This window comes from Bactrocera tryoni, chromosome 2 (assembly GCF_016617805.1).
Source record: "Bactrocera tryoni isolate S06 chromosome 2, CSIRO_BtryS06_freeze2, whole genome shotgun sequence".
Classification (NCBI taxonomy): domain Eukaryota; kingdom Metazoa; phylum Arthropoda; class Insecta; order Diptera; family Tephritidae; genus Bactrocera; species Bactrocera tryoni.
Window position 1 is genome coordinate 47043113 of NC_052500.1, and position 72089 is coordinate 47115201.

Consider the following 72089-nt stretch of genomic DNA (forward strand, 5'->3'; position numbering starts at 1 on the left):
CACTATTAACAAATCAGACTACATTCTCCCAAAGCTGGATTTCAATAGACACTTCCAGGTGAGGATACCATCTAGACGAGAATGGGGAAGAGGTTCAATGGTAGAGGAAGATACCACCTCAATCTATACCGACGGGTCCAAAATGGACTGTGGAGTAGGCACGGGGGTATTCTCCGCTGATCTAGGCATATCTCTCTCTATACGTCTACCGAACTCGGCTAGCATTTTCCAAGCAGTAGTACTAGGCATAGAAAAAGCCTGCGAAGTTCTATTAGAAAACCACGGGAATATACATAAAGCAACTATATTTACGGACAGCCAGGCGGTCCTCCTGGCATTGTCTTCACCCATGACAAATTCCAGTATAGTTCACAACTGCAAGAGAGCACTAAGCGCAATAAAAGACAAGCTCCAGCTAAACTTGATCTGGGTTCCCGGCCACAGGAACATTTTCGGTAACGAAAACGCAGACGAGTTGACAAAGGCAGGAGCTTTCCTCAATGAATCCACGGCGGAGCTAATACCAAGCCCGTTAGGATCGATAAAAGGAGAGATCAATAGACAATTTCAGCAAATTGCAAACAACAGGTGGAAAAACATTACAAAATGCGTCATAACTAAACAATTATGGCCAACATATGACAGGAAAAGATCCAACGACTTATTATATAGGTCAAGAAAAAGTATTTACAAAATAACAGCTACCACAACAGGGCACTGGCCATTTGGGGAACATGCGTTCAAAATGGGATTGCCCTACAACGACATCTGCCGTGGCTGCGGAGTAGCAGGGAACAAGGAAACAATCTTCCACTTTCTCTGCGAATGCCCAGTTCTAGCACAGATCCGACACAAAACACTCGGAATCCACCAAGCACCAAACCTTGAATGGATTTCCACCAAAAGCATATCGGACAGAAGTAGTTTCATCGAAACCTCAAAATGGTTTGAGAGAGGTGAAACGTAATAGCAGATACAGGAGGTTCTACGAATAGTGTATCAAAATGGCACATCAAGTGCTAATTGAGCCCGATAGGGCTGCACTCCTACCTACCTACCTACCATGCATTTACAAAATAAAAGTGTAAATTGTTAAATATAGATCCGTCTTCGAAAAAAATCCCTTACTTATACGCATGTATGTATGTACATATATGGTTTAAAGTCAATAGAAAGATTAAAAATCCTTGTATTGGCGATGAAAATCAGTTTTTTTAGTATCAGGACACATTATTTACAAGAAAAAGACATTATCTTTGGTGCATGGTTATATCTAACAAATTGACTGATATTTCGACAAAAAGTCAGCTATAAGCACTCAAGCCCACATATTCGGTAACTAGGGGAAATAATGAGTTGTGATCCGACTCGACAATTTTTTGGAATTGAGGTGGAACTATTTGTGCAAGGTTTTATTCTAAAAACTTCATTGGTGTTTCATTTGTATTGTGTAAGGTGAAAGAGTCAGATGGAATTTTAAATTGTGTTATACGGAAAGTAAGTATGGGTGTAGTCTGCTAATTTTCACAATGTTGTGCATCGATTTTGATAAATATTGATCGGGTTCTGGGATATAGGATTTCAACTAAAGGTGGACTTTTTATTGTCTTATCAAATTCTTTGGATGTACAGCCTTGAGAACTTGTGCGCTCGAGACTAGTTAGGATAAGTGCGCCGTCATTAAAACGCTTGTTTTTCTCGAAAATGTGTGTTTGAAGTCGGTTGGCAAGATTTCTCGACAGATCTTACCGATTATTACACGAAATTGATAATTCGAATTTATTTTCATATTCAGCTTAAGTCCAATGAGTTATGTCGCACGATTTTTCACTTTTTTCCATTCTGTTATAATTTTAAAATTTTACATAAAAGTTGAAAAAGAAAATTGAATTGTTTCTTAATATAGAATATGCGATCTTTCTTTTGCAAAAAAAAAAAAAAGATTTTAATGCATCTATGTAAAAAGCTATGACGGAATATGTGTGAGATTCGAGTTAGTCCAATGAGTTTTGTCCGACACTGTATGTTCATATCTTGCCGTTTTTAAAAACAATAGGAAATTTAAACAAAATATTTACAGAATAATCATTGGACCAACATCATCCAATTGAACCTAATGTAATTGCATTTAATTTAATCGTTTTACTATAATATTAAATTATGTTACATATTATATTATTAAAAATATAAACATTATTTAATCAACAGTTTTATTTAAACAGTTAAGCGTGCAGATTATATAAAACAAAGATTTTACTAATAAAAAGAATATACAAACATAATATTCGTCTAAATACTAATCTATGAGAAAACGTACAGCCTTTGGCATTTTAGCTGCCGGTACTTCACCATCCGCCATGAATTCACTTCGATCAAGATAAGACCGCATTCCATGCATAATTTCCTCAATTTCCATTAGTGAGTTCCTAAATCGTTGTTGTCCCTCACTAGAAATGTCGTTAGGTACATTTTCCTGCTCATTATTAAAGCGATTGCATAACATTTTTAACCGCGAAGCTGAACGCTCCATATCACGTAGATGTATCAATGCCAATGCATTAAAATCACTTCTTAAATTATTAGAGTTCGAAGTGGAATTATTTGTGGTCAAGTTTTGCGATATATTTGGTGTGTTTTTTGTCGATGAGTCAATACAATCGTCGTACTTTAACACTTTCTTCGTTATGAATCTTCCCGGCAACGATGACTGCACGAAACATTCATCATTACTTAAGGACGACGCTTTAATGGGCGATGGTGAATGTGAAGATGTGTTAAATAAGTGCAATTTATTTATTGGCTTTTTCAATAAAGCATCCTTGACAATGCTCAGGTTTAGTGAAATTCGACTTGAGTTTAGTGAATCGCTTAATGCTGCACAGTCGTCTCCTTCCAGTGGTTCCCAATTCATATCTACACAATTGAACACATTATGAGCATTTAAATCTTCATTGTTACGCACCATATCGAGCCAGACACTGAGTCTAGCGATAGGCCATTCGGCTTTACGTTGATGAAATTTATCATGGAGCAACACGACGGTATGGAATATTCCGAATTCGTCAAGTACCTGTGAGTGTCGAAACTCTACCTGCATACCTAAACTACGGCACCGTTGCGTAGCTTCCTTTACCTGTAAATTATAATCAATTTATAGGTCGTTATCAAAAAATGAAAATCAATGAAACATTTTAGGGTGCTTAATAAATACAGCTTATATTACAATAGCAGTGTTAGATTCGGAAAGTAGAGAAATTACTGATACTTTTATGATTCGGGTTAAAACTTTGTTACTACTCTTTTTTTAAAGAAAGCCGAGCTCAAATACAAAGGGCAGGGTGCAACGAACACATCTTTAACAATAATTTGTGACATACAACTGATTCTCTACCTCGTTAGAGGCAAACGTTTTTGAAGGCTCATAGCGTTATATTTTCATAATTTGTGCATTTTGGGAAATACTGTTACATAGTTATACAGGACTTAAAAAAAAAAACAGAACAAATGGTTTTTTCGGCAAAATCAATTTATTATATTCAAAATAGTCTCCTTCTGCTTCAATACAGCTTTTTGCACGGTCCAAAATGAATGGCCTCTACGTCTGCATAACGCTTTCCTTTCATGGGCAGATGCATTTTTCCGAAAAGGAAGAAGTCGCACGGTGCCATATCAGGTGAATACGAGGAGTGGTTAATGGTTAAAATGTGATTTTTGGTCAAATATTCGGTCACAAGCGTTGATCGAATTTTGGATTCTGAGCAATTATTGGTAGTCAGTCAATTTGTGCGGAACTAACAGTGCACACACCTTTCGTTAGCCCATATGTTCGGTCAAATGCGATAAATCGATGTTTTGGAGATGTTCAATTTCATTTTCATGAATTTCAATGATGATTTCGGTTGATTTTTGATTAATTCACGCACAGTTTTGATGGAATTTCCGGTGATCACTGATTTTGATTGGCCCACATGTTGATCGTCATTTATGTCCTCACAACCACTTTGAAAACGTTGAAACCACTCGTGCACTCTGCTACGGGATAGGCAATTATCGCCATAAACTTTTTTCATCAATTGAAACGTTTCAGTTAGAGTTTTACCAATTTTAAAATAAAATTTAACGGGGCATCTCGACAGGATAAAATTTATGTTATACTAACCTATGCCGTGCCTATTGCCTGTGGCAGAGTGCTGCAACGAGTATGATAAAATCAGAACAAACAGTCGTGCCAAAAACAGAATCAAATCAATTCAGTTCAGCATAGACAACATTGTTTATCAATTCGAGTAACCTCCAGCGTCAACTGAGCTGAGGCAACACGAACAATCTGTTCTTCGGCAATCACGATCGAGTAAACGGTACGGCTGGCTTCGGTTCCAATCGTATCATGTCAGTTCATAGCGTTGCGACGATTGTTTGAATTTATGTGAAACTTTGGGTAAACTATAAGTAAACCTACGAGTAAATCTATGGGTAAATCTATGAGTACAGCAAACAACAACAATTTTTTGCTGGACTGATTTGAATCATGTGTGGCAAAAAATGTATCAGCTTTGAAAATTTGCGCATGTTATAAATTTTCGAAGCGTAAACAATGGAAATTCCATCGTGAACGTATGTACATACAGTTGTTGTATCTATTTCCATTATACATATAACATATGTACAAATATACATACATACATGCGTATACAAACATATGTATTTGAAATAGAACAGAGGTGCACTAGAGTAAATCAGTGTTTAGGGGATGATATACAAACCGAACGCTGTCGATCATTTCAACCATTGAAGCATGAGTTTGCATCACTTCGGGTATTTACTGCTGATGCGAACGTTCAAAAACAAATCAAGAATAAGCTGATCGCTAGTGAATCAAAGTTGTTCTCTACCGCTGATTTGAAGACAAACGGTTCGCTCCGTGTACATGAACCGAACTGACAGAATCAGACAGAGTAACGGATAAGTATAGACAAAATTTATTACTTGTTGCAATTGAGACTCCCTCCACAGGCCAGAGAACTCCAACAAGTAATAAATGCTTATGGAATACTAATTAGTATGACATATATTGAAAGCAATAAGCTGTCACTTCAGCAGTTTGATAGCGCAGTTTTCATTTCTATGAAAATTTCGAAGAGGCAACATATCCCAGGTATATGTGTACCGTCGGCATTTTCATTTCGGTAATATTAAATATAGTAGAGCGATTATTAAGACGGTTGTGTTATATTATAAAAATATATTATATTATTTTCAAAATAACATTTTTCCAAAAAATCAATATTTAGTTTAATATTGTTATTTTACAGAAAAATTATGCAAAATGGGTTGGGAATGAGCGAAGTTTTAAATTTAATAAACTCATACAAGCATAAATCAAAATATCATTGCTCGTATTAAATTTATTATTTAATTGGTATATAAAATGTATGCCACTATTATTATATAGTAGTCCAGAAATATGAATTATTATTTTTCCCAGAAATAAATTTGTGAAAAAAAGATCTTTCTCCTTTTTTATTTTCCACATAAAAGATTTAAACAGGTTCAAGAGCTCAAAACATGCGCTACATCAGCTCGAACCTACCTACACGACGCCTTTTTTTTTTTTGTTTTGCAAATGATAATGTTATGATAACAAATGCCCACATAAAGATATGACAATGGCAATAGCGATAGATTTGACAGCGCTACATTCAAACAGTCCTGTTTACTTTGGAACGCACCTTGTACATTCACAACATATTGCTACAGAGCATAATAGTTTTGTTCACCTAACGGTTGTTTGTATCACCTAATACTAATCTAGGTAAATATAGAGTTATATACTCATATACAGTTGTCCACAAAATAATAGGAGTGCCATTCTGAAAAATGTGTTTGGCTGCATAACTTTTTTAAATCAGATGTAAATGACGCGAAACAATAATGATACACATAACGGGATACTAGCATTAAAATACAAAACAAATTTTTGTTGTGATGATTGCTATTCTACTTCTGCTTTGATGGCTTTGGAAGACACTTGTTATTGCTTTCCACAAAATAATAGGAGTGTTAGATATTTAGTTTTCAAAATAGTGCTTATCATAAAAATTTTTTACAAAATTAGAAACGTAAGTACAGTTCCATAATCTAGCAGCAATTTAAATAAGTTATTATTTTTTTTAATCATTGGGTTTTTCTCCAGTGGGTAGAGGTAACCATTGAACAGAGGTAAAGCGTAAAACGATAAAAAAAATTTAGAAAACTAGGATAAACTTATAAAGAGGTCCCAAAAATCGTAAAATACGAACTAAATTTGTCAGTTAATACTGAAACTATTCGTAGACATTTGGAGCAGAACAAATTATTTGCCAGAAGTCCACGAAAAAGACCCCCATTAAAAAAGAAACATAAGGAAGCCCACATACAATTTGCAAAGAGCATGGCTCCTGACCCGCGTCTAAATGGCGAAACATATTGTGGTCAGACGAATCCAAAGTTGAGTTATTTGGTAGTATAGGCTCTAGGAACCTAACTTTGTCCGACGTCCCCCTAACTCAGAATATAGTCCCCGGTTTACCATAAAAACCGTTATACATAACGATGCCAAATCATTGTACGCGGTCGTTTTTCACAGTGTGCTGTTGGTCCAATTCACTTAATTGAAGGCATCATGGACCAAAGCGCCTATGTCAAAATATTATATGAGGTAATGTTGACACATGCCTCGTGAAATATGCCATTGATTTGAGTATATCAACGGGATAATGACCCTAAACATACTAGCAAGTGCGCAAAAAAGTGGTTTAGTGCCAACGGAATTGAGGTTATGTGGTGACCTGCTCAGTCTCCTGAGTTCAACCCCACTGAAAACCTGTGGACAAATATCAAGAAGAAAGTAGCTGAAGAGAAACCAATCAATTCGAGAGATTTATGACAAGTAGTGAAAGAAGCTTGGAAAGGAATACCAATAAAACTTTGCCAGGATCTCATAGACTTCATGCCTCGCAGATGGGATGCTGTGCTAAAAAAAATTGAGGTTATTCAACGAAATATTAGTTATTTTAATATTCTGTTCAACTTGGAGCCATTATATATTAAAATTATATAAAATTACATAAAATACTCCTATTTTTTTGTGGACAAATATATATATACATATATTTGTACTGTATATTTGTACTGTATATATATATTTATATATAAAGATATAAATAAACAGTTCTGTCCGTTCGTCTGTCTGTGCAAGTTGCAAGAATATAAAATGTTCGGTTACATTCGACATTATAATAGCTCTTTCTTACTTGTTTCAGTTTATTTTCATGCACTATTAAAAAAGTTTTAAGAATTATTTTTTTTTGTGTGCTCTTTTCTTTGATTAGCTATTATTATTATTAGACTGTGTGGATTATTTTGTTCGTAAGGTAAGAAAGTGATAAAAACTGAATAAAAGAGTCGTTGTTGCGTGGCTTCCTTCTGACGGTAGTGTGGTGAGTGAAGAACTCTCATTGACAAATTTGTATTTACGAATGTTCATCACCATAAACAACAAATTTAGTATTGAGCACTGAGATAATCTACTTTAGTCTGCAGACAAGTTTATCATTTTCAATTCGTACTGTACTGTACTGTTTAGACGTAAACAAATAGTTAGAATCAATTAATTAAGTATCGTGTGTTTGCTGGCCGACTTTGAAAACAAAGCGATATTCCTATGCAAATGTTAATGTTGTAAATACAATTAGTATACGTTAGTTTTAAAAATTCAGACAAATATAAAACTCACCATTAGCTGTGTTTTATGCAAACTTTTATCACTGGGATTTTGCATAATATTATTGATGTCATCAAGCAAATTTGATTTGAAAGTTGGGGTATAAGGTGTAACCACAGGAGTTTTGTCCGTATTATTTTGTGCTTCTACTTGAAATGCTTTTCGTTCCGTTTCGAGTATTTCTCTATTACATTTATATTTCAATTGCTCCAATTCTAGCTTTTGCATACGTTCATTAAAATTACGTTCATTCTCTGCACGTTCAAATTCTATGCGTGACAAAGCTGCGCGTTTTTCCTCTTCCAATTCGTTTCGAAGCTTCTCTTCCTGTTTTAATAAAATTTCTTCATGAGCCATTTGAAAATCAACCACCTGTTAAATTCAAATAAAACAAGTTAATCAATTATTTTTTTTTGTTCAAATTTAACAATGCTACTTAATTTACATTAATTTTTTCCGAGAAGATACATATGTACGTTAATGAAATTAAAATTAATATGTAGATACCCAGCTCAAATGAGAAGTTTTCCCTTAACTTGTATATTTATAAATTAAATGTTTGCGACAATAGAAAATATACTCACAAAAATATTTTTTTATTAGATCTTACTAGTTGTAGTTTAATGTGTGGTATATTCTTGTTAATTTCATATTGCGGATAACAATTTCTTTTTAATATACAGTTCAGTTCGATCTAGAGAATTTGTTCCAAGATATCTATCTCATCAAATAAGAAAGTTTTCCATACAAAATCTTGATTTTGATAGTTCAATTTGTATGGCAGCTGTATGCTATAGCGTTCCGGTATCCGACAAATGAGAAGTTTCTTGGGAAGAAAGGGATGTGTGCAAAATTTCAGAGCGATATCTTAAAAACTGAAGGACTAGTTCGCGTATCTACAGACAGACGGTCACGCTTATTATTTATATATACTATATAAGTATGAAAAAATATGTATATAATAGTGGCATCGACGCTTCTCTATTTCAAACTTCGTGCATTTAATATATACAGTTCGGGGTATAATAAGGAATATACCGCAATATGATTTCAAATTAATTCATCAATGACGAAAGATAAAATGTTGAGAGAAATGCGGTAGTTGGAAAAAGAAACCAATGACCACTCAAAGTTGGAGGAAAGTATGAATTTAAAATATTGCAAGTAAAGTGTATGTAAGTGATTATATCCAACTACATCTACATAATCGAATATATTGAGTTTTGTAAATCCGTATTCAGTGGGAAAATTAAAAATAAAATTTTGGGGTCACACAGTATAACTTCAAAACAACAGTTAAACAAGAAGACCACGACGTCAAAAATGTAGTGTTGTAATGTAAAGTACATAAGGGTATGTTTTTATCTATCCTTAAAAGAAATATGCTTTACTGTATAGATAAAATGTGTAGTAAGAGAAATTGCGGTTTGTTTCAATCTGAGAAATAGTTCATTCTCTTAGTGTTTATTTTCGACATATAGACGTATTTTTTAGAAAACTTTTAGACCACATGGATCAATAATTTATAAATTCGAACATTGCAGAAACTATATTATACCACAGTGATTTTAGATTAAGGATGAATTTACACAAAAATTGTCAGTTTTGACTGAATAAATGTAATTTATATCGTTTCCTAAGGAAATGCTGCCAATCCAATCATACTAGTATAATTTATAATACTTAAATTAAATGTTCGTAGAAAAAAGTGTGAGAAGAATTACAATATTTGTTAATTAAAAAATCGAAGATGTATATATGTCGGTATTTTTTTTTCTATTTTATGCCCATTAGGTACTTTTTTTGTTAAAACTAACAAGTAAATATTTGGCCAAACAATAATATTGCTTAAGAGTTAATTGCCTTTTAAAATAACCAAAATAATGACTAATACGCAGTACTACAAAATTCGGATAGGTGTTTGTATATATGTATGTGTTTTAATAAGATAAAGCTTCCATTTTTCTTTCGTAAGTGTTGGTCGAAGAACATATAACTTGTTTCAAATTACATATTTATTATGTAAATATATAGCACTTTAATCTTGATGAAGATTAATAAGATGGCTCAAACACACAGCAAGTATTTAAGCAATAAACTCTTATTATTACAAACTTTAGGGATCAATTTAGATTTTGTCTTGGTCGTGTTTGAATTCATGTTCGGTTAATATCGTTGTAAGAGTTTTAATTTTCTACTAGCTTTTAAGTTCTTCATAAGGCGGAAATCATAAGAAATCAGAATTTTCGAACATTCGGTAGACTTTACTGCATATATGTACACTTGTGGCCACGCAAACCTTACTACTCAAAATTGTCAAGAATTGCGCATATTTGACTACACTTTATAGCGGTATTTTTGCGGTATAGAAACTTTTTATTTAGAAATAAGTTAATGACATGTTATTAATCAAAAATATTAAATATTAAAAATAAAACACATTCAGCTATAGAAATATCAATTGAAAGTGAGCTTTACAAAATGAGCTCGAAATGTAAGAGACTGACATTTGATGAAAAAATTATATTTTTTATTTTATTTTATTTTATTTCATTTACACTATAATTGAAATTAATATTTAATTTAATTTTTATTTAATTGAAACACGATGTTTAATCGGTGTATCACTTTTGTATAAGCAGAGAAAAGCTAATTTGTGTTTTACTCATTAAACGTAATAAATTAAAAACTATAATTATAATTAGAATATAATTTAGTTTACTTATGCTTACTAAAAACATAAAAAAAACAAAATTGATGAAAATCCCGAACGAACGAAATTTAAGAAAGTATAGTGGTAAGGTTTGCGTGGCCACGAGTGTAGATTGGTGATGGTATGACAGGCACCTTAACGAAACCGAGGAAGCATTTTATTGGTAAAAAAAAAATAGATAAAATCGGATCGCTACGACAGCCAACTTCCATATACTACATAAAATCATTAACGTTCTTTTGCCAGCATCTGACAGAATTTCACCGGCTTTGATTTCTGCATGTTGCAAGAGTATAAGATGTTTGGTTACACCAAAGTCCTTAATTACTTGTTTTAAATAAATTTTAACTGTTTCATCACAAATTGGTCTTGTTTTACACGACTACTTCCCAACTAAAGTGCTGGTTGATTAGACTTGAAAGGCATTGTTAAAGGACGAATGTCTTATAAATTTTAGCTAATTATTTACTGAAACTCACCAAATTTTTACTTCTCTGACAGCAAAACGGATTTGATATCCGAAAATAATGTGTACCTCCGATCACTAAACGGTCTCCATGAAACATTTTTTTACGCTCAGTCACAAGATCACCATTCAGATACGTTTCAAAATCGTCATTTTGTGGGATTATGAACAATTCACCACGTATATTTTCAATTATACTGAAATAAATTTATATTGAATAGAATAATATTTACAATAAAAATAAGAGCATATTATAAATATACCAATGATGATAGGCAACCAAAGGGCCGTCAAGTAATATGTCCGGTTGACTACAATAGGACGAAGTGCGCGTACGACCGATCTTTACTTGTCCTTCTGGTAATATGTAAAATAGTGTATTACTAAAAATTGCATCAGCTGTCAAATTTACAAGACAGGCATGCTTTTGATCTGTCGACAATTCTAAGGCCAGACCCTTACGACGTAACAGTCGTAACTCGGACTTTCGCTGATCTTCAGCTTCTTTCAAGCGTTGCATCCAGGATTTTTGTGCTTTATCCAGTTCTCTTTCGCGTTCAGCAAGTTGCTGTCGTAACGCTTCGACCTCACTCTCATCAACTGATGTTTCAATAATTATTTTTCTAGGCGTTGGATTACTATTGGCCGACAAGCGGCGTTGGCGTTCATATTCATTTCTCAGCGACTTAAGGCGATCGACTTCTGCACGTAGCTCCCGTATTATTTTATCATGTGGTGATTCGTTCACTTTGACCCGATTCACTATTGTACGAGCTTGACAAGCATAGCGTAAGGTAGCTAGAGTCTCATCGATATTTATATTGGCTGGTGAAATTGTAGCCAGCATAACAGTTTTCGAATTGCCTCCGAGGTTTTCCTAAATTGGAAAAGAAAATGTATGTGTACTTATAGAATAATATATTATATAATAAAAGTTAAATACATAGTTTAGTCAAAACGAGAAAGATATCTGTTAATTATTTTTTAAATGCCGTTGAAAGTACCTACATAGGTAATACTTATTTTAAACTTCAACAATTAATTTCGAAGCTTTTTCAGCTATTAGTTTCTTATATAATATTTTATACTCTTGCAACAGTTTGCTACAGAGTATATTATCGTATATCGTAATGAAACTTGCTACATGTTCCTTGTCAAAAATAAGTACGAGTTCGTAGATGGGCGTAATCGCATCACTTCCACGCCCACAAGACGTCATTAAACGAAAACCTATAAAGTGCCATAACTAAGCACTAAGTTAAGATATACAATTGCGTAGTATGTCACTTTTTAAACAAAAATTGTCCAAATCCGAATATTTGGTCCTCTGTACCTATAGTTTCCTTTTTATCTTTTTTATGGGTCATTCTGTGAGACATATAATTCAAATTTCAAGAGAATCCTTTCCTAATAATAATACGTCTGTGTGTCAAAATCGGGTTGAATCGGGTCAATACTCCCTTAGCCCCCATATCCCTAATATAAAGGTTTTCGAACTTCTGGCTGACTTTATACCGCTTATATCGGCTAATTCAGATAAAATATTTAATATCAGGATTTTAGAAAATCCGGCTGACTTTACTCCAGACGATTGGGACAGTATGTGAGGTACCTAGATGAAACACTGGGAGCACTTTATTAGTGTGGGGCATATTAATTGTAGCTCCAACATATGTATATCTAGAATAAAACAAATTCCATTGTAATTTATTCACGATTCCATCGAATAATTAATTCTTTCGCAATACTTTTATTACCATATAAAGTTTCTTTCAGCACCTGAAGGCATAATAAAATATGTTATTATTTTATTCTCGCTAATTTATGATAATTGGAAAATGGAGTCATGTGTAGAAGTCCACGCAAGTGAGGAAAGTTCTCTGATCGCCATTCACTTGGGAGTGGCCAGAAACGATTCTTTTACATATGACTGAAGCAGCTCACGACTTCCGGTTTTTGACCAAGTATCCTCTGGGTAGCCTAAGAACATCCGTTCGAAGGCGAGCTAAAGTGAGAAGGCGAAACATCCCCTGCATAGGGTTGTGCGCTGGGTTTGGGACCCGCCACGTAAAAAGCCTACCCCAATGAAAAATGACAAACAGCCTCGGATGAGAAACCCCTCTTTTGATGACGACCATCGCAAACGAAATAAGGACTACGAATTGAGGGCATGCACCTGGAATGTCCGGTCCCTTAATTGGGAAGGTGCCGCTGCCCAGCTGGTTGATGTCCTCGTGAAAATAAAGGCTGACATCACCGCCGTCCAAGAAATGCGATGGACGGGACAAGGACAGAGACGAGTAGGTCCTTGTGGCATTTACTACAGTGGCCATATAAAGGAGCGTAAGTTTGGTGTGGGATTCGTGGTGGGAGAGAGACTCCGTCGTCGAGTACTATCCTTCACTCCGGTGAATGAACGTCTAGCCACAATCCGCATCAAAGCGAGGTTCTTCAACATATCGCTGATTTGCGCCCATGCCCCGACGGATGAGAAGGACGATGTGACCAAAGATGCCTTTTATGAGTGCTTGGAACGCACTTATGAGAGATGCCCCCGCCACGATGTCAAAATCGTGCTTGGCGACTTTAACGCCAGGGTGGGCAAAGAAGGTATCTTTGGCACTACGGTCGGTAAACTCAGCCTCCACGACGAAACATCCCCAAATGGGTTGAGGCTGATCGACTTAGCTGGGGCCCGAAATATGGTTATCCGTAGTACCAGATTCCAGCATAAGAAGATTCATCAAGCTACCTGGCTGTCACCGGATCGAAAAACTACCAACCAGATCGATCATGTTGTGATAGACGGAAGACAAGTCTCCAGTGTTTTAGATGTGCGTGCGCTCCGAGGTCCTAACATCGACTCGGACCACTATCTAGTTGCAGCTAAGATTCGCACCCGCCTCTGTGCAGCAAAAAACGCACGCCAACAAACACAAGGAAGGTTCGACGTCGAGAAGCTGCAATCACAACAGACAGCCGAACGATTTTCTGCTCTGCTTGCACTACTACTCCTGCTGTTTTCGGAAAGTGCAAAAGAACAGCTGGTACGACGAGGAGTGCCGTGTCGCAGCGGAGAGAAAACAGACTGCCTACCTCGCAACGTTACGATCGACCACAACACGTGCGGGATGGGATAGATACCGAGAGTTGAAGAGGGAAGCGAGACGCATTTGCAGACAGAAGAAGAAACAGGCCGAAATGCGTGAGTACGAAGAGCTTGATAAGCTGGCCGACAGGGGTAATGCTCGAAAATTCTACGAAAAAATGCGGCGGCTTAAAGAAAGTTTCAAAACCGGAGCATACTCTTGTAGAACCCCCAAAGGTGATCTAGTCACCGATGCCCAGAGCATACTTAGATTATGGAGGGAACACTTCTCCAGCCTGCTGAATGGCAGTTTCCCCAATCGATGACGATGGAGCAGACGTTCCATTGCCCGACCATGAAGAAGTTCGAATAGCAATTACCCGCCTGAAGATCAACAAAGCAGCGGGGGCCGATGGATTGACGGCCGAGCTATTCAAACACTGCGGCGAAGAATTGATAAGGAGCATGCATCAGCTTCTTTGTAAAATATGGTCGGACGAAAGCATGCCCAACGATTGGAATTTAAGTGTGCTATGCCCAATCCATAAAAAAGGAGACCCCACAATCTGCGCCAACTACCGTGGGATTAGCCTCCTCAACATCGCATATAAGGTTCTATCGAGCGTATTGTGTGAAAGATTAAAGCCCAGCGTCAACAAACTGATTGGACCTTATCAGTGTGGCTCTAGACCTGGCAAATCAACAACCGACCAGATATTCACCATGCGCCAAATCTTGGAAAAGACCCGTGAAAGGAGAATCGACACACACCACCTCTTCGTCGATTTCAAAGCTGCTTTCGACAGCATGAAAAGGAGCTGCGTTTATGCCGCGATGTCTGAATTTGGTATCCCCGCAAAACTAAAAGTTTGAGCAACACCAAAAGCTCCGTCAGAATCGGGAAGGACCACTCCGAGCCGTTCAATACCAAACGAAGTTTCAGACAAGGCGATTCCCTATCGTGCGACTTTTTCAACCTGCTTCTGGAGAAAATAGTTCGAGCTGCAGAACTAAATAGAGAAGGTACCATCTCCTATAAGACAACTCCTGGCGTATGCCGATGATATTGATATCATCGGCCTCAACACCCGCGCCGTTAGTTCTGCTTTCTCCAGGCTGGACAAGGAAGCAAAAGAAATGGGTCTGGCAGTAAACGAGGGCAAGACGAAATATTTCCTGTCATCAAACAAACAGTCGTCGCACTCGCGACTTGGCTCTCACGTCACTGTTGACAGTCATAACTTTGAAGTTTTAGATAATTTCGTCTATTTAGGAACCAGTGTTAACACCACCAACAATGTCAGCGTGGAAATCCAACGTAGTATTGCTCTTGCCAACAGGTGCTACTTCGGACTGAGTAGGCAATTGAGAAGCAAAGTCCTCTCTCGACAAACAAAAACCAAACTCTATAAGTCACTCATAATTCCCGTCCTGCTATATGGTGCAGAGGCTTGGACGATGTCAACAACGGATGAGTCGGCGTTGCGAGTTTTCGAGAAAAAAGTTCTGCGAATATCGCATTCGATGGAACGATGAGCTGTACGAGATATGCGAAGACATCGATATAGTTCAGCGAATTAAAAGACAGCGGCTGCGCTGGCTAGGTCATGTTGTCCGGATGGAAGAAAACACTCCAGCTCTGAAAGTATTCGACGCAGTACCCGCCGGGGGAAGAAGAGGAAGAGGAAAACCTCCACTCCGTTGGAAGGACCAAGTGCAGAAGGACCTGGCTTTGCTTGGAATATCCAATTGGCGCCACGTAGCGAAATAAAGAAACGACTGGCGCGCGGTTTTTAACTCGGCTATAATCGCGTAAGCGGTGTCTACGCAAATTAAGAAGAAGAAGAATCTCTGATAATCAAGATTGCAGATGAAAAAGTTCGTTCACATTAAATTTTTTCGTTAATTAAGTGCACAATTATGAGTCAGAAATGGTTTAAAAAGGTATTTACCTCTGCATTTAGCTATGTGCATACATATGTATGTATGTAGCTGTCATAAAAACTAATTTATTAACAGAAAGGTATGGAGAATGCAATGCTACTATCAAATCGGACAACTAAAGCATATAACTAAATATCTACATATATGTACATAAGTATGTCACAGAAGGAACGTAATAACTTTACATCTGTGAATATTCACAGTCTTTCACTACCAACCGCTCTTTGTTTGCAAGTGCAAATTTAAATTTAAACCTTATCTAGACTGTGCTGAAACCTGTAGTCAATATTGTGAAACGAATTTCTTTTGTCACAAGAAAATAACAACAGCATGAATGAACGGCCTCTGTTGTAACAATTTTCGAAATTGAATGTTTTACACAATGCATCAAAAAAGGTCATACCTTAAAGGTGGGTAGCATGAAGGCATATTCTCTATTAAACTCACAGCGCACTTCTGAATTCGTACGTATACATACATACATACATTATGTATATGTATGGATGCATACAATCAGAAAGTAATCGGTTGTGAAGATTATAACTTTTCCAGTACTCCGTTGTTTGGTTAATCACTCGTTCTAAAAACAACAACAAATCTATATCTTTATACGTGTACCTATATATACATACATACATACTTATATGTACACAGTTTACCTTCACAGCGCGCTACCCCGTTTTACTCACGTACACCACTTCGCTCACTCTTTTTCGACTTAAAAATCGTAGCATGCGCTAACATACGATGGGGCGACGTCGAATGAGAGAGATTGCATTTAAATCTTCGTGGTTTTCATTTGCGGGCGGTGAAGGTGCTCGTATTCGGTTGCATTGGAGAAAACAACACGAGACTAGCCAGCGCAAAATAAACGCAACGCAAATATACTTGTAAATAAACTAATAAAAACAAATCAGTCGGCAGAGTCACATACTCACAAATACACATACATACATACATGTCATGAGTAGTCACATCAACAACGGCGAATCTATAAAAATACTCGTATATGGAAAGCGAAAAGCGTTCGCAGCTACAGAACGGTGAGCCATATAGCGGACGAGACAACAAATTCAGTTCAGTCTCTTGTGAGAATCCAACAGACAATAAAGTGTATTTTTTACGATTTTTAGCATTTTCGCACACAACTACTATATACTTTTCGCATTCAACGAATGGTGTATTAAGAACACAATTTTTCAGTTAATTTAAACAAAAAAAAGGAACAAGTTTAAGACAAGTAAAAACAGTGTGAATGCATGCTGGTTACAAAAAGATATATTTACGCCTATAAACATATAAAATTATAGAGAAGGCATATAAGTATATGCATATATTTTTTACAAAAGTCAACAAACGCCCTCGACAAGCACATTGGTTAAGAAGAAAAAAGTGTCAAGTGTACAAATAGTAGTAGTTCAACGCCAATTTATGTCCACGGAAGTGACCTCAAATTTACAGCGATTTCAATACGAAAGTAACTACGAATCCAACTTTGGTTAGCATTTTACTTGGAGAAATAAATTCGCACAATTTCTACGAACATAGCAGAAATTGTTTGTTTCAAATCTATACAAAAACAACGACGAAAAGTACAACGAATACGTAGAAGTGTTCGCAAGACTATTGGAGCCAAAACAACTCGTTGAAATCAACATCAAGTCTAAAAGCCGAGTGCACGAAGCGTACATTATAGTAAAACATTAACATGGATGTATGGGGTGTTTTTGTTGGTGATTCGACTATGTCGTACGGTGGGTCAGTACGCGGCACCTACTACCGCGACTATGAGCAGTTTCCTTATGGTTCGTTGGAACATGGCTCGAGTCCACCATCTAAGGATTCCTACAGCAAGGTTCAAGGTAGGCAAAACACCTACATATACATATACATACTTATATGTACATACATTTACGCACATAAAGGGTAAATCGAGGTAGTCCGTTGTTGTTGAAATGTTTAAACGACTAATACTAAAGTAATAGTTTAAAGGGGCAGAAGTGGTATCGAAAATAACAACTTTTATGTATGCATGTATGTGCAAAAAGTGGAAAATTATAAAAAAAAACGATGAAAAGGTCATCAGTCTGTCTAATATAGATACATATATATATACATATAAGCTCTTATAGATGTATTGTATCAGAACACACCCAGCTAATTATCATACTTCAATGCTTTAGCAGTATTTATATATGTATGTAAGTATGTTTGTACATATATGTACATATGTACAAGCATATGTTGGCCTACCCGTTCGAGAGCACGTTTTGGTAACCAATTTATAATACGTATGAAAACACATATGCAAACTCATCAAATGTGGTAACACATATGAGTCTTTTGATGAATTGTGTATTGTGTAGGCTAAAATTAAAATTATAAATATTCTTAGTTTTAGAGATAAACTTTATTTTGATAGCATGCTTATCTTAGCTAGGCGAAAACATTTTTTTACAACGCAATAACAACTCAAAAACGTTAGTAGATATTTCAATCTGTTCGAGCCATAATGCGCACATTCACTTATATGGTGCATACTTAAGTATATGTACATATATACATATATAAAGTGTATGTAAATGTCTACGGGTATGCATATATGTAGGTGAATGCATTGGTGTTAGAGTGTGTAAATTTTTCATCTATAAATGTAAACAACATTCAGTACAAGTGACTTTAGCAGTTGTCAGTAAAATCATAGAGAAATTTTGCTAGCATTGAGATGTGAAACTAAAATATATATGTATGTACACAAAAATTTATTATTATAATACATATACATATGTACATATATAAGTATATTTGTACATACTTAAATACTATACATATTCTGTATGGAACTTTTTTATCACAGTTGTGCGTGAGTTTGCGCGGCTGCGCGCAAGGAATCTTCTAAGCGCCAAAATTGTAAAGCCATAAGAGACTAAGTTGTTAGTGTTCAGTTGTATGCAAGGCGGTACACAACTAAACCATAATTTTTAAAACATAACTCAAACCATATTCAACGCCTAGCAGCTTAGTACCTTACTTTATGATTCGTGTCGCTTAGAGATCAATTTAAGCTATAGCAATTTAAAATAATAAATCAAGCCAATTGACCCTGTTATATTACCATCATATATATATGTATGTATGTATGAAAATACATACAAATGTGTATTTTTATACATACTAGCTACGATACTTACATATGTATGTTCAAATTAAGTTAAATAAAAAAAAACTAATTAGAACGTATGAATATAAAGAAGATATTAAAAACCAGGTTGACGGCGATTACGATGGTTCCATAGTATAGAAAAATTTCCCTTAGATTTTAATATCTCGTAAATAATATCTATTGGATATATAGAAGGCTTCAAACTAAAACTAATAATATTATGTCAACTTTTGTAAACAAGTAAGGCAAAGCCAAGTTCGGATGTTGCCCAAAGTTATATACATACATAAATCGGAGTTTGTAAGAATTAAAGACGTGAAACTAATTCCATTATAAAGCAATTTACATTTTCATTATATATTTATTCGATATTAGTTTGTACACAGTTTTACTTTCTTGCTGAGAGTTTGAATTTTCTGTTGTTTAATGTTGTCAGTATTAGAAATTTATGCTAAGGTTATTTTTATGTGAACAATTTCGAAAATGACAAGCGAGTAAAATGCATACAAACAAAAGATTCTATTCAACATCAAATGAATGCCGATCACCACAATCGATCAATGTCTGGATCGGATTGTAGGTATGCATACAATTAAGTACTTAATTGTAGCTTTATTTCCATTATATTATTATTTACTGTTCTAATTGAGAGATTTGCATATCCATATATTTTTTCCTTGCACAGATTTCAAATCAATAAGTGTCTTTTAGAGAAAATATTTTATTACGACTTTTATGCAAGGATTTTTACCCAAAAAAGGGTAAATGTTCGAATGCTTTTTTTTAAGTTTGTTTGAAATGCATTGAACTGAAGACAATGTATACTAAAGTTCTTAGAGCCGTTCACGAAATTTGCTTAGTTTTACAAAATAATTATTTATATTGTTGTAATACTCAAGAAATTTTTGCTTAACCTTTTTATGTGTCTTTCATAGTTGAGTTAAGATTTAGTAGAACTCATTAAACAAGTATCAAATTCTGGGAAATTATTACAACTCTTGGTAATATATAAATCAAGCATGTAAGTATGTAAATATTAATACAATTAATAAATAAATTAAAAAATAACTATTACAATAGATTCATTTCACAGCAAATGCCAATTCTTTCATTGACTAAACGTTACATCTGAACCAGTTTTATTTATATACGTATGTACATACATACATATACTATATACAATTGGTATGTACAAACAAACTATATACATATATAGTATGTACATACATTTACAATTAAGTGCCTTAGATTACAGAGGAGATCAAGCGTTTCGACATTGGTAAACTACTAAATGAGCTCAATTGAAATACAGTTTTCCATATAAATGAATTTAGTAATCCGCGGATAATTTACAATTTAGTTGAAAAGCTCTCTTCTCAGAATTATGGATAGTCACTTTGGCAGCAGACGTGTTTTATTTTTAAAGAACAAGTAAGATTGGCCGCAAACTCTAAAAAAGGTGAAAAACCGCGATTGCGGGTGACACAATTTGATTACATTTAGAGGGAAAACTTGTCACTGTATGAATACTTTTAATTTTTTTATTTTCTTTTCCTTTTCTAGTCTAACATTTAAGCATTGTAAAATGACAAGAAACTGAACGCTTTACAAAAAACTAAAAACAAAGTTAAAAAAAACAAGATTTGTTAACTTGATTTTGTTGGATCGGTGTCAATGACAGATATATGATATAGTGGTCCGATTGATTGATTGATGATGAGGAATGCACCGCGACCTTTGGTCTATTGTGCCCTCTCCTAACTCACATAGACTCACCTAGCCCCAGCGCATTGATGAAGTTCAATAGACTTCCGGGCGCTAATGAGGCTATGCGATCCCTATCCGGAAACATTGATCCAAGGGCCTTAGTCCTGCGTCTACAGACTGCTGTGCAGTCGATCAGCAGGTGCTCCGGGGTTTCAGGCTCCAAGTCGCAGAACCGGCAGTTAACGCAAGAGGATAGGCCCATTTTGTACAAATGCCTATTCAACTTGCAGTGGCCGGTATACCATGCGACCAGTAGCCTGTGTTTGTTCCTGGGGAGGTTTATTACAACATTGAACCTACTCAAGTTATATCCTCCCATTAGCAACTTGGCATGTCTCATACCGCGTGTTTGCTGCCAATGCTCTTCCCTGCCCACTCCTTCTTCCTTGCGGAGTAGCTCCTTTATGGTATGTGGACCTACCCCAATAAAGGGTTCGGGTCCCACCATCTTGGTGGGGTTGCGGAGCGGGCTAGCTCGTCCGCCAATTCATTACCGGCTATTCCTCTGTGATCAGGCACCCAAATTAGGTGTACCTGGTTACGTTCTGCAAGGCTATTTAGCCTTTCCCTGCACTCCTGCACTAATAGCTTGACTATCGCTGAGAATGGCTATTCTCTCATTGCAATAGTTGCGATGGAGGTTTATTTCTATACACCGACTTATGGCAAAAACTTCTGCCTAGATTATGCTTGGGAACTCTCCCAGTGCGTGGGCCCGCGATCCCTGCACCGATTCCCTCCGACATTTTTGAGCCATCAGTGTACCACTTCAGCGTGCTATTCCTCTTCCACTTCAGCGTGCTATTTCTTCAACATCATCTTTGCTGCCGACGGTGACCTTAAACTTCTTATTGAAGTTAACTGTTTTGGTAGAGCTGTCCCTCGGGAGGAGGGCTGATGGTACATCGCCACTTATCTTTTCCATTCTCTGGGACGAGATTACCCTGCCTTTGCCCCACCCCTCTGCCGTTATTTGCAGAATTGTGTGCTTGGCTACCTGACCAATAACCAAATGAAGCGGAGTAAGTTCCAGCAGAACCTCCAGTGCTGCCGTTGGACAAGTGCGCATTGCGCCCGTCATGCAGACACAGGCTAGCCGCTGCAGCTTCCATAGTTTGGTCTTTACCGAAGTCTGCGACGCTATTGAGGCCCAGGCCACCGCGCCGTATGTGATTATTGGTCGCACTATCATGGTGTACAAGCACCTATCGATCCTTGGCTTACAGCCCCAGAACTTTCCCGCCAGCCGATTGCACATCGATCTAAACACTTTTGGGGGATTTTAGCGCTACTTTGGATAATCATCTATGCCGGTTGCATCTATCGGCGGTTCCGACAAATGATCATCTTTTTGGATAGAAAAGGACGTGTACAAAATTTCAAATCGACATCTTAAAAACTGATTTAATAGTTGACGTATATACAGACAGACAAACCTAGCTAAATCGACTCTGCTCATCATGTCTACATACATATATACAAGTATACATACATATATCTTTTAAGAAGTATCCGACGTTTCCTTCTAAAAGTTTTTATACTGTTTTCTTCTAGTTGAAAAATATAAATTTGCATAAAAACGGGAATGTCTAATATATAAGTATGTATCTATATTTATTTTAAAGTATCGTTTAGCTTTAGATTAAAACGAGAGAACCAGTCGCGCATTAACAGATTTTATAAAAAAAAAAGTTGTCAATAGAAGCTTCTTCGCCAACAATGTAGCACTGCAATACTCTGATATATAAATCTTTTATATAATTGTATATTTAACTTTTTCTTTTTTGTATTTCGAATGCTCTTCAACTAGATCCAGACCATTCTCTGAAAATATTTATAAACGTGTATAGTCCAACAATGCTTGAAAGGTTGGAAAAAAATTAATAAATATACATAAATATACACACATATGTATATCCATGTATAGAAAGCACTTTAACTGTAGCACTATATACCCAGTACAAAATTATCATTTGAAGTTAAAAATTAAATATTTTACTATCGGTAAATAATTCTAATCACTCACCTTATCAGGGACTTTATATGTGGTTGTATGTATGTTTATAGGCGTGTCGTATAAACGTCAAAAAATCGGCATTTTAAAACAGAATAATTATTATTATCAAAAAATAAACAAATATACTTATAAGTGTGAGTGTACATATATGTATATACAGAAACACAATCATGTACGTTTACATATATGTATATATGTATGTAAAAATCTGATCAATATTTTACAAAATTTCACTCTGTATTATATATGTAAACTTAGTAATAAACAAATATGGTATATTTACAAATATATACATATATTTTAATCACACTTAGATACATACATAGTATATAAACTGGCATGTGAACAAACTAAATATTTGTATAGTTCAAAAACACGTTGTCTTAATCGTCGCGTAATCACACAATCGCATGTGACTGTTGATAAACAGACACACTATGTGGTCATTTAGGCTTTGCTCATAAGTCAATTAAAATCCCATAAAAAGCAACTATTTCAAAAAAATTTGTTCTACTTGCAATTATATAGACGAATAGAATCGCCTTTGCATAAAAGTGTGTCATTTGAAATATTATAAATATCATTAATATTTACTATATATCTATTTGTATTTAGTACCTGTATATGAGTGCATGTAAGGCAATATGTTGGCAGGCGTAGGCATGTTTATTTATAGTATGTTTTTTATAGTAAAGAAAAGCTTATCAGCACCACAAGGCCAATCTAATTACGACTATGACGCCAAAAAAAATTACTACACTGAAAAAAAAGAATATTTTTAAAAATTTAAAATAAGTGCTTTTACTAGTAATTTTTGGAAGCGTATTCAATACCTTACTCAGTACTGTATTTTAAAATATTTATTTAAATAATCATAAATTAGCTAAAAAATCCGTTTTATTGGCATATACGTAAATTTGTATATTAATTTATATTGAATTCACATTTTGTATAATCAGTTCACTTTACCTGACTTTTGTAATACTGACCAACAATTTGATGTACATACATACATATATGTACATATGTACATATACTATAAGCTAAACAGTTACATGCGGTGCGATATATTTGCCTTTGACGTCAACCAGGAAATGAGATTATTTGTTTATTTTTGTGAAGTTTTAGAAACCTGCAAATATCTCCGTGATTTGAAGGCCATCTTATTCTGAAACGCTTGCCCCGATTAGAGGGAGAAGTAAATTTACAAGTTCAATGTAGTATTGACGCATTTTACGTTAAAGCACAGAAGATGTAAATAAGCCTTTATTCATTCCGAAAATGTTCAACTAGGGCACATAAAAATTAAATACGATATAAAAAATATATAACTCGTAAGTATAGTTCTTGGTTTTGCCTTTTATACTAAAACTAAACCTAAACTATTTGGTGCTATGAATTTAACCAATCGCTTTTATTTAAGGTGAATACTCTAATTATACCATGACAATATTAAATTTGCCACGAAAATTTTAACATCCGGAAGTAAACGTCAGAGGCCCTATAACATATACATACATGCATATAATATATACTATATATATACATGTATGTATATAAATGATCAGCATGACGAGCTGAGTAGATTTAGCAATATCCGTCAAACTGTTTGTGTAGTATACGCGAACTTGTCCCTTCCTTGTTTATTAAAAATACTGTTTTATGTTTTGTTTTGATTTTAATAATTAATCTGAAAATTCATGTTATTATTTGTTTAAGATACGAATCTGCTAAGTTACATATGATTTAGTTTAAAGTTGTACTGTTCTAGTGTTATTCCCTTGCGTTTAACTAAATACTTAGGTGCACCAGATAACTGCTATCATGTCTGATTATCTTGTAATGCATTTAGAAACTTCTAGACTGCGAAATGATACAAACGCAAGTAGTATAAGCGCTATGTGAGAAATATATTATAGAAACATAAATACGAAAACAAGTTCAAGTACGAGCAGAATATAGTATATACTTGTATACCAGTATTAGGCTTAGACATATACAAGTAGTATGCATATATACGGATATTCGCTCGCACATGCAATATTCCTATATTTTTATGTAGATAATATTAGAGTTAGCAAAAATTAATCTCAGAAATAAGATAAATGAGCAAGATTATTTAAATACAGGTATCTCTATACACAAAAATGCAAAACTTAATGTCCTTCGAACTTACATACATATATCACATATGTATGTAGTATATGTATGTAAATTTATAACGCATGGTAATTGGAGTATAATTATTTAAGGGGTATTAGTTTTTTTATGTCGCACATGACGGTACCCCAGATTGAGTAATAAATTTGTTCTGAAAAGTACCTGGGTACTTAAATATTTATCTGAGTAAGGCCTTGCAGACACTTGTTGCTATTGCACACGCGCTCGCAATTGAAGATTTATGCACGGTTAATAACCTCAGTTGCCATTTCAGCATGGAATAACCGACGTTGCGCGTTCACATAACAAAGAACTTAGTCACGCTGCTTAATACTTGTATTTGCGTAATATAGATGAATGTTATAAATTTTTGGTTCACTATTGGTTTTTTCTCATTTTATTACAGAAAAATGCAGACAAGTGAAATCAGTAAAGGCGCAAAAGAAAGAGTGCCCATTCTGCAAGGAACAAAAAAAGCGGCCACTCACTAATTACATGCGCAAACGCGAGTCTCGCAAGCACCACGATAGCATTTGCGAGGAACATGAGGAAGAAAATGAGGAAGAGGCTGAGGAAGAGGCTGAGGAAGAGGAGGAGTTGCAGGCGGTGACCATAAAGGAGGCGGCAAATTCACCATTGCAGCAATACGCCAGCACACAAAAGTCAAACATCGACAGTTTGAACTACAGCGCAAAATAAAATAAAAGTTCCGGATATTTACGACGTGCTACAGTAGACCTTTTTCTCTAAAGGACATGGAAAAAAGAAATTTGCGATTTACAATATTATAAATAATTCATTATATACTATGAATTTAAAGACGATTTTTCTATAAATGCATTTCAACGCGTGTATGTATATATGTATGTATTTAGGAGCTTCTATAGCACAACATCAATGACACTACCATTTTCCGTATTTTCTATACATACATATACATATGTACAAGAATATGAAAATTAAACAAGGAATAATCACAATAATGTTAAAGTAGTAAAATAATTAATATATATTAATATTCATTACCTTACGTTCGAGTACGTGTAACTGCAACAAAAACAAGTAACACACAGATGTATGCATTTCTTTTTACAATCGTATGTTTTTTGCATATTTGCATCCTACTGAGAAAAAAATGGATTTTTTTTTATATTTACTATATATATTATTATTATATGAATACCAGAATATAATAAACATTAATAATTGTAGGAGAGAGACTGAATCAGGCAAGTCAATGTTTTCAATATAAACGAAATAATTTATCATTTTTATTACTAAAACCTTCCAAATCAAGATTGTTTACTATAAAAAAAAAAAATTAAATAAAAAATGTAAAAATAATAAAAAAACGACAATTTACAAAGAAAAAAATGCATAGACGCAATATATTTTGGAGAGGCGTTAGATCTGTCTATATTAGACAACACATGTAAATAAGTACATGATATATTATGTGCATATGCCAACTGTATTGATATGGCTTCTTGTTATTGATTATGTTTGTGTACAATTTGTAGCTTTGATAGTTAACATATTGAAAGAAAACGACAACTAAAATATAAATGTTGTATCTGTAAGTTGATTATGTAATTATATAGTATGAACAAATCAAATACGAATAATATTAATATTAATTGAATAAGATAAAACTGGTATTTCATGAGTTTTTTTATAAAAGGGAAAAGCATAAGTACAAATATACATTAAATTAATATGTCTAGGTGGGGTTATAACGTTTCTCAAACTGCTTATACCTACATTAAGTCTAAAATCAATTTTAACTTGATTTTACTGTCTGTGGCAATGGTCTTTAGAAGTAACCTTAATCAACTTCAGGAAAATATTGCGGAAATTATTGGGTCGTGTTTAATAATTCCTGATCAGAAGTGGTCTCCGACGTTTCCCTCTTTATGTTACAAACGCCGTGGTAAACTTAATATATTCTGTTCTGGGTATAAGAATAAGGGAGCCTGTATCTATAACATAATGACGAGTTCCAATATACTGTTAGGTGCCATTGAGGCGATGTGATCCCTATTTTGGAAAATGGATCCAAGCGTCTTAATCCCTCGTCTGCAGACTGCTGTGCAGTCTAACGGCAGGTGTTCGGGTGTTTCTAACTCGATGTCGCAGAATCGACATTTATTGCCAATATTTACTTGGCTACACCCTGGTAGGCTGCTCTGCACCAGTAGCGTTTTAATCTTATAAGCGGAGATCGCTATGATTTTTTTCAAGCCGTTGATTAACAGTAGGTCGAGCGTGGAATCACTCCATTTAGCCTGGCTGAAGAGGGTAACTTTAAACATCCTCGTCATGTTTGGTAATGCTGTCCCTTGAGAGAAGAGCCAAAGGTATTTCATCACTTACAGCCTTCATTTGCTGGGTCGAGATTACCTTCTCTCTGCCACATCCTTCTGCTGTCATTTGAAACATTATGTTAAGTGCTTGATTTATCACTTGATATATCACATAGCACCCGATTGTGCAGCTTCGCTAGTTGAAGTCTTGCGGAAGTTTGCGATGCCTATGAAGCCTAAACCACCGCCCCATACGTAATAATCGGTCTCACGACTATGGTGTACATCCACTTGAATATCTTTGACTTGCAAACTCAGGCTTTCCCGGCATGTTTTGTAGCTTTATAAAAGAGTGGAATTCAGAGAGACACCCAGATATTTGACCATATTAGTCATTTCCAACTCTCTGTCGGGATAAGTTCCTGAGGTCGGGCAGGGACCTTCGCCTCGAGAAGGGAAAGATGGTATTTTTTACAGAGAGTAGCTTCAAATTTGCCTATAGCTAATATAAGAATGTAATCCACAATTGAAGAAGGAAGCGAGACGCATCTGCAGACAGAAAAAGAAAGAGGCCGAAATGCGTGAGTATGAAGAGCTTGATAAGCTGGCCTACAGGGGTAATGCTCGAAAATTCTACGAAAAAATGCGGCGGCTTACAGAAGGTTTCAAGACCGGAGCATACTCTTGTAGAACCCCCAAAGGTGATCTAGTCACTGATGCCCAGAGCATAGTTAAATTATGGAGGGAACACGTCTCCAGCCTGCTGAATGGCAGTGAACGCACAACACCAGGAGAAGGAGAACCCGATTCCCCAATCGATGACGATGGAGCAGACGTTCCATTACCCGACCATGAAGAAGTTCGAATAGCAATTGACCGCCTCAAGAACAACAAAGCGGCAGGGGCCGACGGACTACCGGCCGAGCTATTCAAACACGGCGGCGAAGAACTAATAGGGAGCATGCATCAGCTTCTTTGTAAAATATGGTCGGACGAGAGCATGCCCAACGATTGGAATTTAAGTGTGCCAATCCATACAAACCAGATTTTCACCATGCCACAATCTTGGAAAACATCGCATACCTATCGTGAAAGATTAAAGCCTCAGATTGAGATCGACACAACACCACCAGATATTCTTCGGAAAAGACCGATTTTCAAAGCTGCTTTCGACAGCACGAAAAGGAGCTGCCTTTATGCCGCGATGTCTGAATTTGGTATCCCCGCAAAACTAATACGGCTGTGTAAACTGACGTTGAACAACACGAAAAGCTCCGTCAGGATCGGGAAGGACCTCTCCGAGCCATTCGATACCAAAAGAGGTTTCAGACAAGGCGATTCCCTATCGTGCAACTTTTCAACCTGCTTCTGGAGAAAATAGTTTGAGCTGCAGAACTAAATAGAGAAGGTACCATCTTCTATAAGAGTGTACAGCTGCTGGCGTATGCCGATGATATTAATATCATCGGCCTCAACACCCTCTGTTCTGCTTTCTCCAGACTGGACATAGAAGCATAGAAAATGGGTCTGGCAGTGAACGAGGGCAAGACGAAATATCTCCTGTCATCAAACAACAGTCGTCGTATTCGGGACTTGGCTCTGACGTCACTGTTGACAGTCATAACTTTGAAGTTGTAGATAATTTCGTCTATCTTGGAACCAGCATAAACATCACCAACAATGTCAGCCTGGAAATCCAACGCAGGATTGCTCTTGCCCTCAGGGGCTACTTCGGACTGAGTAGGCAATTGAAAAGTAAAGTCCTCTCTCGACGAACAAAAACCAAACTCTATAAGTCGCTCATAATTCCCGTCCTGCTATATGGTGCAGAGGCTTGGACGTTTCAGCGAATTAAAAGACAGCGGCTACGCTGGCTTGGTCATGTTGTCCGGATGGATGAAAACACTCCAGCTCTGAAAGTATTCGACGCAGTACCCGCCGGGGGAAGCAGAGGAAGAGGAAGTCCTCCACTCCGTTGGAAGGACCAAGTGGAGAAGGACCTGGCTACGCTTGGAATATCCAATTGGCGCCACGTAGCGAAAAGGAGAAACGACTGGCGCGCTGTTGTTAACTCGGCTATAATCGCGTAAGCGGTGTCTACGCCAATTAAGAAGAAGAAGAATCCACATATCTTTGACAGCGGATCCTACTGTTAGTTAATAGTTCAAGTAGGTCATTCACGACGAGGCTCCATAATATCGGATTTGCGTACCGGTACTACCACATTTCTTTTCTCTTGTGCTCTTTGAGGCGTATTGCAAAGAAACCTTCGGTATTTCATTACTTACAGCTGGGTCGATACGTGAATGGCAATGAAGCGTTTTGTAAGATATTTACTTTTGCAACTCATGAACGTTTCCCGACTGTTACGCATCTCGCATTTTATTTGGAGAAGCCCAAAGAGTGTATTTCGACCCAGAGAATACAGTACAGCCAGCGGAAACACCGCCAACAACAAAATTGACATTGACGAGTTTTTTCTCAACACCGCTATATTCGGAAATGCCTTGATATACATGAATTCACCTTCGAAGAAATGGTTACGCAGAAAACAAGACCAACAAGTAGATGGACCCCAGAAAGCTGAACCAGGTTATGATACAGACGCAAGCTTGGCTCGACACACACAACCTCTAGCTCGCTACGGAGAAGACAGAGCTACTACTGCTAACAAACAAGCACATACCTCTCGAGATAAGCATGCACACAACTACGGATATTCTTAAGACACAGAAAGCAGGCATAAGACTAGATCGCAGACTTACCTTCCGGGTACAAATCCAGCACGCCGCAGGAAAGGCAGCGAAGATCACCTCTCAACTGAGCCGACTAATGGCCAACACAGGAGGCCCCAGCCAAGAAAAGAGAAATATATAATAATAAATTATAAGCGGTAATGCCCCAATTGACCTTCTAGCATATAAAAGGGAAAAGCTGTGGGAGCTAAAGAAATCATCCGATAATAACAAGAGCGCAATACAACAAATAAGGAAAGATACAACAACTACATGGCAACAAAGATGGGAGAATGAAAGTCGCGGCAGATGGACGGCCAGGCTAATAAAAGATCTAGACTTATGGACAAGCGGTAAATTTGGAGAAGTCGATTTTTACACAACCTAGCTATTATCCGGTCACAGATACTACAAAAAGTACCTCCACGGAATGGGAAAAGTCGAAGAGTCGTCATGCCTATATAACGACGCGACAGAAGACGACGCTGAACGCACATTCTTTGAATGTGTGCGTTGGCAACGAGAACGCACCGCCGTAGAAAACCTGGACGCAGGTGTAAGTCTCTCAATGAGAAAAATGGAACGCCACCCTGAAGTAATGCAAATGCGGTCCCAGGGTGGGCGACGGTTTCTTAGAGGGAGTGTTTTTAGTGACATGCAAGTGGCACATACCGCTGCTGTAACGATAGCACCGATGAGGCGGAAGGCATTTTCCACCCTCTCACCCGCAAAAAAAATTTTATTATTAGAAATAATTTTGGTCTATAATATGTCAGTTTAACTCAAGAGTTGTTGTTGTAGCGGCAGGATTCTACCGAGTTGACAGTACTTGGGCGTTCCGGTTACGTAGACCCGACTGTCGTGAACACGGTTTAATTCAAAAGTAATATGAATGTTTAAAATTTGTGTTAAAAACCTCTTAAATGTGGTAAATGGATAATATGTTGACCAAAAATAATACATAACTAAATAGAAAATTAAATTCAAGTTTTCAATATGATTTATGAAAAACATTTCAGCTTTTGTATGGGAAAAAAACTTTGTGGTTAAAATTTATATACATATGAATTTAATCATGTGCACACATACACAAATATTTTGTGGTTACGATAAAAATAAATGATTGGAAAAAACAATGCGACCGCAAGTTTAGCTGAGTGCACTCATAAAGAGCAAATAATTAATATAAGTACAAAATAAGCACGAGTTAAGTTTCACTATAATTCACAATACCGTCGTGTCTACACATACATACTATAGTTTTAGACATGTTTCAAAAAATACTAGGCAATAAAGCGAGCCAATCCGAAGAGAATGCAAAGAATGGTAAGTAATTTAAAATTTGTATTTTATTTAAGCAATCGTAAGTATTTGTGAAATATTTTTATAGATAAATCACGGAGGGGCAAGCCAAAAGCGAAATCATGCAAATGTGTCCCGCAAAACTGCAAATGTAAGATACGAAATGCAGTCAAGCTGTTGGCCAAACAACGTTATAATTTTAGATCGAACGAAATTTTTGTTTGAGTGTTGAATTATAAATAAAAAATATTAATTTCCTAACTTTAATTTTGATTGTTGACGCTATTGTGGCTTTTAGAGGACTTAAATGTAATCTTTTGACCAAACTAGTTATTTGAATTTAACCGGGAAAACGATGAAATAAATTTGACTCGTGGAGTAACTAAAAAAATACCGTTATTAAAACTGTTAAAAATGATTAATGTGCTTTATACAATATTGTTCTCAAAAGAAAAATGAAAATCTAATTACATGAAATACATCAGAATTTTAAGAATAGTAACTATGGAAGAGTACGACAATAGCCTTAACATTTACGAATTCTTAATGCTTATAACTGCCAAATAAAGAACGAGTTTGGTATTATTGTTAGTGTAATCGCAGAAAACATTATGCAAATCAGCCCTAGATGGGAAATTGCTGTCATACAATTCTAACAATTCCCAACGTAAGTTAGAGGATCCATATTTTATTCTTAAATTCAATTGAAATATAAATGAATTCAGTTTTATTTATCAAAATTTAAATTGTTTCTTCTACTCAGTTTATTTCGAGTACTTTCAGTTTTATTTATCAAAATTTAAATTTTTTCTTTTAATCAGCTTATTTAGAAATATCAAAATTCAAAATTAAGTCTGGTAACAAAAGTTTTCGAATTTACATGGATTCAGTGATAGCAGATTATGCGTATCCATATCAGTCATTCGTATTCGTTGCTTTGCTACGATGGATTGCGTCATAGGGCGGAATAACTTTGAAGAATGGCGCTGAGTTGACCGCTCTTATCCAGATAAAAATACATATATGTACACTCATGGTAGATAGAAAGAAGTAATTGCAGCTAGCACTGTCTAACTTCTCTTGTGTCACATAGCTTCACATAGGCCCAGCACTCTTATAAATTCCTGAATCCTGTAGGGTGCTATTGAGTCGATGTGGTTCCCATTCGGATATAAAGACATATGGAGAAAATAAGAGGTGGGAGTGTAGCTGATACTATTTTTGTCAAATGGTGTTGTAACTGTTACTTTTTTATACAGCTATATTTTTACGATGAAGGCGAATGAGTAGAGCGTCAGTAGCAAATTAACACTTACCGATCCAAACGGGGTTAGATCGCCGAAAGAACAGCCCTTGGTCGGATGAAATCCGAGTCAATTCCGGTGCGTAGAATCCTTGTGCAACTTCGTTCTGGATACTGTAGCAGGTTAAACTCCTACTTATCCAGAATAGACCCTGACGTACCCGACGTATGTCCTGCATGCAACGAGTCTCCGCATGATACTGACCACCTCTTTGCATGCCCCACAAACCCCACCCATCTAACACCCTTCTCCCTTTGGTCCGACCCCGTTGAAACAGCACGTTTCTTGGGCCTACCGTTAGATGACATCGACCACAATACAAATGACATTTACCATCCCAACGGGGATTAGATTTCCGTTAAACACAACAACAGCGTCAGTAGCAACAACTTGCATTTTTATTTGGTTAATTTTGCATTTGAGTGAAAAGTTATCATTTTCTAATTAAATTGAGTTGGCCAATAAAATAGATGTAAGTAATATGAAACAAGTAGAAAGGACTAAATTCGGGTGCAGCCGAACTTTTTATACTTGCAACTAGCATAAATAAAAGTCAGGGAAATACCTTAAATATTTGCACTAAGCGAAACCACGCCTCCTTTTTCAAAATTGTTTCCCTACTTGCTACTGCGATTAATTGTACTAAATTACAGTTTTATATCTTAATTTAGTGCTTAGTGATGGCACTTTATAGGTTTTCGGTTAATGGCAATTTGTGGGCGTGCCAGAGGTCCGATTACGCTCATCTCCGAACTCGAGAGATTGCTCAATTTTTACTCAAGTTACAGCTTGCACGGACGGACGGACGGACAGTCATACAGTCACGGGATTTCAACTTTTCTCGTCATTCTTATGATTTATATTCATGTATATAACACTAAATCTATCTCGATTAGTTTTGAGTGATACCTACAACCGTTCGGTGAACAAAACTATAATACTATTCTGTAGCAACAGGTTGCAAGAGTATAACAAAAAAAACTGTGAAGTAAGTATTAGAGTATTTGTAATTTTATATTCCTTTCAACACTATAAACTGAAAAGAATAAATTGTTTAGAAATGGAATGTAAAAGCCACTACACCGATGTAGAGCGTCGGTTGGTAAAAAAAAAATCACTGCGTGATGAAGGAAAAATGTACAAATTCATTGCAAATAAGTTAGGGTGGTCGAAAAACTTTCTAACTTATGCTCTGAAGCAGAAAAATGAAAAAGAAACCCGTGGTTGTCAAATAAAAACTGGCCTGATTGCTGATCGCCATATACTACTTCTCGACAAATTGCAGCAAAAGTTATACTAAATGTTAGATCAGGGACAATTCGGCGTCGACTAGTGAATGGAACTGCCGGCTCGTAAAGCCAGTAAAATTCATCTTCTACAGAAAGGAAAAGCTCTTGCCGCTGGCGCAATTTCTCTTAGCAAGGTGCTGGTATTTTATCCTTGATAGACACAATGACCGTCTTCAAATACAGAGATATTTTGCAAAATGCAAAAAATTACCATATGCTGAAGAAAACATAACCTGAAACATAATCGAGGTTGGCATCTGAGTAGTTGAAGGTATCAAATGTGGCCTGCAGTGGCCTAGTCAATCCTCTGGGGATTGAGAACTTGTGAAGTGACCTTAAGATTAGATTGCAGCCCCCAGAACAAGGAGCAACTGTGGCAAAGAAACTTTGCGATGATACTCCATTAGAAACCTGCCAAAAATTAATTCAATCCATCCCGAATAGAGCTGGAAAACTTTCGAAAAAACACGGAGGATATACAGCTTATTAAAAATCTATGGACGGAATAAAGATTAACTTAAATTTTTTGTTTTTATTAAAAAAAAAATAACTTGCATCTATTATTTTGACCAATGCTATTTTTTGTTTTGAAAAAAAAAAATCAGTTTTAATATTCGGAATGAAAGATTTCCGACATATTTAGGTTTAATGAAGGAAAGCAAAGATGCAACTAAAACTAAGACAAAATGTTTTTAATTGCAAATATTTCAAAGTTATTAAGTAAAAACTGTTTACACCTATTATTTTGTCCTGTTTACACCTACATATATTTTGGTTTTGTATCGTGTTTATTGGACACAATAAATTATTTTTGTGTAAAGTATAATTATATAAAAGTACTAACTAGACTAAAAACGTAATAATTGAAATTGACAAGTACATATTTACTATACATTTGATACTTGAGAACGCCTGAAGTTGTGATATTATACACTTTACACATTATACACACGCAATAAAGCACTTAAGTGCTTCGTTTGTGTGTTATTGTGATAGATAAGATTCTTATCTCGTTATCTTCAGAAATATGAGTGTTATGCTACATAAAAACGAAATGATAACGTGGCTAACTTATAAATTTTTCTTTTGTAACATAGATGTGCAATATGCAGATAGATGCTTATAGTACGTTACTTCAAATCGGGAAAATAAGTATGTATTTGAGCTGTCCTTCCTTGACCATGTTTAAACTCTGCTCTTTTGACAAAAAAAATTTAAATAGAATTTACTAAAATATCACTTGTTTTCTAAGTTTATTTTATTATGCCCTTCTATTCATTTATACGCCAAACCACAGTGCAACCCACTCATTCAGTCGAGTTCTTTTCAAATATTATTATTATAACGAAATTACACAAATTTTTGCTGAAAATCATAAAAATTATTAAAGGAGACTGCCTTTTATATCGTTTTTCAATATACTCATGTATATGCCTTGAAAATATCTGGACCCAACATAAATACGTTAATTGAGAAACATTCGAAATGTTCTCCCAGGTATGTCATTTTCTGTTTTTCATTGTTTACATTATATTACAAAATTATACATATACATACTACAAAATTTCCCTATTTACTCTTTCCATATTCAATAAGTAAATACTTCGCAAGCAGTACTTCCACTTGTGCTTATTGGTAATTTTGCCTATTGTATCCATAATCAGGTCTAAGTAAACTGACTACTCCAAAACGATTTTACGAAAATTTTACGCTACTTATGCAATAAACACCGAGACCTTGTTAATTTATACTTCTGTTTTTACTTAAGGGAGGGGTTAGGGTTTCAATATAAAAAAAAATACTTTTTTGGCGAATTCATTTCTTAAATATGGATTGAGTAATTTTATTGGGACTTTATCCAATGACGAACAAATAACAAGGCGCTTAAGACATGTAAATGTTTTCTTTGGACAAAAGTTGTGTGGAATTAATAATAAAGGTTTCACTATATTGAAACAGGCTTTTTATTAAGTAGAATTTTGTAATTATTATAGGGGTACTTACCCTTAAAAGCCATGTAAGTACACTTTCACGATATGGTACAAATACCGATCCATTTACAGTGTTTTTCTTTGAATCTGCCAATGCGGCAATTACTTTGCCCAATGTCAATAGACTTTTATTTATACTAACACCTTCACGTATGCGATCACCATTTGAGCCCACCATCGAAATACGTTCACTGCCCGCTAAATCAACCAAGCTTATCCTACTTCGACGAGTTTGACGTGTAGCAGTCTCATCAGATTTATTTTTAGGCAAATCATCGCTAATCTCTGTCAAATTTAAAACAATATTAAATATCGAATGAGAACGTGAACTTTTGTCATTCATTCCTGTAGCCGCAGTTGCACGTTGTGAGTTACCTACAGCAAGCCAATTGCGCATTGCTTCGTACGAATCTACGGGATGAATACTTAAATCAACTACATATGGACCCCAAATAGGGTGTTCTCGCACTTTCAAAGCAGGTCGATTTGTGACGCTTGTTGATGTTGGTGTACTTGCAACATGTACGCTTCCCACACTGCAATTGCTTTCTGAATTTGCAACACAGAGCAAATCATGTATTTTCTCATTATATATTTCAAAATAACTTATTTCGATCTCTGCACGAATTGAATGTTTCATATTTTCCAAACGCTTAAAAAGTTCTCTACAAAAACGTGGTATTATACCGGCATCTGGATGTGGTATGCTGTTGCCAGATGCATCATCGTCTAAAGCCTCAATACCCATCATACTATATGATTTTCCAGAACCAGTCTGGCCGTATGCGAAAAGGCACGCATTATAACCTTGAAATGCTCGATCTATTAAAGGCATCGATGTACCTACAAATACGTCGTCTTGATTTGCGTAAAATTCATTATCGGGATCTGTAGAATCGAATATGTGATCATATGTAAAGGAATGCGTAAGCCCCGCAGTACAATCAGCCGTCATGCCGGCCGAAACAGTCAGCTCATTCCCGCAAACACGTACAACATTTGTCACTTTGGCCAGCGAACACTCTTGAGCATTCAAAGGGCGCACCCGTACTGCAACTGTGAGATTACTTATCTCTGTGTCATCTACTATTTGACTCGTTGAAGTGGCTTCAATATTTTTCCCTTTCGATTTTGTGGCGGAGGTGGTTGAATATGGAGTGCGTACTTTATTCAAAGGTGTCGACATTACATTCCGGAAGAGTGATGATGGTGTATAACACGCATTAATTGCGGTCGAACGTGGAGTAATACGAGGTGTATTCAAATGATTATCGTCACTTAATACTTTATTGAATATTCCTGATTTAGTTCCACATTTATCTTCCAAATGATTTTTGTGACCAGACTCTGCTTTATGTACAACCCGATGCCTTAGGCCACTTGGAGTCAGTTTAGATCTTCCATTCATAACTGGTGTTAATTCCCCAGTTGAAGCAGTATTTGTACGATACCGAGTAGACATACTTTTGCCACTCATAATTATAAAGTCTTTAAACAATAGTGAACAGGAATTCAATCACTGGATAAATATTTTAAACAATTGAACGTTTACATACAAAACGCGCGTTCTGTTGATTCGAATTATTTGAGAATATGACATTAATGCAAATGCACATTTATCGATATTAAAACAGGGTGATCATATGTCCTAACAATTATTAACTTATAACAAACTTTGCATACATGCATGGTAAAATTTGAATTAATAATAATTTAATTATAGCAAAGATATTGTGGATATATATGCATTAAAAACCTAAACGAATGAAATTAATATTGTATATTATTATATCTATAATATATATTTTTTTGTCAACTTATGAACATCGCAGCCATCTGTCAGTTATATTCTGGATAAAAAAGGTTCTTTACCGAAGGAAGGAGACTTGTACATCGCCTGAGGAGATGCAGCGTAGTTGATTCTGGCAATTTATTATCGTTTCGATTTTCAGCTATATTCTGAGACAACCTTACAAGTGATTTGTGAGGAAATATTTGTTGTGAGGTTATTCTAGCTCAAACCTCACAAGAAAAAAGCACAAAAAACTTACCACATGAGGTGAAAAGCACTTTGCTCTAAACCAGCTGTTTACAATAACAAACAAATCAAAAGAGAGAAATGGATAGCCTAGAAGAGTGAGTAATTTTGCAAATCTATTGAATTAATCTATTCTATATTAAGATTAGCTTACAGACATCAAAAATTTGTGATATAATTGGCAATATTACGATTCTTTCGGCGGTATTTGTCATGACATGTAAAGAAAAACAAAAAAAAAAACAAAATAAGAGTGAATTGCATATAAAATTGTGGAACTTCAAAGTGAAAACTATGAGTCTGAGGACGGTATGTGTGTATATATTTTTTAATCCTGAGGACCTCCTCTATCCATCCGTACTATCAAATCACGACGCCGAAAGAATCGTAATCGTGCCAGATAATTCTGCTTTTAAAATTACCTCATCGTACGGAAAATCTCACAACTCAAAAACACCTCACAATAGTGAGCCTGGTGATTTTTGTGAGGGCACGAGCATAGGGCTGATAGAGAAAAAAGTTACAGATTGTATATACTCTGAACGGTATTGTAAAGGAACATAGCTGAATTAATATATACAAAAATATGGCAATTCTGTTGAGAAGAATTGCCCACAGACCGGCACCTGCCTTAATGTTGTGATGTGACGTGGAGAGTATAGAGATTATTAGATTTATAATCCTGCTGCGTTATATTTAATTATAAAATAATGGCGACAATTGTACGGCAATGCAATTTGGGTCAGTGTCTAAGTAACATTGCATTGGGAATACTATTGTGTGGTATAATATTCTCACTACCATCACTTAGTTTTGGCCATAGTGATAATCCCAGCTTCAAGTATTCAAGAGAGGCGAATGAAAATTTCGATCCAAAAAAGGTTCCTGCTCCAGTGCACGATCATCATGATCATCACCACCACCACAATGACCATAATCATGATTATCACCACCACCATGACCATCATCATCCCCATTCGCATGATCACGCTCACGGTCACGATCATGAAGATGATCACCACCACCTTAGAGAAAATCATAAACATGAGCATCACCAGCAGAAAGCTAAAGCCCCACAAGGTAAGTATTTTTGTCACGTATATTTATTGCATTTAAAAACTTTTTTTATATATTAGATATGACAAGTATTTGGATACACTCTATTGGGTCCACATTGCTCATTAGCGCTGCTCCATTTGTGTTGCTTTATACAATTCGCTTAGACAATAGTGAAGCAATGAAGCCTCGTCTTAAAATTATATTGGCATTTGCATCTGGTGGTTTATTGGGGGACGCTTTTCTACATCTTATCCCACATTCCACTCATCCACATAGTCATGAAGAGCATCACTCTCATGAAGAAGCTCATAGTCACAGTCATGGTCATGACCATGAACATGGGCATGATATGAGAGTTGGTCTATGGGTGTTGGGTGGAATTATTGCGTTCCTTGCAGTTGAGAAGTTAGTAAGGCTCTTAAAAGGTGATGAGCATGGACACAGTCATGGTCATTCACAAGCAAAAGAAACAAACGCGAAGCCATCAAAAAAATCTGATCAAAAAACTGATGCTAAAAAGACGGATAATCGCAAAGCTGTTAAAAATGACAGTGAAACTAACGAGGTAAAAATAACTGGATATTTAAATTTAGCTGCCGATTTTGCTCATAATTTTACTGACGGTTTGGCTATTGGCGCATCATACTTGGCCGGAAATAGTATCGGAATTGTAACAACAATTACGATATTATTGCACGAAGTACCTCATGAAATTGGAGATTTCGCCATCCTAATTAAGTCCGGTTGTACAAAACGGCAGGCAATGATGCTGCAATTGGTTACTGCGCTCGGCGCTATTGCTGGAACTGCACTAGCTTTATTGGGGGCTAGTGGTGAAGATGGTTCTACGGCATGGGTCCTACCATTCACAGCAGGCGGATTTATATATATCGCAACTGTGAGTGTGCTTCCCGAATTGTTGGAGGAATCCACAAAATTAGGTCAGTCAATTAAGGAGATTGTGGCTATGCTAATCGGCGTTGGTTTAATGATTTTCATTGCCAAATTAGAGTAAACATTATACATTGAAAAAAGAAATGTTATGCATTGAAATTTATTTAGTAGCATTTTTTTGTAAGCAAAATGCAAAGTAATAAACCCTTTTTAATTAATTATTTTTATCATAAATAAAATCTTTGTACCGAAATTATCACTATAAATGTTTATTAAAATAAATAGTATAGTCAAGGTTAGTACAAATTATATTAATGTTAGGCAATTCACATAGCTTATTTGCCACAGGACAGCTTTATTTACAATGGTATTCCACTACATTTACGTAAGACAGTGGTAGTGTCGTCGTAGTTCTTCATTGTGCAAAAGATTTTATTTCGTTAAGGCAGTATTCGGCCTGTTCGACCGCGTCCAAGTTTTTACTATTCTTGCCAATCCTCCAAGCTAGCGAGCAAGCTTCTTTGGCTTTTGCTATTAAACCTTCCCGCAGATAAATTAACCCCAAATTGGCTTGCAAAACGCCTTCTTGTGCAGTATCTTTTAATTCTTTCACCAATTCTAAAGCATCCATTAAATACTTTTTGGCCAGTTCATATTCCTCAAGCTAAAATTTAAAGAATTATTTTAATTAGGTATATTTAAAAAGTTTGTAATTTGACAAAAGCTAAAGTGTATATATTTTTTGAATTTTGAATGATTTACCGGTAAAGTTGATTTAGTTTAAAATGAACTCGTATATTTTTAGTATCACTATTCCAACATTTAAATCGAGGTAGATATATAGATATAGACAGATACGAGCATATAAATAATCAAAATGACGAGACGAGTTGAAATCCGAGTGACTGTCTGTCCATCTGCGCAAGCGATAACTTGAGTTAAATTTGAGATACCATGCTGAAGCATATACAGGAGAAGTTTGGTATTGCAGATGGGCCATAGGACTATTGCCAAGACCACAAAGCGCTATTAATAACAACCTACAAAGTGGAATATCTAAGCTTCTTAATAAGATACAAAAATGTAATTTTGTACAACGAATCACATTAGGAGGGGCAGGTTTGAGCATCTCATCTTAAAAGTGCGATAACTCAATAAATAAATGCTCATCTAGGTGAATACTTAATACTTTCCAAAAATAAGGAATCTAAAACGCCCGTTGACCATATACCTCATATATAAGTTAGTCAGTCGTGGTACTAGAAATAGATAAAATGGTGTCAATACATCTGATTTAAACCGGATATGTTAGTTACTAAACAAAAATACACCGTGAACGAACGTCCTAATGCCAATACGGCATATGTATGTATCACATACTATATATATCAGTGAGTTAATTTGATTGATTTTAATATAAATATTTCGGTTCCGATGCAAAAGGTAGTAATAATTTATTTGTAATCTTTACGAGCTTTTATCGGATAATTAATGTTGAATTCTTTCGCAATTTTTTTTTTAAATAAAGTGTTACCAATACCTGAAGTTGTTTTCCCGGCTTTGATCTGTACATATTGCGAGAGTATAAAATGTTCGGTAACACCCGAACATAGTTCTTTCCTTCTTGTTAAATAATAAATTCTTGCACTACTTACATTAACACACGCCACACTAAGGTTATTCAGGATGGTTATTGATTCCTCGTTTATTCGTCCGTAAACTTCAACTAATGAGTCATAAGCCTCTTGAAACGACTTTTTTGCATCAGCATATTTGCCAAGTTTCATTTGCAATTGACCGAACCTAATGAGCCTAAAAGTTTTAATTAACAAGTTTTATTGCTAATAAAAATGTTTACCAATTTTTTGTTAGTCCTAGCAGTTCCTGGACATCCTTGTCATTCGGAGTTTGCTTCATATGATCCTCAATACGTTTCAAAGTCCATGTGAACCCTTGCATAGCTTTGTCCAATTCTCCTTGCAATTGAGCCATATGAGCCAGTTTGGCGCTAATGTGCATTACCTAAAAAGTGTATTCTAATTTGATTTCTTAATAGAAATATATAAAAATAAATTCAAACACCACCGATTAAGTAGAAAATACCTGGGAGCTATTTTCGCCATAACCTTCACTGAACAATCTTTTCATTACTTCAGCAAACAGTTTCTCTGCCTTTTTGAATTGTTCCCGCTCCATAGCAAGATTCGCCATGACATCATAAATATAGGTAACACCTTCTTTACTTTGCAAATCTTGAGCCATACGTAATGCTAGGTGCAACATTTGTTCTGCTTTATCAAATTCTTGCCGTTGTATACATAATACTGAACGTTTAATAGTGGTTATTAATTTATCCTCTGGCGTTTCTTCGTCTTTTGTTTTACCGAAGAGTCCGAAGGAGAATGCACCACTGGCAACAATACCCATTTTTGGAGGCACCATATAACCTGACCATTTATGCTGTTTCCGATTTTCTTCGCTTTGCTCAGCCGCATTTAATAAATGTTGCGTTTCGTTTTTCCATTTTTTTTGGTTTTGGTTTTTTATGTTTGTATTATTATCTATTTCAATACAATTTATTGTTTTTAATTTTAAAACTTGCCGCAGATTCAGCACTTTTAAATTTCGAGCTAAATATTGCGAAATACTAAATACAATTACCGAATTCATTTTAAATAATTTTTTTGCTGTATGATCAGCTGTTCGGAAAAGTTATCAAAGGAATAGAAACAGCTGATAGTGTTGGAGCAACAATAATATTTGGTATGCGTATACCGAATATACGTACATATAATACACTCAACAAAATGAATTTACAATCTTAAAAAAAAAACAATATATCCAATATTAGACCAGATAAAAGAAAGAAACCCGATTAATTAACAAGGTTTAACCGCGCACAGTGGTCTGACCCTACATCTGTTTCCACATCAGTCGGTTGAGAAATATTCTAACTTGACAGTTGAAGACCAAGCTAAAGTTTTGTTCCGCCATAACAGATTTTGATTGCCTTTTCAATCCGTGTTACGTATATCCAACTGTGATAAAAAGGTATATGTATTGGGTGTCACAACACGTAGCGAACTAGGATTTTTAGCACGTTAATGACTGTCAACTCTGCAGCTTTCCCCCAAATTACTTTAAGAATGTTTTCTGCCGCTACGACAAAATTCACGAATATCTCCATTAAAGGCTTGAGTTTAAAGAAATACAGAGGTGAATGTTTCAAAATAATAACAACAACAAATGGATGTTGCGCTTCAGTTTAACTGAAATCGTGGGATTATTTAAAAGTAGTCTATAATTTACATCCATATTAAATAAATTTACCAATTTTTATATATTTATTTATAATACATTTAATTTTGGTATAAGTGGACACTAATGTATGATCTGAAGAATAGTTTTACATGTTTCGATTTTTTAAATTATCAATTCAATTTACAAACATTTGGTCTTATAGAACCATGCAAACGATCACTAATTTTTATATGCATGTGTTTATGGGATATAGGGATGTGAGTGTATGTTTATTTAACGTTATGCTGAATTCGTAAAATAATAATGAATACAACTGAAATTGCAGCGTAATGAAATATGTTAACAAATATGTTACAATAAGAACACATATCTAAAATTTATGCATGTTTGTACATATGACTACGTATTTGCAAGTATGCATATTCGAAATAAATAATAATCATAATCGTGGTTTTCACCGTAGTCATAAACATAATCGTGAACATATAGTATTAACGTTATTATCGTCACCTTAATATTGACTTTCGTTGATATTCTCAACATTTTAATCGAGCAGTTAGTATCAACACTGGATATATGACTGCTGTTCATATTTTCCGCTTCATTTTTTATTTACAATTTACAAGCTTGTAAAGAATACCAGCTTCCTCAGCTCGCACTGATATATACGTTACCAGGTTGCTTGAAGCTTTTCTAATATAAGTTTATTTTTCTAAGAATGGTTTTGCGACACATATGACAGGTGCGCAAAGTTTCCGCACAACGTGAGCATGCACCATGACCACACAAAAAGGCGACATCACGCGTACGTTCCATACAAATGCTGCAGTAGTGTGTTTCCTCATATTCCTGTATTTTGTTTTCCAGATATCGCAAACGATCTGCTGAGGGTACGCGCGTCTGATCAGAACTGAATACAACACGCCCACCGGCAGCTATGCGTCGCTCTATTTGTACGCCGCACCGCAGGCACTTCTTCATACGCAGGCCACATTCTTCGCAAGAAATTTGATGTTGGCACGGCTCGAATTTAATTAGCTGTAACTTTTCATCACAAACTATGCACTCCTGTGGACCAATATGGAAGGGCACATTAGTGGGTGGTGGCGGTGGAGGTGTCGCTTTGGGACTTGCTTTGGGCGCCGCAGCTCCTTCGATACGATTACGCGATACTTTGCGATTCCCAGTTAATTGTGTGGCACCTGAAGTAGAAGGAATCGGCGTCATATGTACGTACTGTTGTGTGTCCAACACATTATTGCCACCAACTACTGGATTAGCCTGGGCTTGTCGATCGGAGTTCAATTTCTTTGCGCCTGCTGGTTCGTCAGTTGAGTTCTCAACGTGATGAGTTGGAGTACTGCAATGAGGCGTTGGTATCTGATTAAAAGTATTCGGTTGCGAAACATCTGTGATGATATCAGCAGCATTGTTGCTATGCACTACTGTTGCAGAAGCTCCAGCTGTTGCACCATCATTATCTGTATTCAAATTAAGTGCCTGAATATTGTTTTCCATCTCACCAGCCGAATTTAAGGTGGCTGCTTCGTTAGTCGTTGACGATGACGATGTTGTGGCACCTATTTGACATTGATATCTCAAAATCAGCTGTTTCATATCTTTATTTGTAATCCAATCGAAAATGTTGGTACCCTTATTGTTTTGTTCCACACGGCAGCCACAAGATGACAAGTAACATAGAATTGAATACATGAGACGATCATCGAGGATGTGTGAAAGGTTATCATATATAGATCGTATTTTCGGTGAGTCTTCTCCAGACGGTTCGGCTGCCTGTTGCAAATTAGTTTTTTTAATAACACACAAGTGCATCGCATTGTCGCCGTCTTCATCACGAGCCATAATATCGCAACGGAGCGAAACAAGACGTTCAATTACAGACGCATGTCCTTGGGAAACTGCCAAGAGAAATGGAGTTTGTCGTCGGTTATTTCGTATATCAATCTCTGCAAGTCCCTCGATTACCAGTGTTTCAACAACGCGCGCATGACCATTGAGAGCGGCCAAATGCAGAGCGGCAAAACCATCATCCTTTTTAACATTGACTAGTTGTCGTGCCAGCTGCAGTATGCGTTTAGCCGCCACAACGTTGCCCTTAAGCGAAGCATGATGCAGCACATTAAATCCGCGATTATTTTTTATGAAAAAATCTAAGTTTGGCGCATTACAAAGCAGTTCTACAACTTCGGAGTTTTCCTTGCCGATGGCATCGTGCAAAGCTGTATCACCGTACGAATCTTGAATATTCACATCGGCTCCAAATTGCAGTAGTTCACGTACACAGTGTGGCGTCTTCTTGTGTGCGCATATATGCAATGCTGAGCAGTGACTCGAATTGAGAAAATTTATATCAGCTCCATTTTGTAGTAAAACCCGCATGGTTTCGGGTTGATTACCGAAGGCAGCATAATGTAGTGCAGAATCGCCCTCTTTGTCTACAACATTCACATTGGCACCTTTGGCTATAAGATATTTAACTAAATCAACATAACCCTGATGGGCAGCCACTTGTACACAAGCTTTGCCTCCACTCATCACATTCACTTGTTCCGGATGGGCGTCCAAGTATTGTTTTACAAAATCTAAATGACCTTGAGCCGCCTCACGCACCAACTTATCGGCAACAGAAGTGCCAGACAGGCCCGATAGCGGTGTCATTACATGATCAATGCGCCTATGGCTCAGGTCCATCATACTATTTGATCGTTCTGCCGCCGTAGCTAAAGGTGATCGTTCCAAATGTACGCACTTCGGGTTTAGTGTCCATTCGAATCCATCATCGAGTTGTTGAATACGCAAGTCGCCATCCGAATATACTTTTATCACTTTACAACGCTTTCCCAAAGCCTAAAATGATAATTTTTGAATTATGAATTTAGAGCCAATAACAATGGATTGGGTAAAAATTTTAGGAGTTGGCTTTTTAATGACATGTGCATAAATCTTAATGAATGTTAAAATAGTTTAGAATTTAAGAGTGATTCAGTACTTATATTTTTAAATTAAAATATATTAATAATAAAAATAAAAGAAATAAATTAATTAATTGGGTTCGGTTAGGTTAGGTAAATATGTTGATATTTGTGTAGAGCCCATAGTGATGTCTAGAACTTCTAAGTACGGATCAAAACGACCGTCGTATATCTGCAAAGCGGCTAGATGCGCCCACAAATTTATTGAGCTGGCTGATATCTACTCCAGGCAATTCGCCGGGATCATGAGAGTATGGTAACCGAGTTGCTTCAACCTTAATCTGGCAAAAGCTGAACAGTCAAGTGAAGTAGGAGACTTTGTGTCTACATGTTTCTACCTCATCTTCCTCCCTGCAACTATGATAAGTTGCATTCAATTAAAAAATCAATAATTCAGCAAAAAGCAAGGAAAAAATGAACTCCGGTTGCATTGAACCTAGACTTATGAACCTATGAAAGGTATCTTCACATATAAAAAAGGTTCATAAAAGAACTTTGCTTTTGATCACCCAGTTTGTATGGCAGCTATATGCTATAGTGGTTCGATCTAAACAAATTGTTCGAAGATTGTACCGATACCTTAGATAATAAACGTGCCTTGTCAGATACACAAATTTTCCATATAAGAACTTGATTTTGATCGTTCAGTTTGTATGACAGCGGATTGTGTCATTTTCTGAAACAATAATCCGTGCGAAATTTTTTTAAGATATTTCGTCAAATTCAAAAGTTTTCATTCAAGAACAATTATAGATCGATATCTCAAAAATTATGGACTGGTCGCGTATATACAGACAGACATTGCTAAAGTCACTCAGCTTGTTACGCTGATCAGTTATATATACTATATATTTTAGGGTATCGGATTTTTTTTTTGAATGTTACAAACTTAGTGGTAAATTTTATATATCCTGTTCTGAGTATAATTTTTACATGCTTACATAACGCATAAGATCAATCCATTCGCCATGTCCTTTTTGCAGCTGCTGCACTTTGTTCGCATCGTTTATAATAGTCACTAGATCGCCAACGCGAAAAGATATAACCTTAACCAGTGCAGCCGGATGAAATGTCCAACGATTAGGACAATTATCGTATTGTACTCTGAAAGTTGAATTTAAATTCGAATTATTCTCAATGCATAAGCCAATCTATCAGACATTTACCGTATGTCACCCTTTTCGGTAATGCGATGGACGGCGCCCAATTTTGGTAACTGTTCTACCATTCGGGGATTCCACCCACCGTGACCTTGTTGCAGTTTCATCAAAGCATCAACATCAAGGCACACCTTTACGCGATCACCGACTGAGAATGATGGCTTTCCAGTAGGCACCACAGGCTGTTGCTCTTCAGGTTGTCCTATAAAAAAGATTGTATTATGCACAACTAAACCTATTTTTGTGAATGTATGAGCTACTTACCCAATACAGGCATGTGGTCTTTGTAATAATAACCTCCAATTGACGGAAAAGTACACTTTAGGTCGACGTTACCCTTGTGACCTAAGCGGTAGACATTCGTTGAACCAGTGACCCAAGAAACATTTGCTACACTTCTACAAGACTCATTGTCCCAACCACGAATTTCCATAACACGCCCGGTTTTACCTTTCAGAATATATATAAAATATTAGTTGTACAACACATGCCTTTGTAATTGCAAAAAATATATATGTATAATACATTGTATATGTATAGACACAGTTCAAAAAATTACCTTCACCACCGTCCTGTTGGCCCCACTCCCAATCAGGGCCGCGTACAACTTTTGCTCCAATGAATATACCTTTTAGTTGAATGCGTTTGGAATTCTTTCTTGGAGGCAGGCGAACACTTAAAGTAAATTGAATTCGCACAGTTAATATACAAAAATTAAATTTCATGCAACAATTTAAAAAGTTTTAAACTTTTTAAATTTATTCTAGACTTCAAGAGAATTCTACTATAAAAAGAACTAAGACAATAAGTGTACAAAGTTGTTTCTTTTTAGATGAACCGTTTGCACTTCAATCTTTGATATTCTTTAAAGTGCCTAGAATAATACATTCTTTATAAGTTTGTATTTCTTTTACTTATTTTTTTATTTATTTATTATTATAAGTAAAGTATATGCATGGAGGATGGAGTCATGTGTAGAAGTTCACGCAAGTGAGGAAAGTTCTCTGATCGCCATTCACTTGGGAGTGGCCAGAAACGATTCTTTTACACATGGCTCAAGCAGCTCACTACTTCCGGTCTTTGACCAAGTATCCTCTGGGTAGCCTAAGAACATCCGTTCGAAGGCGAGCTAAAGTGAGAAGGCGAAACATTCCCTTCGGCAAGGGTTGTGCGCTGGGTTTGGGACCCGCCACGTAAAAAACACCCCCAGTGAAGAGCTACAACCAGCCTCGGATGAGAGACCCCCCTTTTGATGACGACCATGGCAAACGAAATAAGGACTACGAATTGAGGGCATGCACCTGGAATGTCCGGTCCCTTAATTGGGAAAGTGCCGCTGCCCAGCTGGTTGATGTCCTCGTAAAGACAAAGGCTGACATCTCCACCGTCCAAGAAATGCGATGGAAGTGACAAGGACAGAGACAAGTAAGTCCTTGTGGCATTTAGTACAGTGGCCATATAAAGGAGCGCAAGTTTGGTGTGGCATTCGTGGTGGGAGAGAGACTCCGCCGCCGAGTACTATCATTCACTCCGGTGAATGAACGTCTAGCCACAATCCGCATCAAAGCGAGGTTCTTCAACATATCGCTGATTTGCGCCCACGCCCCGACGGAAGAGAAGGACGATGTGACCAAAGATGCCTTCTATGAGCGCTTGGAGCGCTTATGAAGAGCTGCCCCCGCCACGATGTCAAAATCGTGCTTGGCGACTTTTAACGCCAGGGTGGGCAAAGAAGGTATATTTGGCACTACGGTCGGTAAATTCAGCCTCCACGACGAAACATCCCCAAATGGGTTGAGGCTGATTGACTTCGCCGGGGCCCGAAATATGGTTATCTGTAGTACTAGATTCCAGCATAAGAAGATACATAAAGCTACTTGGCTGTCTCCGGATCGAAAAACTACCAACCAGATCGATCATGTTGTGATAGACGGAAGACACGTCTCCAGTGTTTTAGACGTGCGTGCGCTCCGAGGTCCTAACATCGACTCGGACCACTATCTTGTTGCAGCTAAGATTCGCACCCGCCTCTGTGCGGCAAAAAACGCGCGCCACCAAACACAAGCGAAGGTTCGACGTCGAGAAGCTGCAATCACAACAGACAGCCGAACGATTTTCTACTCGGCTTGCACTCCTGCTCTCTGAGAGCACTCGTCAACAACTCGGTATAAGGGAACTGTGGGACGGCATTTCAAACTCCTTGCGTATTACAGCTGCAACCGAAACCATTGGTTTTCGGAAAGTGCAAAAGAACAGCTGGTACGACGAGGAGTGCCGTGTCGCAGCGGAGAGAAAACAGGCTGCCTACCTCGCAACGTTACGATCGACCACTACACGTGCGGGATGGGATGAGATGCAACCGAGAGTTGAAGAGGGAAGCGAGACGCATTTGTAGACAGAAGAAGAAAGAGGCTGAAATGCGTGAGTACGAAGAGCTTGATAAGCTGGCCGACAGGGGTAATGCTCGAAATTTCTACGAAAAAATGCGGCGGCTTACGGAAGGTTTCAAGACCGGAGCGTATTCCTGTAGAACCCCCAAAGGTGATCTAGTCACTGATGCCCAGAGCATACTTAAATTATGGAGGGAACACTTCTCCAGCCTGCTGAATAGCAGTGAGCGCACAACACCAGGAGAAGGAGAACCCGATTCCCCAATCGATGACGATGGAGCAGACGTTCCATTACCCGACCATGAAGAAGTTCGAATAGCAATTGCCCGCCTGAAGAACAACAAAGCCGACGGATTGCCGGCCGAGCTATTCAAACACGGCGGCGAAGAACTGATAAGGTGCATGCATCAGCTTCTTTGTAAAATATGGTCGGACGAAAGCATGCCCAACGATTGGAATTTAAGTGTGCTATGGCCAATCCATAAAAAAGGAGACCCCACAATCTGCGCCAACTACCGTGGGATTAGCCTCCTCAACATCGCATATAAGGTTCTATTGAGCGTATTGTGTGAAAGATTAAAGCCCACCGTCAACAAACTGATTGGACCTTATCAGTGTGGCTTCAGACCTGGAAAATCAACAACCGACCAGATATTCACCATGCGCCAAATCTTGGAAAAGACCCGTGAAAGGAGAATCGACACACACCACCTCTTCGTCGATTGCAAAGCTGCTTTCGACAGCACGAAAAGGAGCTGCCTTTATCCCGCGATGTCTGAATTTGGTATCCCCGCAAAACTAATACGGCTGTGTAAACTGACGTTGAGTAACACCAAAAGCTCCGTCAGGATCGGGAAGGACCTCTCCGAGCAGTTCGATACCAAACGAGGTTTCAGACAAGGCGATTCCCTATCGTGCGACTTTTTCAACCTGCTTTTGGAGAAAATAGTTCGAGCCGCAGAACTAATTAGAGAAGGTACCATCTTCTATAAGAGTGTACAGCTGTTGGCGTATGCCGATGATATTGATATCATCGGCCTCAACACCCGCGCCGTTAGTTCTGCTTTCTCCAGGCTGGACAAGGAAGCACAGAAAATGGGTCTGGCAGTGAACGAGGGCAAAACGAAATATCTCCTGTCATCAAACAAACAGTCGTCGCATTCGCGACTTGGCACTCACGTCACTGTTGACAGTCATAACTTTGAAGTCGTAGATAATTTCGTCTATCTTGGAACCAGCGTAAACACCACCAACAATGTCAGCCTAGAAATCCAACGCAGGATAACTCTTGCCAACAGGTGCTACTTCGGACTGAGTAGGCACTTGAGAGAAGCAAAGTCCTCTCTCGACAAACAAAAACCAAACTCTATAAGTCACTCATAATTCCCGTCCTGCTGTATGGTGCAGAGTCTTGGACGATGTCAACAACGGATGAGTCGACGTTGCGAGTTTTCGAGAGAAAAAGTTCTGCGAAAGATTTATGGTCCTTTGCGCGTTAGCCACGGCGAATACCGCATTCGATGGAACGATGAGCTGTACGAGATATACGACGACATCGACATAGTTCAGCGAATTAAAAGACAGCGGCTACGCTGGCTAGGTCATGTTGTCCGGATGGACGAAAACACTCCAGCTCTGAAAATATTCGACGCAGTACCCGCCGGGGAAGCAGAGGAAGAGGAAGACCTCCACTCCGTTGGAAGGACCAAGTGGAGAAGGACCTGGCTTCGCTTGGAATATCCAATTGGCGCCACGTAGCGAGAAGAAGAAACGACTGGCGCGCTGTTGTTAACTCGGCTATAATCGCTTAAGCGGTTTCTACGCCAATTAAGAAGAAGAAGAAAGTATATGCATGTCTGCATAGTGCAAAGGAACTAGCATTAAACGAGGATTAAGAAATAATACAATCCTAACTGATAATATACAATTCGAAAACAATAGATATTAAAATATGGTCAGGTGTAGCATTCAAAACATACCCAAGTGACGTCGGTGTTGTGTAACGTATAAACGTATGATCCGTATCGTGCAGATCAGCGCCGTAGCAATTAGCACAGAGATGGTAGTTAGAGCACTGAGCGCATTTAAAAACAATGCCAGCTATGCCGGGCTTTGAGCAGCCATCACAAACCACATTCGAATGACGTACGCCTAGAATATATTAAGAAAAAATATAGATAAGTGTTTTACATTTATTCAAACACATTAAAACAGTTATGTAACTAATATTGGCAATGTTGTACTTCTTTATTAATGAGAAATTTTCCTTAACAGATTTTTTCTCAAAACTCCATTCAGTAACGTATTGGATCTATAACTAAATAAAAACAAAAGAACTGCGTCAGTTTGGTGGCCAAGAATTAATCAAACCAATTTTTCATACCCTTATGTGATATTCTTTTCTTAGATTTTGATGTTCTGAATTAAATCTTATTAAAGTGTGGGCGATCTGCATCGTCTGGAAAATTTGGTAGGCAGAAGGCTGAGGTTTTCATTTTGTTAAATTATTGGTGAATAACTTCATGCAAAAATCCACTTTTCAGCCACAGAGTTCGGCATATTTGAATATTTGTTGTTTATTCTTCACATTAATACAGAAAAAGACGCCCAAAGAGTAGCTTTCCAACGCATGTTCGAAATATTGAAACAAAGTTACACCAACTCTTAACAAACAGCACTTATTTAGTTATAGACCCAATAAATATTTTTAATCTTTCATAAATACTGATATGGAAATTCTCATATTTCTATCATTATATCTGAGCTCCATTTTGCTACAAAGTGGTGTAAATTATTCATAACTAAGATCAGTAAACATTCTTTCTTCAAAATTTATTCTTCTTCTTTACTGGCGTAGACACCGCTTACGCGATTATAGCCGATAATTATTTATTATAATAAAATAAAATATAATTATAATAATAATTTAGCAAAGGTCCGAGTTTTATTTTCACTATCATAGGTACTTACGACTTTAAAAACTTGCTCCGTTTTATCAATTCTCTATCGAAGTATTAAATTGAGAAAATGAAATGACAATTGTTTGTTACTTACCAACTTGCGCGTTATCAACGATAATCAAATCGTATTGATTTTGGTAACCAACACGATAATTTGTTCGGTGTCCAGAATCCCAATTGACTACAACTGTATTTTCTGGTGAGTGTGTCGATCCAGAGCGCCCAATCTCACAGACAGTGCCAACGTGACCTTCTCCGTTGTCTATCGGAAGAGAATAGAGTTGTTGTAAGAATGATTTTAGAATTTCACATTCGAATAGGGCGGGGGATACGATATATATAGTGCATATGTACAAAAGTATGCATATAATGGCTATAAACGATGCTCTAATTGTGTGCATATGCACACATACTCAGGTATTTTTAATTACACGCGCTGCTATTTATAAAAAATCGCGCTTCCAGCAGATGTTTTGTATCTACACGGCATAAAATTAAATTCTATATACAAATACGCATAGAGTACATCCGAAAACTCCAGCATTGCCAAGTGAACACTGCACACGGATTTCCGCTATATACAAACATACATAGGTATACTATTTGTATGTGTACGTACAGTTCCGATTATATAATTGGCACCAACGAAAACACTTTGTAATTATTTCATTGAAAATGACTTCAATTTGATAGTACTACAATGCTATTACTCAGGAATATTTCCCAGTACTGAACATGAAAATACCCGAGCTATAGACAATACACAAGTATATTCATATTAATATTGACTGATGGCTTGCGGCCGTTATAGACGATTGGCCAATAATTTTTACATTTTTAATTTAAAATTGATTATTTATTGATTGAATAATAAAAAACAAGAACAAACGTTAACTTCGGCTGCACCGAAACTATAATACCCTTCACAGGTGCCTTTTTTGTACCATAAACGTTTTTTTTCTTTATTTTGATTGGTCAGTTTAAATTGCAACTACCTATATGCTATATTGGTCTGATCTAAACAAAAAGTTTGAAGGTTTAGCGGCGCCCGTGATAATAATTTTTTCCAATTTCTGGGATGATACATTGTCATATAAAAAAGTTTTCCATAGAAGGATTGAGTTGAATCGGTCAGTTTGAATCGCAGCTATATGCTCTTGTTGTGCGATATTGGCGGAACCAACAAATGAGCATTTTAGTTAGAAAAGATCTAAGGGAGGTGTAAGGTGGTCTCCAATGTATCTTTTGAGCTGTCCAAATCGTTGTGAACTTAATATTCTGTTCCCAAGAATATAATTAAAATTTGAAAAAAGGAAATTGTTTTAGAATTTTCATCTCGAACTTCATTTTCTACATGGCGCTCAATACTCCGAATGGACGAAAACACTCCGCCTCTGAAAGTATTCGACGCAGTATCCGCCGGGGGAAGCAGGAAGACCTCCACTTCGTTGGAAGGACCAGGTGGAGAAGGACCTGGCTTCGCTTGGAATATCTAATTGGCGCCACGTAGCGAAAAGAAGAAACGACTGGCGCTCTGTTGTTAACTAGGCTATAATCGCGTAAGCGGGGTCTACGCCAATAAAGAAGAAGAAGAAGTTCAATACTCCAGAGCCCTGGTCGGCTAATTAATACATTCAAACGATTTAAATTGTATCAATTTTTAACTCTAGTTTTAGGATTATCACTTAAATTTAAATTTTGACTATTAAATTTGAAAATAAAATTGTTGCTTCTTTAAATTTTTGTAAAAATTCGCCTCCCCGGAAGTGGGGGAAACTCTATGATCCCTAATTGCCTGAAGGTAGTATCACAACTCAGTAATTATTATTATAACTTAATAAAAAGTAATTTCAACAATACATACAGCAATTTTAATTTTCATGACTGTATTCTTTATGTAAACTTTTTGGTATTTCGTTCGCAGTATCGGCTGATCTCAATTAGAGGTTTACTTAGACGAAGAAATAAAACGATCTGCCGAAGTCTTTTAACAACACTTTTTCTTCTTATATGCAAGAACATTCCTTTAAATTTAAATACGAGTACATATGTACATATGTATAGCCATATGTATATGTATATGAATGTATATAAAAGTATTTTCGGAATTATTCAATATATCAAGGGGATAATAAACTTCCTTTTCGAGTTAATACCAAAGATTGTTTCAGTCGCAGCATTTTCCTCCATTTCCCTTATTTATAACTCACAGTACACACAAAGAAAGTATTCTGTCATTCTGCTCTTCTGGTCTCCTTATCATATCGAAACATTCCTGCGTAAAAGTTGTGGTATCTGCCAACTAAACTCCAAAAATAGAAATGGGCGCGTGTTTGTATTTTTTTTGTACAACGCGAGGATGCGTCCCCAACAAAATGCGAATGAATGTGAGGCGTGATGCTTCAAATTGTTTGTGTTTTTACACTCTGGCACTTTTGAAAAACATACACATATAGCATATTTTTGAGATATGTTCAAATGTAGATAATTATTCATACAGTACGTACTATGGTGTGCAATATGGTTTACATGCCGCATGCTATAATCACTTACATCTCTACCTCTAAATAGGCTGTAAGACCGATTCTAATGCATAAGAGAATACGGAAAACAATATTCTCAACGCTGAGCCTTTATAATTATAGGGAGAAATATATCGACTTTATTTCTGCGGATAATCGTAACGTAGTTAAATTAAATAAAGATAACTGTGTCGACACTACTCATTCCTACGGAAGTCATCGTCGATGCATGTCGATTCCGCAGGAACCTTATAAAAATGTATTATTCTATACACTTTAATATTTTCCGGCTTTCATGTCATGCGGTCATCCTTCTGGCCCGTGCTGGCATTGAGTCCAAATCAGACCCGGAGGAATTTTTCTACTGCGTTTGCGCTAGAAAGCTATATCCAAAGTCCACCTCGATTAGGTGTTATACATGGAAGGGATGGAGCCATCTTAAGATCTGCTCAGGCCTTAAGATACAGGAAGTTACGTGACTGCGACAACCAGCAAAGGCCAGCAACTACTGGTTCCTCGCACAAACTGTTCCGTATGTCAGTAAGTCATAAGTGGTGATGTCACTTCACGACGTGTTCTGGAGTGAGTGGAGTGTGTCATACGTGGCCCGGTACTACAGCAATATGCTCCTGCAACACCCCACAGTGGCCTCGCCAAATAACACCACAGTGCATATATGAATTAGCGGTCGACAAACATTCGTACAGTTTTGAGATCAAAACTCTAAATCGAAAAGGATTAAAGAGGGCATCCTGTAGGGTGGTGTTTTTTCCCCATTTCTACATTTCGAAACTCTCTAAACCACCCGAGGGAATTACCAAGTTGTTCTTGTTGTTGAAGCGCCAGAAATTATTCCGGAAGTAATTTCGAGGAATGCCGAGTTGACAGTCCTTTTCCACTACTAAGACTACTAAGACCCTGCTGTCGTGGGAACGAGAATTTCCGTCACCTCGTACGCTGATGGTAGCATGATATTGACGACGGGCAATGTATTGATGTAGCGGCATCAACAACAACAACACACATGCATCTTCGTAGCTATGGTGATAATTACAGCTCTTACTGCGTAAGTATATACATATGTACATACATATGTATGTATATAAAAAAATAATATACATTTGATCTTAAATATAACAATGTTTACTTTAATATATAGTCGCGTGCTACATCTGTATGTATATTGATTAAAATAAACTCTTGTACAGACGCACTAAATTTAAAGGTGTTGTATATATTACACATACTTTATATGTACGTACATATGTATGTATATGTACCTTACAGGCGCAGAACATTAAACAGATGAATTAAAGAAAAACGCGGCCTTCAGTAAATAAGGTCGTAAAGACTATACCAATAGATTTAGATATATGTATATGTATTTATAAAATAGATATTGGTTAAAAAAAAATTGATATTAACATTTGACTACTATTTTTTTTGTTTAAATAATTTTAAATATATAAAAAATTTGACACTTTTAAGAGTAACAATGAAAGGTATATAACTCGGTCTTAGGTTTATTCGCAGTGTTTTCATTAGAAAATTGCAATTAAACATAATTTTACTGCATTTTCTAGTAATTAAACTTTGAGTGTGTTATAGTAACTTATATTTTTTCAAACAAATTTTAACATTTTGATATCATTATGTTTAATGTCAAAGAAATCATTCACTTGATTTTGTACACATCCATAATGCAATAAAAGATGTACGGTATACAAAAAGAATCAATACACATTTTCATCACGAATTTTAATTGGTTTGGCTTAATTTGTTTACCATATCAGTCTTGGACTCAGAAAATTAATTCGATATAATATACTATATTACATTTTTTTCTTTCGACAGTCGGGTCTATGTCTCCATTGTAATTTTCATTTCAAAATTCATTAATATTTTAGTTAAAATTTCTAAATTTTAACATACCTTGATTTTGCCATATCCAATTTGGTCCACGTACTACACGTATACCAGGTTGTATAGCTGGTCGCATTTCCGTTCAATATACTTTAAGATATTGAATTTCGTTCAATTATGGTATGGATGTATGTAACGATACAACCGACTGAATCCTAAAATAATATAATTGAATATAATATAAGCCATTTATTTTTTATCAATATATAGGTAGTTTAGACGTAAGATATATGTATATAACGTATACTAAATTAATATATCATCGTATATTTAAGTATAGTATATATGTTTACAAACAATAATTTTAAAAACCTATGATTTACGATTATTCGGTTATATTTTGTGTTCAAACAATATCAAGATAAACAGTTAACGTACATATGTAAAATTTATAAAAAATCTACCATTTTAATATCATATTTACGTAATAATTTCCTCTTCAATGAATAAATGTAGGTTTTTGCAAACTCGCAAACATAGTAACTGTAGAAATTTAGAATTAGAACTAGCTATGCATATCAGTTTGTACATCATTACCTTATTTTGTGATGTTGATGAAACTATAGCGTGTAGTATCCGTAAGGTAAAGCAAATTTTTACAATGATATTCAAAAAATTAATCCGAAATTTTACCTTTCAATTTCCAAAATTATAAGGCCTAAACGCATTCCGAATTAATTACATTTGAGCTTAAATTATTAAAGTTTCCCGTATATACTTATGTTTAATTAAATATTGTACCACTTCACTTACTTTATAGATTTCTTTGATCCAAATTGATATATTTATTGTATAGGAGAGTTAAGTAAGTAGTCTTCGAATTAAGCAACTGCTTTGTACTTAAGGGTATAACGTAACCACATACATATGTACACACATTAAGATTCGATGAAAATGTTAAAAAGAAGAAATAAATGAATATTATTTTCCGTCGATTCGATTGTTAGACTTTTATTATGTGTATTCGCAGCGTAAATTTTAGAGGAATAATAGCCGGAATATTAAACTTGATTATATATTTTCACTATTCATTGATTGCCAAGTATGGGTTTGTTGCAAACCACACGCTACTCTTCTTATCTTTTTAGGGTGTGATTCAGAAGTTATGATGAATAATTGCATGCAAAAGGATCTTTTTGACAAATGTGAATATTTCAGTGGATTATATTAAAAATTTTCGCAAAAGCCTGATCTCGTTTTATTATTTTATTTTCTTTTGATTCACTGCAAATTTGTATCCTATATTTTTAGGTTTTTCGTGATATGTTCCAAAAATTGCTCAAAATTTTGATTTCATGTACACATTTTTTGTTTCGTATGTACACTTACACTACACTTCATTTATATTTTTTCTGAAAATTATTAATTCTGCACCGTTTTATTTTAGGATTTACTTTTATGCTTCCTTCAAAAAAGGATGTATTTAATTTATTGCAAATAACTCTGCGAAAATAACTAAAAACCAAAGGTATAAAAAACTGTACACTTTGGGTGGCAACGAGAAAATGTCAGATTGACGTCGAGTTGACGTTCGTATATAACATATCTGAGTTTATTTGCTTATCATGTGTCTACAGTCAGATATATTTATACAAACTTTGACATGTTAATGAAATAATAGGGGTATTCTCTTGCTCTTGCAAAACCCTTGCACGGTGCAAGAATTGCATACATTTTGTCTTGGTGCACACGGCACAACAACAAGCACACGCAGAAAATTATTTGCAATAGCTGTAAAATATGTCAGACCAAAACCCATGTATATTTGCGTGCAATGTCATGCAAAATATAATTGCAACTCTGTTTTAGCTGTCATTTTACATAAAGACATATTACGTCGTTAAATTGTTGAGGAAGGTAAGTTTTAAATAGATTTTATAATTCCAATTTAAATTAAAAAGATTTGTTACAGTTTTTTTGTTAAAAATGTATGCAGAAGGTGCGCCAATTCACAATAGCCATGCATAATAGTCATTCACAATAAATTGACCGTATCACCCGTTCATATAATATAATGTATTAGGGGGATTCTCTTGCTCTTGCAAGATTGCAGATTGCAAAACTCCTATACCGAAATATACAAGGGCACGAGAGCACCCATTGCATAATCTTGTGATATATGAACGGCTGATTGGGTCAATTTATTGTAAATGACTATTGTGCATGGCTATTGTGAATTGGCGCATATTCTGCATTCATTCTTAACAAAAAAAAACTGTTACAAATATTTATAATTTAAATAGAAATTATAAAATCGATTTAAAATTTACCTTTCTCATCAATTTAACCTCAAAATATGTATTTAAGTAAAATGACAGCTAGCACAGGGTTGCAATTATTTTTTTACGTGTTATTGCACGAAAATAAACATGGGTTTTGGTCTGACATAATTTACAGCCATTGCAAATAATTTTCTGCGTGTGTTTGTTGTTATGCCGTTCTTCCAAGAGGAAAATTCTGCAATTCGTGCACCGTGCAAGGGCTTTGCAAGAGCAAGAGAATCCCCCTATTATGAAATTTCCAAAATGTTGTTATTCCACAGAAAATTACGATAAGTTAAAAGAATATTTAGTAGGGTCTAGAACTATTAGTTCAGTACATTAGTTTTGAATTTAGATGTAGGGCTATTATAAAGAGTTTTAAGCCACTAATTGACATGTGGAGTTATAGTACCAAATATTAGAGGAATTATCTTGCTCTTATAATGTGGTACCATTGCACGAGAATCCCCCTAATGTGTCTAAAGAAATTCGAATAAATGATTTTACCAATTTATTTTAACTTGGACGATATTAAAAAGTGTAATAATAATAAGGTCCAAAGGTGCCAAGATTGCCAACTTTTGCAATCCGGCAATGTCTGTAGAACCCATATTAATTTTGCATTGAGGCGTAGGAAAATAATTGCAACCCTGTCATAATACGTAAACCCATACATTAAACTGATATTCTTGTCTCTGCATTGCGCTGTTTTTGACTATTGCATATTTTGGTATAGGATTTTTGCATTTCGTGCAATATTGCAATGCTAATATTGCTTCCAGGAATAAAGGGTTGTTAAACTTATCCCAGCGTGAGAGCGCTTCAAAATTAGCGTTTTTTATAACATTTTCCATTATGGCCAGATTGAACAAAATAACAATTGTTGGGCATTTATTAACCCAACACCCAACATTTATTACGTATAAAAATTACTGAATAGTGGTTATTTATTATATGGAGAAACTATTTAAATCTTTTTAAAAAATATTATAACAACTGACTTTTGTCCTTTCAATGCCCAATAATTGGATTTAAGCTTGTTAGCTCTCAATCATTAAACGTTTTTAATCATTTTCCATTGAAAATAAAAGTATGATGCTTCAAATTACAATCAAATACCTTTCAATTTCACAAATTTATTTAATCTTCATTGTTTTTCATTTTTATAAGTGGTCTTGAACGATGCAACTAATCCTTCCGTTTACATATTTTTTTGGTAAAATTTCAATCTGGCCATCGCTCGTTTCCAATTGCCAAACGTCAAAACCTCCTGAACTCGATCAACTGTCAAAGTTTAGGTGGTTTTGACGTTTAGCAATTGCTCTCTCACTTCCAGTTTTCACCGGATTTTACTTCATTAAAGCCCCCACATACCATCTCACGTGTAAAACTTAATATCTCTGGCGTATATAGTTATTGATTTATGGCGCTTTTAGAAGTTTTCAACAGTATCGTTATATGGAGAGTGAGCGGGGTTATATTCAATTTCATCCTTTTTCACACTGACGGTAGGAGTTTTTATAATGTTTGCGCTAGGCGAATTTGGCTGTTATAGCTTTAGTGGTTTAGAATATACATATGTATGTACTTCGAAGTTATTATAGGGTGGGTCCACTCCCACTTTTATCCGGATTTCAACTCGTCTCATCATCCTGATCTTTTATAAATATATAACGCTATATCTATCTCGATTAGTATTAGGTGATACATACAACTGTTAGGCGAACAAAACTATTGTACTCTGTAGCAATATGTTGCAAGAGTTTGAAATAATTCACCTATTTATGTAAATGAGTCGAAAACCGGGATAGATACTGAAATTTAATAAATAAACTTGGTTATATTTGAATTATTTTAATACTAACACCAATTTACAGTTGAATACAATTATTTACATGCCTAGCTATTTGCATGCATTTTTATACTTTTGCATAATAATGGGTTGTCAAAAAAGTATTGCGGTATTTTTATTGATTTTTTTTTATTGAAATTGAAACGAATTTTTAATGTCTTATGCCCAGCTCTTGACCGATGCTACGGCTGCTACTATGCCGGTCTCTTTCGACCAATTCAGCGATTTTATCGCAATTTTCGACGACAGGCCTTCCGGAGCGTGGCGCTTCTTCGAACACCTCTACACCAGAACAAAAATTATCAATTCCAATTTTTAGGTAAACAAAGTGGTTATAATCGAAAAGTCAACCATATCCATGCATTACATAGTGGCTCATTTTATTAAAAATTCAAACAGAAAAATCCTTTTACATTGCGTGTTTCATAACGCAAAACGATGACTGCCAAGTTTTGCGAATCTTTCGATGACTTCTTCGGCGGTGATTTCGATGTCATGATGCATATGAAGCAACTAGTCTTTCTTGAAGCATGGTCGTCCCAAGCCATGTTTTGATGCGGCGAAGATAAGAGAAAGAACGTTCAAAGCTCGCGTTTGTTACGGGAAGTGTACAGAATAGTCGAAGATAGGTGTGGATTGTTGGGAATATGTCGACATCACATTTTCTTAATGTTACCAGTGCAGAAGTTGGAATTTCGCTGCCTTCAATTTTTTGTTGCTGCTGTCAGTGACATTGCCAGTAGCTTAATTCACCTTTGAATTTCAATTTTTGTACGCTTTTTTCATCATCCAGAAGATTCCCGAATCTTTCTATCAAGCATCCGATTAGATCATCGATTTCGTTTTCTTTTAAAAGACTTGCTTTTTCGGGGAGCAACACACTCAATTGGTAACCATCCAAAATTCCTTGTGAAAAACGAGCTTCCAAATCTTCCTTGATGGTATCCAGCAGAGTTATGTAGACAGAGACCCTGTAGTAATCTTTGCAAGTTTTCACGTCGTAATTTTCACGTTTCGTTTGTCGACCACATGTTCTCGGTTTTGCTTCGTCAATATCGAGTTTTTCCGCCATTTTCTTGGCTTCTGAATAAATCAATCGGAATATTTCATCAACTTTTTACCTATTTTTTTCCAACGTGGAAAGCAACTTCCCAATCATTTTTGATGCCTTCGCCAAATCAATTGCTTTCTTTTGAAGAACTACGCTGAGCGAATGGGTGAGCGATAGAATGTCGCTGAGACAGAAGAGCAAGACGATAAATTCGAACTTGCACAAAGCCGATATGAGAATTGTTGCTTTGCTGCTGTTTCTCTGTTCTTCCACTCACTGATTTTTGACAGAGCTTCAATGATCAACGGTAACTTCGCAACAAATTGAAGGTCAGCATTGTGCCTCTCTACCCATCTTGTTTCACATAACTGGACAATTTTTTCACCAAGTATCTTTGCTAATACAGTCACACGTTTTGGAAATGAGTTCTTGAAGAATTTGTCGACTTCTCGTATGGCACCGGCAACGTTTTCGATTAATCGTACTTTCACTGACCTTGAAATACTGTTGTTGAGTTTGTGCGAGAAACACGGAGTCATGACAGCATTTTTTGCTTCTCTCCGAATTTCGTTGACTGCTTCGATATCTGACAGCATGACCGCACATCCATCAGTCCCTATCGTAGTGCATTTCTCCATTCGGATATTCATTTTCTTCATTGTCTGTCAAACCGGTTTAACAGCTTAGCGAAGGTCTATCATATTTGAGATCTACATTTCAAAGTCGCCCGTGGCGTAGTGGTTAAGCTGGCAGGTCACTTGCGCAGCCTAGGGTTCGAACCCGGCCGAATATTTTTTTTCTACAAAATGTGAATAAAAATCGGGAACATTTCCCGACAGAGCCGGGAAAATTTCCGTGCCTGATTTCCAGGCGTTTCCGGACCAGCTGTTATCGTCGGGAATCGCCGGGTTCCGAGGACGAGGGCAAGTTAAAACTCGGGTTCTATATGCAAAATTGGCTACTACTATTGTTGAATAAACAAACCTAACCCCAATTTTTATGTAAACACTCGTTTGAATGTCAGTGAAATTTCACCACGCACAAAAATGAACAGTAAAATCGAAACAATATCGATACTTACCATTTTAGATATTCAAAATTGGGCACTTTACTTTCCAGAATAAGGTATAACTTCACAGAAATTGACGAAAATGAAATGGGTAACTTGGGCAACTTATAGTTACTATATAGATGATTCCGCTCAGCGTGATTCTATTGGACAGTCAAGTTGAGGCATTTTTGGCGAGATAAACGGATTTAAATGAAACGTCACCATGCGTCGAATGTTTTTATACTCAATAGTACCAATTGTACAGTATGAGACATATACGAGGTGTGTTCAAAAAGTATGGCGACAGTTTGCTGACAGTTTTCTTCGATTGCAGCGGCGTGGTGCATCATGAGTTCTTGCCACAGGAAAGAACGGTCAATAAGGAATACTCGTATTACCTGCAAGTTATGCGCAATTTGCGCGAAGCAATCCGCCAGAAACGCCCGGATTTGTGGAAGAACAAAAATTGGCTTTTGCACCACGATAACGCTCCTGCTCACACATCGTTGCTTGTGCGCGACTTTTTGGCCAAAAACAACACACTAATGATGACGCAGCCACCGTATTCCCCAGATCTGGCCCCCTGTGACTTTTTCTTCTTCCCTAAACTGAAGAGGCCCATGAAAGGACGACGTTACGCTTCTCTTGATGAGATAAAGACGGAGTGAAATACTGGAAACTTCAAAACCCCCACCAATTTTTATAGGCGACGTCTGTGAAATTAGTGGTCTATTAAGTTATCTTAAAACTAAAATTAATGTCAAAGAATTCAGATATAAATCACCACGTGATGGTAATGTAAGAATCATGGTTAAGACGGTCGTTAAATATAGAGAACTCATCAAAGTGATGAGAAATGATATTAAATTTCATATGTTTCAACTAAAGCAAGACAGAGCCTTTCGTGTAGTAAACAAAAATCTTCATTACACTACGCCAATGGAAACAATTAAAGCCGAGGTTGAGCTGCGTGGGCATGCTTTTCGAGGTGTTAATAACATAAAAAGTCGCATTACTAAGGAGGCACTAAATATGGTTTTCTTAGATCTTGAGCCAGATAATACTAACGCGGAAATTTACAACGTAAAATATATTGGCAACGCTGTTGTTAATATAGAATCACCAAAGAAGGTAAGCGATATCGTTCAATGTTTTCGTTGCCATGATTTCGGCCACACAAAATCATTTTGCAATAAAAAAATGGAATGTGTTAAATGTTCGCTACAACACCCAAGTGACAACTGTCCAAAAAACAAAAACATTCCAGCTAAATGTGGTAATTGTTTCGACAACCATGCTGCCAGTTATAAAGGCTGCATAATTTATCAAAAAATTATGTCCAACAAAAAGTCTGCTACCAATGTTTTGGATAAGAGCCAATCTCAAAATAGCTGGTCCAATTATAGGCAGCCAAACTTCATAAGGCCCAGTGGTTAATTAAATAACTTAAACCACAACAACAATCAGCCAACTTATGCTCAGGTAGTGGGAAATGATAATATAAACAATAAGGTGATGCATTGTCAAGAATTGAAAAACTTATAGAAAAACAAGCTGAGCAAATAAGCAATTTACTTAATATGATAATGCTCCTTGTAAATAAATTATGTATGTATGTAGATATTCGTATAGCCATATGAAATGTTAATGGACTTTCAAATCACTATAATGAAATAAATTTATTCCTAAAATCTCATTGACATAATGCTAATTTTTGAGATGTATGTATGAATAGATAATATGTGAGATGGTACTGGAGAATAACACACAATTGGATTCAATTCCCACGACAGCCGGTTCTACGCACCGGAATTGACTCGGATTTTATCCGACCAAGGGCTGTTTTTTCGGCGATCTAACCCCGTTTGGATCGGTGAGTACTAATTTCTGTTTGTCGTCATCGGAGCAATGCCTTGCAGCAGGGTTGGTCCGTATCCTCCTGACTCGTGCTGGCATCGAGTCCAACCCGGGCCCGGAGGAATTTTTCTGCTGTGTATGCGCAAAATGGCTCCATCCAAACTCCACCTCGGTCAGGTGCAATACATGCAATGGATGGAACCATCTTAAAACCTGTTCTGGCCTTAAGCCTCATAGGGAGTGGACCACGCGTTACGTGGCCCCATGTTGCCTGCGCAATACTGCGACACAAGCCTCTACGGCTGTGCAATCTACACATAGTTCGCGCGCCGCGCCGCCACACAATTCGAGTCCAACATAGCTCCACGGTCCCTAGGAGCTCAATCAGGCAACATAGCTCCCCCCTTGCATGCGAGAACCAACCAGCAGCTCTTGGTCCCTCGCACAGTCTGTTCCGTGTGTCAGACCGTCATACGTCGGAACGTTACATCAGTCAAGTGCAACTCCTGCACCGGCTGGTGTCACTTCCCGGCATGTTCCGGCCTGCGCACCACACGTGAGTAGAGTGAATCGTACGTTGCCCCATGCTGCAATGGTCTGCCCCGCAGCTCACATCAGTGGCGTCGCCTACCAACACCCCAGCGCGACAACCGCCCCTGCGGGTTCTGCAGCTGCAACAACTACCACCCACACGTCACTCCCTCACCCCCAGGTTCACCCACGGACACCGGCGACAAACCCAGCTACTTCAATTTAACTGCAACGGACTGCGAGGAGATAGTTGCACTTATGAATCGGGAAAGTGTATCGATAGCTGCACTCCAAGAAACCAAGCTAAACAGCGCTCAGATCTTCTGAGTTGCGCCGGTTTCAACGTGATACGTAATAGATCGCGAGCGAGATAATGGTGGTGGCCTAGCCTTCATATTGCACAACAATATCGTCTAATCGATGAAGACATCGACCCCAGGGATACTACCCTAGAATGTCAGGGTATAGCTATCCGGTCAGATGATGTCGAGATCGAAATATTTAATATATACATCCCCCCAGTTAGATGTTGGCCTACAGGATATCACCCGAAGATAGGTGCGCTACTTCGTGGTGAAAACCCTTTGGTACTAGGCGACTTTAACGCGCACCACGATCTTTGGCACTCCTGCCTGTCAAATGAACGTAGGGGGATGGAGCTGGCGGAACAGATTGACGATTCGACATTCAGCAAAAAGAATGACGAAGCCCATAATTATCTGCCCATAATTATCTCGATCGAGAAGCCTCCTGATTTTGTTTCTGTGGACAACCGCACCTTCATTAACTTTAACAAAGCTAATTGGGTCGGCATCACAGAATTTACTGAGAGCACCTTCAACGCTCTACCTATTCCTACGGACGTATGCGTTGGCGAACGTCAATTCCGCAAGGTGATCGCACAAGTTACCGCTCTCTTCATCCCGGCTGGAAGAATAGCGGAAATCCGCCCCAATTTCCCAGCCGAAGCAGCCGGTTTAGCTAACGAGCGCGACACCTTACGCCATGCCGATCCCGGGGATCCCCGAATAAGGGATCTCAATTTGGAGATTCGGCGTATGGTAAACCATCATAAGCGGACGAAATGGATAGAGCACCTGACGTCCTGCAACCTCTCCACCGGTGTGAGTAAGCTTTGGGCTATTGTCAAAGCTTTGTCTAACCCGAAGAGACATGACGACCGATTTGAAGTTCAATTCAATGGTCATGCCTCTTCGGACACGAAGAAGTGCGCGAGCTATTTTAGCCGGCAGTTCACACTGCACCCTCCGGTAGACAAAGCTAAACGATGTGTTAACCGACGGCTGCGCAAAATGCCAAACGAAGGCCCGCCACTTACTTTTACCGATGAGGAGGTTCAGGGTGTCATCAACAAGGCGAAATCCTCCAAATCCATTGGCCCTGATGGAATCAACATGCTAATGCTAAAGCAGTACGGGAGTAAAATATCTCACCAAGGTTCTCAACCTGTCGCTGACCACTCTTCAAATACCCGATGTGTGGAAAGTCGGAAGAGTGGTCCCACTACTGAAACCTGGGAAACCCGCCAACAAAGGGGAAACTTATCGGCCGATAACTCTCCTCTCCCCTGTAGTGAAGACACTTGAGGCCTTGTTACTCCCGACCTTCACTCACCACCTGAGCCTAGCCAGCCACCAGCATGGTTTCCGAAAAGTGCACAGCACCACCACAGCATTTAGCGTCATAAACGCTCGGATAGTTCGTGACCTCAACCAGAAACCACCCTGCGAAAGAACGATCCTCGTAACGTTGGACCTGTCAAAAGCTTTTGACACGGTCAACCATACAACGCTACTGCAGGACATTGAAAAAACTACGCTCCCTCCAGGGCTAAAGAGGTGGACCATGAACTATCTGAACGGTCGTCAGTCATCCGTACTATTTCGAGGCGAAACATCTAAATTGAGAAGAATTAAGCAGGGGGTTCCGCAGGGTGGTGTCCTCTCCCCGCTAATGTTTAACTTCTACATCTCGAAACTCCCACACCAGAGGGGGTTTTCATAACCTCGTACGCTGATGACTGCACGACATTGGGTCGGGCAATGGAATCGATGGCATGTGTTCGAAGGTAAACAGCTACCTCTCCGACCTTTCTCGTTTCCTCACTGCACGGAACCTCACACTTACCGCCACCAAATCCACAGCAACCATATTTACAAACTGGACGAAGGAGTATAGACTTGAACTTAATATTGCAGTCGTTGGCGTCAAAATTCCGACTGTCAATAATCCTAAGATTTTAGGTGTAACTTTCGGCAGTCTATGCTCCTTCTCTCCCTATACGACCGCGATTGTCGCCAAGGTACAGAGCCGCAACAAAATCCTCAAGTCGCTAGCCGGCAGCACATGTGGAAAAGACAAAGAAACGTTGTTGGCAACATACAAGGCAATCGGCCGGCCGGTACTTAATTACGCAGCACCCATACGGTCGCCTGGATGCAGTGGCACGCAGATGAGGAAACTTCAGACCTGCCAGAACACTGCACTCCGGACCACGACGGGATGCCTTTTGATGTCTCCCATTGAACACCTCCACAGCGAGACGCTTATGCTCCCAGTTAAGGAGCATAATGAACTCCTCTCCAAGCAGTTCCTGCTGGGATGCTTTCGTAGAAATCAACCCTGTAGCCATCTGCTGCGAGCGGAACCGCCTCCCAGGAGCATCAAAAGGTCTTTCCTCGACTAAGTCGACGACGTCGTACAGTACGCCGACCGGACCTCGGACGCAACTAACTTTCGACAGGTACTGACCGCCATTCACAGTGGAGCCATTAATACCTTCACCGACTCCCTTTCCGTGAATGGCGTTCTTGGAGTCAAATCACCACCCATAGCAGACGAAGAGCTCCAGCTGCCGCGAGAAACGCTAGTGACCCTAGCGCAACTTCGTTCTGGATATTGTAGCAGGTTAAACTTCTACTTATCCAGAATAGACCCTGACATACCAAATGTATGTCCTGTGTGCAACGAGTCTCCGCATGATACTGACCACCTCTTTGCATGCCCTACGAACCCTACTCATCTAACACCTTCCTCCCTCTGGTCCGACCCCGTCGAAACAGCTCGTTTATTGGGCCTCCCATTACACAAATGACCCTTACCATCCTAACGGGGATTAGTAACTCCGTTAAAACAAGAAGAACAACACAATTGGATTTATCTAAAACAGAAAATCGACAATTAAAGGTTTCTTCCTTCCAATACCTTAGTAGATCAACGCTGTATTCCTTTAACTTATTAAATTAGTTAATTTATGCAGTTTACTTCTCTTACACAAATATTTTAACTATACTATTTTATATAATGCAAAACAAATGACTTCCTGAGAACGCTTTTTTGATTTTATCTCTGGTCAGTGCCGTCTGTCAAATATCATGTCATATTTGTTCACTCACTCTATTGTAAGGCTGCGTTCACAACATACAAAGCTTACTTCTCCCCTCTTCAAAATTGAAAATTAACTGGAGTTAATTGAGGAATGAGGAGGAATGAGCTTTGTCACGTGGTACAATCGTAAGGATTATTCTTTCCAGTGTTAATTTTCCAGAGTGAATCTGATATCATTTCTTCAATCTCAAAAGGACCTATTCCAATTTCATCCATTTTAGATCTATTTAACAATCTATTTAACTTATTACAGTCCATTATGTATACCATATCGCCTTTTTAGAACTTGTAATCTATTCTATTTCTGTCAAATCTGGCCTTGTTTAATTCATGTTATTTTTTTGATCTGAGAAATGCTGTATGTCTGTATTTTTCCAGTTCTCCGGGTTCCACTTGTTTTATTTTTAGGTCCACTGGTAATACATCAGTTTGTTCTCCATTTAACAGGTACAGATGTGAATAACTTGTCACAGTGTGGTTTGTTGTGTTATAGGCTTTCACACAATCCATTGCTACGGTCGTCCAAGCTGTTCTTTTACCTTTGCTGTTTAAGGCACATCTAATCCTATTTACCAATGATTTAACCTCTCATTATGACCATTTGAAAATAGAGAATCCACCGCAGTAAAAATTAAATCAACAGAATGGTCTTTTAAATATTTTTTTAACTCTTGTGAATTCAGTGCTGGATATTGATCAGAGAGCAATACCTCAATTTCATTGTCCTTGATTACTTGATCTACTAGTTTTATGTAGTCCTTAGCCAGTTGTGTCCTCGAGCATGAAATGTAAGCATAACGAGTAAAAAGATCTACTAACAAGTGTAGATACCTTTTTGAAGACCTGTTGCCACCAAACCCTCCTGTCTATGGACATGATTTGAAAAGGTTTTTCTGGCGGTCCTAGTTGTGACATTAGTCCATAATTTCTATTTAATCTTGATTTGATTTTTATACAAACTTCACATTGACGGCAAACCAACATTATATTATTTAATAGGTTGGGTGCTGTATAGAAAGGTCTTATTTTCGACTCAATCTGATTTATTCCCACATGACACAAATGTTCAAGCACCTTTCTTATTAATACCTTACTGTAGTCTGCGGACAAAATAATTTTTTTCTTCTTGTTTCTCCATTTGGAGTATATATAGTACCATTCTCTTTAATGAAACTTTTACGTTGCGGTTTTTATTTTGGTCCTCTAATATTTCCTCAATCTTTATAATATTAACTGTTTTAAAATTGTCTTCTTCATTTTCGTGACTTTCAAATACAGGGTTTCTGCTCAAGCAATCCGCTTCAGTATTGTTTTTACCTGGGTTGTATTTTATTACAAAGTTGTATTGTGATAGGGTCTCCCAGTTCATCATCTGTTCTGTTCTTAATGTTTAAATTTTCTAGCGGCTTGTGGTCCGTATAAATTGTAAATGAGTTTCCTATCAGCCAGTGTTGCCAAAATTTTAGACTTTCTTTCATGGCTAAGCATTCTAAAAATATAGCTTTCTTCTTTTTTTGTGTTTCATTTAGCTTCTTTGAAAAATATGCCACTGGTTTCATTTCTTCACATTTCTGTGTTTGTTTAAGTATTGCGCCTACTCCTTTTATACTTGCATCCGTGTATAGTATATAAATGTTGGTGCATCTCTATCAAAAATAGCTAGAAATAGAGCAGAGCATAAATATTTCTTTATTGTTTGGAAAGCCTCTTCACAATCATCTGACCAAATGAAATTGACGTTTTTTCTAAGTAAATTGTGTATTGTGTCAAGAGTTATTGAAGCATTAGGAATATGCTTGTTATAAAAATTTACTTTACCTAGAAATTGTCTTATTTGTTTCTTGTTTTGTGGTGCTGCAAACTCCGCTATAGATCTGAGGTTGTATTACCTTTTACTATATGTCCTAAGAATCTTACAGATTGTGCTGCAAATTTACATTTTATTAACTTCAGACGGAATCCTTCTTCAGCAATTGCATCTAGCAGTCTTGACAAATGGTCCAAATGCTGGTTAAAAGTTTCTGAAAATACCATAATATCGTCTATATAATTCATCACGAAATTTGATAGGTTGTGTTTTCTTTTCACATTTGTTAGGATTTTTTGAAATATAGTAGGAGATGTTTTCAGCCCAAAGGGAAGGCAAGTCCATTGATAATGACCTTCTGGTGTAACAAAGCCTGTCTTTTCTCTGTCACTGATCCTTAGTGGTATGGACCAAAAAGCAGAATTAATATCAAGCGTAGTAAAATACTTGCAGTTTATCGTTTTTACTAATAGATCTTCTATTAGAGGAAAGGGCTGTGCCTGTGGGGTAATAATCTTATTAAGGGGTCCCGGTGTTCTAGAACGCTGAAATTAAGGGTGTTTTCTGAAATTTTTTTAAGGTTTAAAAAAAGAGCAATAGATTTAAAATTTTTACAGTTTATTTATACATTTATGAAAAGTACAAACATATTTTTTGTTAAATAAAAAAATTTTTAACAATATTAAAAATGGCGTCCAAAAAAAGCTATCTTAAAAAATGACTCCCGCTGCCGTTGTTGATTTTGACTCTTCAGAACATCTGAAACATAAAAACCAAATAAATTATTAATCACTAGGAGTGCAGCTCTCGCTGGAACTACAACCGAAAAAAAAATTGAAAATTCAAAAAAGTTCAGATTCTGAAAACAGCTATTTTTGGACCAGGTTTAGATCGAAAAAAATCGAAGTTCTTAAAATTAAAATTTGATCGTAGTCCTGGCGATAGATATTGATCTTATAAACACCATATTAAAATTTCAAGTGATTCGGATGGATAGTTTTTCTTTCATCAACGGCACGCCGAAAATAGTAATTTTGAGCCATTTAAATGTTTGAAATTCAGTGCAT

General features: G+C 36.9%; 5 protein-coding genes and 1 long non-coding RNA gene across 8 annotated transcripts; 3 read left to right on the forward strand and 3 right to left on the reverse strand.

Annotated features, from left to right (window-relative positions):
* Positions 1 to 2193: 2193 nt before the first annotated feature.
* LOC120767373 (kinesin-like protein KIF14) lies at positions 2194 to 37545 on the reverse strand. The gene is made up of 5 exons (XM_040093351.1): positions 36018 to 37545; positions 11205 to 11818; positions 10955 to 11138; positions 7775 to 8134; positions 2194 to 3133 (listed from the first exon to the last, which is right to left on the reverse strand). The coding sequence occupies exons 1-5, from the start codon at positions 37479 to 37481 to the stop codon at positions 2297 to 2299; spliced, it is 3459 nt and encodes a 1152-aa protein (XP_039949285.1). The 5' UTR covers positions 37482 to 37545; the 3' UTR covers positions 2194 to 2296.
* LOC120767374 (bromodomain-containing protein DDB_G0278469) lies at positions 17005 to 26738 on the forward strand. The gene is made up of 2 exons (XM_040093353.1): positions 17005 to 17835; positions 25487 to 26738. Exons 1-2 carry the CDS (start codon positions 17682 to 17684, stop codon positions 25777 to 25779), a joined length of 447 nt encoding a protein of 148 aa, XP_039949287.1. The 5' UTR covers positions 17005 to 17681; the 3' UTR covers positions 25780 to 26738.
* On the forward strand, positions 31342 to 31950 carry LOC120767375. The gene is made up of 2 exons (XR_005704689.1): positions 31342 to 31444; positions 31509 to 31950. It is a non-coding gene; the product is annotated as an uncharacterized LOC120767375 (long non-coding RNA).
* A 1116-nt stretch (positions 37546 to 38661) lies between the features above and the next one.
* On the forward strand, positions 38662 to 40248 carry LOC120768192 (protein catecholamines up). Its single transcript, XM_040094762.1, has 2 exons — positions 38662 to 39122; positions 39179 to 40248. Exons 1-2 carry the CDS (start codon positions 38753 to 38755, stop codon positions 40114 to 40116), a joined length of 1308 nt encoding a protein of 435 aa, XP_039950696.1. The 5' UTR covers positions 38662 to 38752; the 3' UTR covers positions 40117 to 40248.
* LOC120768193 (tetratricopeptide repeat protein 19 homolog, mitochondrial) lies at positions 40249 to 42702 on the reverse strand. 2 transcript variants are annotated; one of them, XM_040094764.1, is made up of 4 exons: positions 42099 to 42702; positions 41854 to 42017; positions 41651 to 41798; positions 40249 to 40659 (listed from the first exon to the last, which is right to left on the reverse strand). In XM_040094764.1, the coding sequence occupies exons 1-4, from the start codon at positions 42663 to 42665 to the stop codon at positions 40411 to 40413; spliced, it is 1128 nt and encodes a 375-aa protein (XP_039950698.1). In that variant the 5' UTR covers positions 42666 to 42702; the 3' UTR covers positions 40249 to 40410. The 2 variants fall into 2 exon arrangements, with proteins under 2 accessions (XP_039950698.1, XP_039950697.1); XM_040094763.1 differs by having other exon boundaries at positions 41651 to 41807.
* A 636-nt stretch (positions 42703 to 43338) lies between these two features.
* LOC120767745 (E3 ubiquitin-protein ligase MIB2) lies at positions 43339 to 58678 on the reverse strand. 2 transcript variants are annotated; one of them, XM_040093956.1, is made up of 10 exons: positions 58534 to 58678; positions 57958 to 58043; positions 57214 to 57359; positions 52854 to 53021; positions 51779 to 51950; positions 47969 to 48084; positions 47674 to 47859; positions 47416 to 47611; positions 47191 to 47353; positions 43339 to 46124 (listed from the first exon to the last, which is right to left on the reverse strand). In XM_040093956.1, the coding sequence occupies exons 3-10, from the start codon at positions 57278 to 57280 to the stop codon at positions 43950 to 43952; spliced, it is 3243 nt and encodes a 1080-aa protein (XP_039949890.1). In that variant the 5' UTR covers positions 57281 to 57359; positions 57958 to 58043; positions 58534 to 58678; the 3' UTR covers positions 43339 to 43949. The 2 variants fall into 2 exon arrangements, with proteins under 2 accessions (XP_039949890.1, XP_039949891.1); XM_040093957.1 differs by lacking the exons at positions 57958 to 58043; positions 58534 to 58678 and adding an exon at positions 57742 to 57865.
* Positions 58679 to 72089: the final 13411 nt, after the last annotated feature.

Bases quoted from the DNA above. Each gene is read 5' to 3' on its own strand.
- LOC120767745 (XM_040093956.1), bottom strand. From the start codon at position 57,280: ATGCGACCAGCTATACAACCTGGTATACGTGTAGTACGTGGACCAAAT. The intron at 51,951-52,853 runs GTAAGTAACAAA...AATATATTCTAG, and splicing joins CGTTGATAACGCGCAAGTTG to GCGTACGTCATTCGAATGTG. The intron at 47,860-47,968 runs GTAATTTTTTGA...ATATTCTGAAAG, and splicing joins CCAACAGGACGGTGGTGAAG to GTAAAACCGGGCGTGTTATG.
- LOC120768192 (XM_040094762.1), top strand. From the start codon at position 38,753: ATGGCGACAATTGTACGGCAATGCAATTTGGGTCAGTGTCTAAGTAAC. The intron at 39,123-39,178 runs GTAAGTATTTTT...TTTATATATTAG, and splicing joins GAAAGCTAAAGCCCCACAAG to ATATGACAAGTATTTGGATA.
- LOC120767373 (XM_040093351.1), bottom strand. From the start codon at position 37,481: ATGAGTGGCAAAAGTATGTCTACTCGGTATCGTACAAATACTGCTTCA. The intron at 11,819-36,017 runs GTAAGTACCCCT...TTTCCAATTTAG, and splicing joins TACTTACATGGCTTTTAAGG to GAAAACCTCGGAGGCAATTC. The intron at 8,135-10,954 runs GTGAGTTTCAGT...TGAATTTAACAG, and splicing joins GTCAGAGAAGTAAAAATTTG to GTGGTTGATTTTCAAATGGC.
- LOC120767374 (XM_040093353.1), top strand. From the start codon at position 17,682: ATGGATGTATGGGGTGTTTTTGTTGGTGATTCGACTATGTCGTACGGT. The intron at 17,836-25,486 runs GTAGGCAAAACA...ATTTTATTACAG, and splicing joins TTCCTACAGCAAGGTTCAAG to AAAAATGCAGACAAGTGAAA.
- LOC120768193 (XM_040094763.1), bottom strand. From the start codon at position 42,665: ATGAATTCGGTAATTGTATTTAGTATTTCGCAATATTTAGCTCGAAAT. The intron at 41,808-41,853 runs GTAAACATTTTT...TAAAACTTTTAG, and splicing joins CTAGGACTAACAAAAAATTG to GCTCATTAGGTTCGGTCAAT. The intron at 40,660-41,650 runs GTAAGTAGTGCA...TTTAAATTTTAG, and splicing joins TTAGTGTGGCGTGTGTTAAT to CTTGAGGAATATGAACTGGC.